General features: G+C 44.6%; 2 protein-coding genes and 1 long non-coding RNA gene across 4 annotated transcripts in view; all 3 read right to left on the bottom strand.

Annotated features, from left to right (window-relative positions):
* Positions 1-2,268, bottom strand: part of LOC307206814 — a 3,741-nt gene extending 1,473 nt beyond the window's left edge. Inside the window, exons 1-3 of the long non-coding RNA XR_013834514.1 lie at positions 2,161-2,268; positions 1,106-1,173; positions 1-6 (exon numbers count right to left, since the gene is read on the bottom strand). The exon at positions 1-6 is cut by the window's left edge and continues 1,473 nt beyond it. This is a non-coding gene — a long non-coding RNA (uncharacterized lncRNA). The remainder of the gene's footprint in view (positions 7-1,105; positions 1,174-2,160) is intronic.
* A 17,563-nt stretch (positions 2,269-19,831) lies between these two features.
* On the bottom strand, positions 19,832-47,301 carry TMEM38B (transmembrane protein 38B). Of its 2 annotated transcripts, XM_079959754.1 has the most exons (6): positions 46,930-47,297; positions 39,673-39,829; positions 32,729-32,913; positions 31,038-31,125; positions 24,206-24,323; positions 19,832-22,288 (listed from the first exon to the last, which is right to left on the bottom strand). In XM_079959754.1, the coding sequence occupies exons 1-6, from the start codon at positions 47,039-47,041 to the stop codon at positions 22,073-22,075; spliced, it is 876 nt and encodes a 291-aa protein (XP_079815880.1). In that variant the 5' UTR covers positions 47,042-47,297; the 3' UTR covers positions 19,832-22,072. The 2 variants fall into 2 exon arrangements, with proteins under 2 accessions (XP_079815880.1, XP_079815881.1); XM_079959755.1 differs by lacking the exon at positions 39,673-39,829 and having other exon boundaries at positions 46,930-47,301.
* Positions 47,302-65,635: 18,334 nt separating this feature from the next.
* The window catches only part of TAL2 (TAL bHLH transcription factor 2), a 13,000-nt gene continuing 6,917 nt past the window's right edge, over positions 65,636-71,718 (bottom strand). Inside the window, exon 2 of the mRNA XM_079959898.1 lies at positions 65,636-67,700. Coding sequence (XP_079816024.1) covers positions 67,329-67,682 — 354 coding nt within the window. The 5' untranslated portion in view covers positions 67,683-67,700 and the 3' untranslated portion in view covers positions 65,636-67,328. The remainder of the gene's footprint in view (positions 67,701-71,718) is intronic.

Below are 71,718 nucleotides of genomic sequence, written 5' to 3'. Positions count from 1 at the left end.
GCTTCTCTGTGTGAAAGAAACAAGCAGAAGGTTCATGATGTTTGGGTTATTCCTTCAGAGAAGCTGAGTACAACTGGTTTAAACTGGTTCTCTTCTCTCTTTCTGTCAAGGTCATGCTGACTATGAAAGTAGGGCCAGAAGGAGCCTACATTTCTATCTCTTTTCCTTCTGGTGTGGTTTTCTGTACATAGTATGCTTAAGGTTTGGTCTTATAAGTTATTGTAAGTTTAGGTTAAGTCTACTGCACCTGGATTTCTTATGGACAGTGCCAGTCCTGAATGTATTGGATTTGTGATTATTACGCTCATTTGCCCTCAGTAGCAGTAAAGCTCTGTTCATAGCTGTCAACCATCCCTTATTTGGCGGGAAAGTCCCTTATCCCAGTGCCGTGTCCCACTGCTGTCCCTTATTGATGATGTCCCTTAAATTTCCCCGGGTTTCAAAGGAAGCAGCTCCTCTCCCTCCCTCCCTGCCAGCCAGGGAGGAGGGAGGCTCCAACTGTGTTGCTTGGCTGCGTTGCTCACCCAATAAGGAGTCTAAGAACGACTGGGGGGTGGAGCTTGCCTTGTGCCGATCAAATCGGCCTCGTTGCCTGGGGACTCACCTTTGCTCAGTGCTTCCCAGCGGAGAGGTAACTGTGGTTTTACTTGCTGCATCCCCTTTGCCGGGTTGCTGCGCTGTGGGAACCACCGCTTGAGGCTTCCTTTGGCTGCTGGTTGACTAAAATCCCTTATTTTGGCTGCTGATCCCTTATTTTCGAGGCTGCTGGTCCCTTATTTTCAAATCTGTAAGTTGACAGCTATGGCTCTGTTGGATGAAATACAATTACCTCTGGTCTATTTTGGGGGGATCCTGCAACGTGTTTAAGTTTTTACTCTGTTAACTATACATTGGAATCTACTCTGGATCAATGTTGAGTAGAATTTCAGCACGTCAACAGCCAGGTGCGATGGGAACTGTAGTTCTGCAACATCTGGAGCACTGCAATTCCTAATCCTGGATTAAGGAATGGACAGGGCTGTCCGCGATCACTCTCCCAACCCATCCCCCAAACCTCTGTATGTACTTTAACATCCCACTGTACATTTTGCCCTCTATGACTTACAATTTTACCATTTCTGCCGCCGTTGGAATTTAAACATCAGAGCGCTGCAGGAACACAGTCTTGCATCCCTAATTTAAAAAATAAAAACAGCAATAAAACCGCAAACTGGTGCAGAACACTCAGCTAGGCTGCTAAGAGAGACATCTGGCCATTCACACATAACACCTGCGCAGAAAGGGATGCTAATTTGCCAGGTTTAAGGTGCTGTTATCAAGATATAAAGCCCTAAACAACTTCAGGGCACATTTACCTAGAAGAACACCTTCCCCATGCAGACCTGTTAGATCACGCTAACTTTTGGAGGGTGCTTGTTGCCACAACCTGTGAAATTGCACCGGTGAAGAATTCTCCGCAGTGGCACGTACCGGTATTTTGTGGTACATGCCCCCCATGCGTACAGTCATATAGCAGGCAAAAACAGGGGTCTTTCCCATTGTTTATCCAAATTTTGTGTTTTTGCCTAGTTGTTGCCCAGCTATATTGATATGAGTTTTACACCACTGTCTTGGTGATGTTTTATTGTCTTGGTAAGTTTTGCCACGATTACCGTATGTAAACCTGCTGTTGTAAACCGCTGTGGGATGGTTTTAAAAACGAAAAGCAGTCTAGTTTAAAAACAAACAAAACAAGCAACAACAGCAGGTGGCAGAGCAGCATAAAAGCACATGACTAGAGATAAAAACCCCACAGTTAAAATGCCTGGGAGAATTAAAAATGTCTTCCTTTGGTGTTGAAAAGTCATCAGAATCACTGTCCAGCCTCCAAGCCTAGGAGCCATTCTCAAACCATGACTTTAGGAACAGGAGGAGGAGCTGGGAAGAGAGGAGTTCAGGGATATTTTTTAAAAAAATAATTATATAAGTTGTGTGTCTTTCCTTTTCAATTTGTATTGTTATTTTATGCACTGTGACTTGCTTTTATTTTTACTGATTATAGTTTAGAAATTATTTATTTGTAATTGTTAAAAAACTCTGTTTATTATTTGCTGATATTTTATTTTATTGTGTACTATTAAATTCTAATGTACTACTGAATATTACTTTGGTAGCTCTTACCGCCAGAAAGTTTTTTCTGATGTTCAGTCGGAATCTCCTTTCTTCTAACTTGAATCCCCCTCCAAACCCCCTTATGTTGACAATGGCAAAGAAATTGACGTTGTGTTGTCTGTCCAAGTCTGAAAACACAAAAATAGATAGGCATAATAGGGACAGAGGTTCCAAAGAAGATGACTAAACTATTTACCGGTATGTACATGACAACAGCAGCAGAATATTATTATATGTGCAGAAATGGAAAGGAGAGCAGGTTCCAACGGAGGCTTTTGAAAGTAAAGGACTATGCAGAAATGGCAAAGCTGACAGCGAAATTAAGACATCAAAATGATGAATTTTTCATAGAAGAATGGAGGCCTTTCTTGGATTTTTTTTTTAATACTATACTATTACCATTACTATTGTAATAGAGAAAATTTGTGTAATAGATAAAAGATATAATGCAGAAGAAAAGGTTTGAGTAAAACCACTGCGGTAGTGGAGATGGGAAGTCTATTAATGAAAGAATGTAACTATTTTTATGAAGATTGTTGTGAAAATGTTTGTATTTTTAATATACTGTATATATATATTGACACACACACACACAATGAAGAGGGGTAGTCAACACAGAACTTGTCGGAGTCTCGACAACGCCAGCCAGCAAAGCCAGTGGTCAGAGATGATGGAGACCAGAATCATTAGTGGGATGCCAGATCTGCAAAAAGATTAGCACATTTATAAAGGCATACGTCTTTGTGGGCTATAATAACTTTTACGGACCATCATAATTTTGTTAGCTTTTAAACCATGGGAGAAGTTAGGCAACTTTTGACCTCTAGATGCAATGCTCTTCCCTAATGACATTCTGTGTATGTTAATAAACTGAACAGAGTGAAAGATTACTGGTATGTGTGGAGATAATTTTTACAATCTTAGCAGCGCTTAGTTTATCTTTGGGTGGCTATTTTGATAATGTTGTTTTCTAGATGATGGCGATGATGATTTATAAGCCACCCTTTATCAAGCTGCTGTATTAACTTGTGAATCATGTGATCAGCCTTTTCCTTCGTGATGCTTAGCTTATTTTTTTAGTTTTAGCTTTGTTAACAGTGTGCTATAAGGTCGCAATTGTTTCGCTGGTGGTTGAATTATTCTGTATGTTTCATGCTTTATTTCTGATGTTCTATTATATTCCATCCTGTTACAGTGGTACCTCAGGTTAAGTACTTAATTCGTTCCGGAGGTCCGTTCTTAACCTGAAACTGTTCTTAACCTAAGGTACCACTTTAGCTAATGGGGCCTCCCGCTGCCGCCACGCTGCTTCCACAAAATTTCTGTTCTCATCCTGAAGCAAAGTTCTTAACCCGAGGCACTATTTCTGGGTTAGCGGAGTCTGTAACCTAAAGCGTATGTAACCTGAAGCATATGTAACCCGAGGTACCACTGTATTGTTATTTATTGTTTGTAAGCCATTTGGGGATTTATTTAAATGAAAAGCGGCAAAGAAATATATCAAATGAAATATTTTATTATCCTATATGATTTCTTCTGTATCTGTGATGTTCATTATGTTCCACAACAACAACGATAATTTATTTTGTATACCCTGCCAAACTGACTGGGTTGCCCCAATCACTCTGGGCACCAGCCATAAAAAATAAATCAAGCATTAAAAACTTCCTGAAACAGGGTTGCCTTCATATGCCTACGAATATGTGTATTTTTTTTCCACACCTGCCAGGAGGGCATTACACAGGGCGGGTGCAACTACGGAAAATCGAATCAAATATTTAATTATTCGTGCTATATTTGTGATGTTCTAATTTTGTTCCACCACCACTTTACTGTCACTTATTATTTGTAAGCCGCTTGGGGATTCATTTGAATGAAAACATTGAGAGTGCCAGTCCCGCGCATGCCTTCCTTCACTTTTTTGCACCATGTGGCAAGCTAGCCTTGCTGTTTTGGGGGTCATTCAGCTGCCTGCCCGCTCCCTGCCCTACTCCGTTTGTTTCCGCTGCTGCATCGTGTTAGCTCGCAGCTCCCGGTCTTGCAACAAATCCCTCCAAGGCAGCGACACGGCTTTTCCCAGCGTGGGCAAGGAAGCATTGTAGGACATCCCGCTCCGCTCAGCGCCTCCCAAGTTCCTGCAGAGGGCGCTGCTGCTGCTGCTGCTGCTGCGCCGGGGACACTTCGGCGCAAGAGGGCAGCAAGGGGGAGAACAAAGGGGTCGTCGCCTGTTGCAACCCGGCTGAGCTGCAGCTGCCACGAAGGGAGCAAAAACGAGCCCAGGGACTCCCGGAGGAGCGCTTTCCGCCGCAGCCAAACCGGTTTGCAAAAGCAAAAAAAAACAGCCGGGGGTGTGTGTTTGGGGGTTGCTCACAATTGCATTGCATATTTAAAGGCTTGCTTTTTAAAAAAATAAAAATAAAATAAGAATGCAAGAAGGGGAATCGTTTGCATTTGCAGCCGAAGCGCGCCCGCGCGCGCTCCGGATCTGGTGGAGGAGAGGCGGTCGGCAGGAGCCACCTGCTGGCAAGAGGGAGCTGGAAGTTACTCGCGGGGAGGCGGGACCCTCGCAGGGAGGCCTCCTCCACCCCCACCCCCGCGGGGAAAGGGGAAGACCCCCCAGCACCACGTGGCGCCGGCGGAGGAGGTGCCCCGAGCGCGCGCCCCGGGCTGCAAAAGCTGGAGCAAGTGGCATAGCGATCGCGGGATCGCTGCTGTGCGCACGTCCCGTCCCCCTCACGGGGGAGAATCGCAGAAGTTGGAAGGAACCCCCAGCTTCTAGCCCCATCTCCTTTTGCTTTTTTGATTTCTTTTAATCATGATTTTTATTGAGTTTTCCATATTCCATTTCATTTCCTAAAACATACAAAGTTTACATTTTTACTCAAAAAGAGCAACGACCTCCTTCCCTCCCTCTTTTCTGACTTTCCTATAACATTAACATATTTATCACATTTCTATAATCACTTCTTTACCTTACATAATCATTTAAAAATCACCCTCTCATTTGTAAATTAGCTCCTTCTTTCCTCATTACCAAACATTTCATGTTAAAGCTACCAACATTTTCAGGTGTTTACAGTTTTCTTTCAAATAATATATAAATTTGGTCCAGTCCTTTTGAAATCTTTCATCGGGTCGATTCCTAATTTTCCCCATCAACTTTGCCAACTCCACAAATTCTACCATCTTTATCTGCCAGTCATCCAGGGTGGGAAGTTCTTGCTGTTTCCATCTCTGGGCCAGGAGGATTCTTGCAGCCGTTGGGCGGCAGGTGGCCATCGGCACCTCCTCTACTTGGAAACCTCCAAGGAAGGAGAGGTCCCCTCTTGGATGAAGTCTGTTTATGGGCAAAGACTGGATTTATGTTGCGCCGGGGGCGGGGGGACGTGGGAAGGCAGGCCACCCACCTGTCATTATCCTCCGTAGCGGATTCTGAATGAAATGTCTCAACCGTTGTTTTAGAATTCTTTCTTTGGACCCCAAGTGCTCAGGAGAAACTGTGGGAATCTTTCTGCAGTTTCTACTTTTAGTTAAGTATTTTCATTAATTCACTTGATTTGGGGGGGGGGGCAGCTGCACAAACCACAGAGCCTAGGACTTGCCGATCAGAAGGTCGGCGGTTCGAATCCCTGCGATGGGGTAAGCTCCCGTTGCTCGGTCCCTGCTCCTGCCAACCTAGCAGTTCGAAAGCACGTCAAAGTGTAAGTAGATAAATAGGTACCGCTCCGGCGGGAAGGTAAACAGCATTTCCGTGTGCTGCTGTGGTTCGCCAGGAGCGGTTTAGTCATGCTGGCCACATGACCCGGAAGCTGTACGCCGGCTCCCTCGGCCAATAAAGCGAGATGAGCGCCGCAACCCCAGAGTCAGCCACGACTGGACCTAATGGTCAGGGGTCCCTTTACCTTTACCTAGCTGCACACATATAACACCCCAGCTACCCCCATGAAGTCCGTTTTACTGTGGAACTGCTCCCACTGTCAGAAAGTTCTTGAGGCTGAGTAGTGTTTCTCCTTTCTTATCGCTTGAATGCATTGGATCAGGTCCTACCCTCTGGAGCTGGAGGAAATAAGTTTGCTCCATCTCCCATGTGGCAGCCATTTTAGGTCTTTGCCTGACTAGGGGTTTCTTTTAAAAACAACAACAATGCAAATCCTGGAGAATTTGCTTGCGGTTGCAAAAGAGCATGTCTGGGGGCCAGTGCCCTCCTTCACTAAGGGTTAATACGACAGACAAACGTTCTGTTCCTACTATTTTTCCAAAGTCACCGCCCTACAAAATAAATATTGTACTAGTCTTGATTTAAGTAGAGGAGTCTCTTTTTCAGACAGTCCACTGCCTTTGCTGCATCCTCAAAGGTGCATCAGGGCCATTGCATCAGCCCGCCAAGGGATACAAACAATCCGCAGTTCCTGCTTTGCTCTGCTCTGCATGCTTTACTTAGGAGTAACTCCCTGTCTGTTGTCTTTGTCCATGGAGTTTTATTGGCAGGGATACTGGAGTGGATTGCCAGTTCCTGCTCCAGGTGGATCACATTTGGTCAAAACTCTCCACTATGACCTGTCCATCTTGGGTGCCCTGCTTGGCATAGTTCATAGCTTCTCTGAGTTATTCAAGCCCCTTGAATAAGCAAGGATGTTGGGAAAGATGGAGGGCACAAGGAGAAGGGGACGACAGAGGACGAGATGGTTGGACAGTGTTCTCGAAGCTACGAACATGAGTTTGACCAAACTGCGGGAGGCAGTGGAAGACAGGAGAGCCTGGCGTGCTGTGGTCCATGGGGTCATGAAGAGTCGGACACGACTAAACAACAACTCCCTGTCTCTTTAAAAGAGAGATAACTTCGTAGTCAGGGCGCAGGGGTTGCTGGCCGGGCAACTTGGAAGCTCGACTTTATAGAAGCCTGGAGTGTTTTTGAAGTAGATTAGATACAGATGGATCTGATTTGGGAGAGGAATGGGTGGGCCTGGAAGAGATGGAATATAAGGGTAAATGAAGGAACAGATTGAGAGGGAGTGACAGTTGACGCAGAAATGATGAGTTTCAAGTTTCAGGACTGATTTTACACCAGGAAAGCTAGAGATTATTAACCCTGACTAAAGAGTTTTGAAAGAGAGGCATATTTCTTTTTTATTTTTATTTTTTTAAAGTATGCATTGTCTTTCTGACCAATAATATTTTCATAGAACTGTAGAGTTGGAAGGGACCCTGAGGATCATCTAGTCCAACCCCCGTCCAATGCAGGAATCAAACCTGCAACCTTGGCATTATCAGCACCACACTCTAACCAGCTGAGTTTTGATTTTAAAAGATTGGGGGAATGTAATCAAATGAATCTGAAGGTGGCAAAGAATCGGCAGTGAATGACAGAAAATGCTTACAAGCATTTGGGGAAAGAGCTTCCGATTACTAAGTACAGTGGTACCTCGGGTTACAGACACTTCAGGTTACAGATGCTTCAGGTTACAGACTCCGCTAACCCAGAAATAGTGCTTCAGGTTAAGAACTTTGCTTCAGGATGAGAACAGAAATCATGCTCCAGCGGCGTGGCAGCAGCAGGAGGCCCCATTAGCTAAAGTGATGCTTCAGGTTAAGAACAGTTTCAGGCTAAGAACGGACCTCCAGAACAAATTAACTTCTTAACCTGAGGTACCACTGTACCTGGTTCCATTGTCAGGATTAAAGTTAAGAGACCACCACACACGACAAGACCTGCCAAGAAAAACAAAGAATTTATTTATGTATGCTACAAAAGCGGCAAGAGTCTTGATAGCACAAGGATGGAAAAACGAGGAAACCCCAACGAAAGAGCAGTGGCAAGAAAAACTGATGAGCTATGCAGAATTGGCCAAATTGACACATAAACTATGTGAGAAGGACAATCATGACTTCAAAGAAGATTGGGAACTTTTTACAAATTATTTTTTTAAAAAACCAAAATGATTTGGACTCCTTGGCAGGTTTTGAATAAACATCCACAAATTTATTAATAGAATATATGACAGATAAGGTAATGATATGTACCATTTTTAATATGCAGAGAATAACAAGCATAAACAAATTGGAGAAGGGAGCTGAGGGAGGGAGAAGGAGAGGTAATTGACTATTTGGATTGATAATTTGTTTTGTTGAAATTGTTTAATAAAAATATATATTTATTTTTAAAAGAGAGACCACCACACACAAAAAAAAATCTCTTCTCCAGATCTTACTCAACTCTCCACTGCCCACTGCTGACTTTCGTATATAACTTGCATCTGAGCCAGTTGAGGTTGCAAAGCAATTTTAGGCTCTGGATGTAGACCTCAACCCAACACACTTTAGATGGCAACATGTGTTAACTCACTTCAAAATAGAAAGGGCTGTAGCTCATTTGCACAGAAGGTGTTAGGACTCTGCTTGGCCAGCAGTCATGGACCATGGGAGTTGTAGTCCACCAACGTCTGGAGGGTACAACATTTGGCTACCCTTGGTGTACACCAGGGTTTCCCAAACTTTGGTCTCCAGCTGTTTTTGGACTACAGTTCCCATCATCCCTGGCCACTTGGTCCTGCTAGATAGGGAGGATGGGAATTGTAGTCCAAAACTAGCAAGAGACCCAGTTTGGGAAACACTGACAACTGGGAAACACTGGCCTGTGAGCGCTCCAGTTGGAGAACAGCCTTTACCAAAGGTGTCGTGGGCTTTGAAGATACTCGAACTCAGGATGCAAGGGAGAAACGTGCTAGGAGGAAGGCGCGCTTGGCAAATTCACACAGTGATCAACTCCTGCCCGGAAACCAATGTCCCCACTGTGGAAGGACATGTGGGCCCAGAATTGGCCTCCACAATCACTTACAAACTCATTGTTAAAATCGTGTTTATGGAAGATAAAATATACTCGGAGTCGAGAGTGGATTTCATGCTCTTTATTCAGCTCATAGTGGTGAGGAGGAATGGAAATTCCCCAGAATGTCTGCTTTAAATACATTATTCACACAATGGGCCCCACGTGATTGGCTAATTCCGGGATTCTCCTCTAGGCCAATCAGGTTGCGGATTCACTTCCACCTGGAGCTGGATTGGGTGGCTCCTGTGGACCAATCAGACTGCTGCATTCTGAATCCTATTGTTCTAGGACCAATCAGACTGCTGCATTTTGGATCCTATTCAACTCAGTACATAACTGAAGACAATCTTACTCAGCCAAAGAAGTGATCGCTAAAGAAGAAGAAGAAGACATGTGAACATAATTCCCGGTGATATCACGACTTGAAACTGGTTTTGGGTGCTATATCACCCAGCCCTAACATACATCACAATTTGTGATATATTGCCAGGTCAAAATTGATGAAACCAACATCACGATATGGACTTCAAACTGGTTTTTGACGATATTTTGATCTGCTCTAGCCCTTAGCCACGTGCACAACAGCAGCAGCCTGTTGACTTAGCACAAGGACAGGGCATTTCTGCCCCTCTGGGCAGTGCTGGACTACAGCTCCCATAATCCCTGAGCACTGGACATACTTCCTGGGGCTGATGGGAATTAGAGTCCAACCAATATGTGGAGGGCCACAATTTCCGCACACCTGGCTCAGCAGGTGAGGCAGTATTATAGGGAGGGTTTTCCATAAGCTTGCCAGGGAATCAAAGATCCCTTGGCCTCCTGAGTGGAAACAAGTCAGGAAAGCTCGTGCCAAAACTGCTGACCCTCCTGCTTGGGATCGATTTAAATGTCAAACTGCAGCTCTTATTAACAATTGGTTACTGACCAGGGCCCAAACCACACTGCTGGCAGGAGCACAAAATACACAGAGCATTTAAAACAGATGAAGAATGTATTAAAATCAGTCACATATCCCAACAGCTAATGGGTTCAAGAGTGCCAGGATTGGTATCTTCCAGCCAACAAATGTCTGGTGGACAGGAATGTTTTAAAATCTCTCCAGAATGTTAGTAATAAGTGAGACAGGTGAACCTCGCCAGGGAGGGCATTCCAGAAACAGGGAACCACCACTGAGAAGACCCTGTCATGGGTGACAACACCATAGGGAGACAGTTGATATTGGGGGACGTTTTTGACGCCTGCCAAGGATATAAAACTAGAGAATATGGGGTGGGAGGGCCCTTGGCAAGTTCACAGCCCACAGCCCATAGCCAGATTTTGGCCAGATTGCACAAGCAGAACAGGTAAAATGCCTAGGGAGAAAGCAAATTTTCCCCTAATGGGCAGGCCTGACCTTCCTCAAGATACTGGAAAAGATAAAGGCCTTGAGTAATTCATACTTTCCGAGACAACATGTGAACCAAAACACAGTCAGTCACCCATCGAGATTTGCAGTTCTCCAAATTTCACATCCAAGTAATGCGTACAAAAGTGTACATAGGGTAAAAGAGGCATATAAAATGCATACATTAGTGAAGCATTGTACCAAAAAAAGAAAAATCATCTTAGGGGAAATTGCATTTGTGAAAATGTTCCATTGCTTGCAAAATGTGCATGCGAGGCGCTGATGAATTTTCATGATTTGAAGGAAATGGTGCTAAAATGTTGGGAACTGAACCAAAGAGTAGAAAAATGAGAAAACGAAACTGACAGATTCACCCATTTTTAGGGGGGATGGAAAGAGGGCTGGGGGCAGGTTGGGGAGAAGTACCATGTCTGCAGTCCCAAGCTTGGAGAAAGTGTGCTATAAAACATAAAAAAGTAAAGGGTAAAGGGACCACTGACCATTAGGTCCAGTCGTGACCAACTCTGGGGTTGCGGCGCTCATCTCGCTTTATTGGCCAAGGGAGCCGGCGTACAGCTTCCGGGTCATGTGGCCAGCATGACTAAGCCGCTTCTGGCGAACCAGAGCAGCGCACAGAAACACCGTTTACCTTCCCGCCGGAGCGGTACCTATTTATCTACTTGCACTTTGACGTGCTTTTGAACTGCTAGGTTGGCAGGAGCAGGGACCAAATAATGGGAGCTCACCCCGTTGAGGGGATTCAAACCGCCGACCTTCTGATCGGCAAGTCCTAGGCTCTGTGGTTTAACCCACAGCACCACCCACATCCCTGCTATAAAGCATACTGATGCTCAATCTTGCCCATGAACCAGGACATTTGTTCGCTTGCTTGCTTGCTTAAACCCTAAATCCAGCAGCAGCCCAAGCAAATGACATTAGGGAGCGTATAAATTCGACACGCAGCTTGGTTTTTTGGGAAGCGCGTACAAGCCTGGGAGAATTCGCTCAAAAAAAATCCCCGCCACCCAAATTCTTCTGCTGCTCCAAAAGGCTTCCCAGCGAGATAATCGAGTGCAGGAACGAGCCAGGAGCCACTCCAGCAGGCAAGGCCATCCCTCCAGCTGGATCCTCAGCATGCCCATATGGGCTTATAAATACATGCTGGAAAAAAGCTCTAAACAGTTTGCTTATGAGACTAAACACAAGAGCTCAAAGGCAGCCTGGCGAATGGGGAAATGAAAGGCCTTAAGACCTGCATTTGTACACAATGGGCTGTAAAGGAATTTGCAGGCTGCCCCCTACCCCCCCACCCCCACCCCCCCTCACCTTTTAGAGCGAGGCTTGCTGACAAATGGCAGAGCCCAGCTCTGGGAACTGCCAAGCCCTCGCAGCTATCAGCAAGGGGGTGGGTGCAGCAGATTAGCACCAGGCTCAGCTTCTCGGAGGCGTGACTTGGGGTGGGAGCCAGTGGTGGTTGTGGTTGTGTGGGGAATGCTCAGGTTTCCTTCTCTGGCCTCCAGCCCAAGAGGCTCCAGTCTTGCCAAGGTGATTTGGGTGCCCAATCCTCGTTTGTGTCGCAACGGCTAAGAAAAAGATTCCAAACCAGTCTGGCAGCTCCAGAACCCTTACCCCCTCCCAAGCAGCCATTGTTTCTGTCTGGGCACGATGGGGCTTACATAAGAGGCTGTTCTCAGCTCAGTTGGAAAACTGAATAGTGTGCGTACTCATCTCCTTTTCGGTGCCAGCGCCACTTCAACCCTACCTGGCAGGGAACGCAGGTGCAATTAACCATCATGGCAAACCTCAAATCTGTTTAAACAGGGCAAGGTTGTTGCTGTCATTAAATTATTGAAGTTGCATACCACCCTAAGGTCGTGGGGCAGTCCACAACACAAAGTTGCACTTGGAAAAGCACAAAATACATACCAAAAATAAGCAAAAGAAATAACAATAATAATGTATGCACACTAATAAAAAATACACTCTGCAACAAAAGACTCTAAACAACACTCCAACCCGTTGTTGTTGGTGGTGGTGGTGGAGCACTGCCCTATACCTGCAGGTCTCAGGGTGGTTACAACATAAAATCACAATATAAAAACACAAAATACATAAGAAAAATAAAAAAAACAACCCAAGAACCCCTCTTCCCCAACAAATTTTTAAAGGGCATTGGATGTCAAAATGAAATCCAAAAATCCAAATTAACATATAACATTTAAAAACAATTTAAAGCAACCCCACTCCCCTAATAATAATAATAATAATAATAATAATAAAATTTATTATTTATACCCCGCCCATCTGGCTGTGCTTCCCCAGCCACTTGGGGCAGCTTCCAGAAAAATATTAAAATACTGTAATACATCAAACATTAAAAGCTTCCCTAAACAGGCCTGCCTTCTTCTAAAAGTCTGGTAGTTGTTCTCTTTGACATCTGATGGGAGGGTGTTCCACAGGAAGGTCGCCACTTCTGAGAAGGCCCTCTGCCTGGTTCCCTGTAACAGCACCCACCCAGGTTTAAACCCCATCCCTGTTGAAGCCATTTTATCACAAGGGGGCTATTCCACGCCCTTGTTCCACCCCCAAAGAAGCTACACAGTGTCTCTGGGACCCACTATTGGTCTCATCTGCTCAGTCTTCCGGAGACTGTCTTTGCACGCAGGGGAAGTTCCTAACTCGCTGAGGGTTTGAGACCCATTGGCTAACTTCACTTTGTTTAGCCGGCCAATCGAAGCCGTTCTGGGGTGTAACCCCTGTTGCATGCTAGAAGCCACAGGGGAGAGCTGTGAAGAGTGGGGACCAGCGGTGGACAAACTACCCCAGAAGGAGCATGCAGTGTCCCCAACCAGAGCCATAACCTCTCCCCTAACATCCCATACACCTAGTCCACAATTATGCATCGTCAGGCAGCACAGGACAGAAGAATGTTACTGATGCTCCTGCTTCAAACAGATATGCCAATCTAGTTCCCATCGTTGCTACAGGATATGTTTGAAAATAACACGAATCCATGGTGTAGTACTGAGGCCCCGAGCAGGAAGCAGCCATTGTCCTCTATGGGCTCACCCCTTCCCCGCTGCTGAGAGGAGGACATTGGCAGGGTTGAAGGACATAAGAAGAACCTGCTGGATGAAGCCAATAGCTCATCTAAGTCCAGCATCCTTTTCTCACAGTGGCCAACCAGCAGCACCTGAGCACAAGAGCCCTCTCCCCAGGTGTGGCAACTGGTACTCTGAAGCATACTGCCTCCGATTGTGGAGGCAGAGCTTGGCCATGCATAGCCTTGCCCTCCATTACTTTGTCTTGCAAAGCCATACAAGTCAATGAAGAAAATTCCATAGTCCGACTATGCACTGTGCGAATCGTTCAACACTCATCTTCGTTGGATGTCCACAAATTCCAGCGTTACGAGGGAGAAATACTTTTATCTATCCACTCTCTCCATGCTGTGTAATTTTGCAAACTTCTAATGTGTTGCCTCTTGCTCTCCTTTTCTCTGTACAGTCGTACCTTGGTAGTCGAATGGAATCCGTTTCGGACGTACGTTCAACTTCCCAAACGTTCGAAAACCAAAGAGCGGCTTCCGATTGGCTGCAGGAAGCTCCTGCAGCCAATCAGAAGTGGCGGAAGCCCCGTCAGAAGTTCAGCTTCCATAAATAGTTTGCAAACTGGAAGTCACTTCTGGGTTTGTGGCATTCAGGAGCTAAAACGTTCAGGAACTAGGCTGTTCGAAAACCAAAGTACAGTGGTACCTCTGGTTACGAACAGGATCCATTCCAGAGGCCTGTTCACAACATAAAAAGAGCGCAACCTGAAGCGCCGTATCTGCGCAGGTGCGCAGCGCGTTTTGGTGCTTGTGCGCATGCGCAAAGCGCAATTTAGCGCTTATGCGCGAGCAGCAAAACCCGGAAGTAACCCTTTCCGGTACTTCCGGGTTGCCACGGGACGTAACCTGAAAGAACGTAACATGAAGCAAATGTAACATGAGGTATGACTGTATGACTGTACTTTCACTTTCCACAATACCTGGCTTGCCATTCTGCAGGAACCAGAGCTTGTGCATCGTCAATACAAATTCTGTTTTGTTAAGTAAGCTAACTCAGGGTTGCCATATTTAAAGAAGTAAGAATCTGGACACGGTTGCTGAGCTTTTTTTCTCTTTTGAGCGATCGGCAGCAGGGTGGCAACTGGGCTTCCAAAATCTACGTCTGGGAGGCAAAAAGAAAGCAACTTCGCCACATCGTTCTTCCACTTCTGCTGGGGAACAGACAAAATCCCAGACATTAATTTGTTAAATAAAAAATTCCCCCCAGGCAGCCTGTTAGCCCCCGCCCCCTGGACATTACTGGAATTATCCATTTGGTTTGGCAACCCTAGGCTAGCTTCATGTGCTATGGTTTGAAGATGGCTTCAGGAAATGACCAGGGCACAATCTTGGGTTCCTGCATAGCGGCAAGCCAGGTTTTATGGAAAGCGAAACTAAACAATGCTGAAGACTTCCTCTCTGCTGCAGGGGAGCAGGAGAGTGTGTGAGCCCAAGGCTTGCATCAGCTACTCTCTGCTGATGCCAGGAGAGAAGGCAGACCTGAGGCTTATGGCATCTTCCTGCTCATCCACTTACTGCTAAGCCACAGGATACATGAGGTGAGGCAGAGGGAGGAAAGGTTATCCACTTGAACAACTGGTAGCATTTCTAGTCATGCAGCAGCTGTACAAGTGTTCAAACAAAAGGGTCAGTTTCAAGTTATGTATATATATGTAAGTCATTAGATGTTTCCCTTTGTCATGCACAGTGTTTCTAAGACCTGGTGCATTCATTTCTGAAATATACTCAGAGTTGAGAGTGGATTTCATGCTCTTTATTCAGCTCATATTGGTGAGGAGGAATGAAAGTTCCCCCAAAGTATCTGCTTTATATTCATTATTTGCACAATGGGCTGCACGTGATTGGCTAATTCCGGAATTCTCCTGTACGCCAATAAGGTGGTGGATTCACTTCCACCTGGAGCTGGATTGGGTGGCTCCTGCAGACCAATCATACTGCTGCATTGTTCTAGGACCAATCAGACTGCTGCATTTTGGATCCTATTGTTCTAGGACCAATCAGACTGCTGCATTTTGGATCCTATTCAACTCAGTACATAACAGTTTCATTTAGTTTTGATATATCTCTGCTTTAGCTACGACTCTTCTTAAACTACGGGCATTTTCGCAAGCGGCATCAAAACCCAGGTTTGACGTTTTCCCATTCTTTGGACTCCCAGGGAAACTCAACAAACCTGCTGCACCTGGAACAGGTTGTGGAGATCGCAGATGAATGGGACACAGCTGTGGGCAGCCAAAGGAAGGGTCATCCATCTTGGGCCTGCCCATAGAAAGCAGAGCGAGAAACTAGGGTGCCATTTCCTAGAATTCTTCTCATTGTGAGACTTTCTCAGGTGAGCTGAGAGTAAATCCAGGACTGTCGCTGGAAAATAGGGACACTTTGCAGAGTCAGTCCTCAGGGCAGGGTTTGGGCCTACATGTTAATGAAAAGAGTGAGGCTGGCTGATCTCGGACTCTACACTCCCATCTTTGAACATGGTTCTTTTCTGCTTCCTGTATCCTGTTAACATTCAGCAGGAAAACTATAAAAAGCATCTTCCACGTCGCTCGCTGAAAACACCTTCAGAGCGGTGGAATGCTGGCGGGTGGTCTAAAAAGAGCAAGGGATCATTAGGAGGGCAGAACGTGTGAGCTTCAGTTCCCAAGTTGTGGCTGCGCCATCGCCGGATAGAACTGAAGAAGGCAGCTTTAAAATATACTGCTACTAGGAGCGAAGCCACACAGCCTGAAACAGCTCAAGTACAAAAACACAGCAACTCAGCTGCTCAGTGTGACAGGCCGGCACGAACGTAACCCTTCAGAATTCTTCTCTTTTCCGCTCAGCTCAGAACACAAGAGCGCAAGCTCAAAGGTTCTGCCCTGATGTTCAAAACTCTCCATGAGATTGGCTCTACCAATGAAAGCAACCACTTCTCACTCCCAGGAACACGGTCTCTCGTACCAGCTGCAATTCACTGGAGGGGGAAAAATGCAGTAGCCTCCAAGCAGGAACACACTGCAAGGGCGAGGGGGCAACGCTGTCGAAAACAGCCAGGCTTTAAGTCGAACGCAAGGCCTTTTCAGACAAGAAATGAATGGCTTGAGCTGTCTTCCTCAGTCCAGCTGTTTTCTCTCGGAGGGTTTTGCACATCACACTCATGGCAAAGCTGCCCCACAACCATCTTTAAAAGGCAGGGGTAAGTGACAGGGGGACCCTCACCCCAATTTCAAAAGCCGCCTGCAAGCAGTTTGCTCATTGATTTGGTGAGAATCATAGAATCATAGACTTGGAAGAGACCACAAGGGCCATCGAGTCCAACCCCCTGCTACTCCACCCCTGGGCAGCGGTGGAGGAAGCTGATCGGGCACCTGGGGCAGCATGCCCAGGGGCGTGGCAAGCCGCCCATAGGAACAGGGCACACCTTGGGGCCTCTGGAGTCTGCCTGCCTCTTCCCACTCAGCCGCCGTATAGCTGGGGGGGGGGGAGGCAGGAGGCAGACCTTTTGGGCAGCACAGAGCCTGCATGTGCCCAAGCCACTGCATCTCTCCCAGGCCCCGCAGTGAGTGTCGCCCACCATTTTGTCACCCCCTTCAGTGGTGACACCCGGGGCAAACCACACCCACCGCACCCCCCTTCCTCCATCCCTGCCCCTGGGCAGGGAGACAGAAAATAAATATAATAAATTTTTATTTATACCCCGCCCTTCCCGGTTCAGAAAACCGGGCTTAGGGCGGCTAACAACAAATTTAAAACACTTAATTGATGCAACAAAAAACAACATAAAATACAATATAAAACGTGAATAACAATAAATTCAAAAATCAAAAATCAATTTAGGGGGGAAATCCATCCAATAAACATTAGGTGATCACCAGGGCTAGCTGGCTAAATTAGTCCTATTTGGGCCAGCGAGGAGACCAGGGGAGAATTAGCTGTGGGATCCCAGAGTGGGTAATCTTCATAAAAAGGGGATGGGGAGGGATGGAAGGGGAATAAAAGATCAGGCTAAGTTCAAATGGAAAGCCAGGCAGAATAGCTCTGTCTTACAGGCCCTGCTGAAGGAAGGGACGGACCACCGAACATGGGCTTACTATATAAAATGTCTCAAAGAGGCTTACGGTGATGAAAGCAGGACATAATGCAAACATTTAAAATACATCAAAAACATTGACTTACGAGCATCCATCCTACAGCCACATTCAAAATTTGCCAGGTGCATTTTGCACTTGGGCATTGGCCGCTTGCGACGAAGTGAAGATGTCCAGGTGCCAGGATGCCCCTGACATCTCCACCATCTGGAGGTCCACGCCTGGGGATCCTTAGATCTTGACTTGTTTTTCGCACACTAGCAACGTATCCTGTAGCATTTTGTCTGTTGTGTTTTGTCTGCACAATCAGAACCAATTTCAGGAACCAAAAAGTATTGAGAAATACGACTTTTGAGCCGTCTGACCCCCAAATGGCAACTAGGCATTCCGTTTTGGAGGCTGTAACCCTGGTTTAAGGAGCCATTTGGCACCTAGCTTATATACCTGAGTTTCTGACACTGTCCTGCAGTAGCATAGAAAGGACAAATCCTGCTAAAAGATGAAGCCCAATACAGGCTATGGTGTCATAGCATATAGCCCCAGCTAAGAGCCAAATGTCTGTGTGAACAGCAACATCTTTGCTGAAGGGCACTGATGGCATTTGATGGCATACACCATGTTAGAAGATGAACAGTTAAATAGCCCTGAGATGGTATGTTTGATGTTGTTGGGGCCAGTGGTGGTGTTGTCTGGGTGTATGAGGCAACAAAGTTAGTATCTGGGTTTATTGCAGGCTCTGGTACCAGTATCCATGTTAAGTCTGGTTATTGTATTATTGTGGGTGAGGAGTTCAGATTGGGTGGCTGTCTGTAGGCGATGAAAGGTCTTCCTCCCAGAGCTTGAGAAAGAGAACTGTCATTGTCTAGGAGAGGTTGTAAATCTCTGATGAGGCGCTGAACTGTTTTAACTTAGGAGCTGTATGTGATTACTAGTGGTGTTCTGTTATTTTCTCTTTTGGGTCTGTCTTGCAGCAAGTTCTCTCTGGGTATCAGTCTGGCTTTGTTGATCTGTTGTTTAACTTCATCAGGCAGATATTTTAGTTCCAAAAAGGTTTGCTGTAGATCTCTTAGTTGAGAATCCCTTTCTGTAGAGCTGGAACAGATGCGGCTGTAACATAGAGCCTGGCTATATACAATTGATTGATTGGTAGGTTTGGGATGGTAGCTGGAAGCATGTAGATATGTTTGCTGGTCAATTGGTTTTCGGTATAAGGTGGTGTCTATGTGCCCATCCTGTATTTTTATAGTGGTGTCCAGAAAATGTATCTCTTGCATAGATTGGTTCATTGTTAGGTTGATGGCAGGGTGAAAGTCATTGAATGTCTGGTGGAAGGTGTCTAGGGTCTGCTGACCATGTGTCCAGATAATAAGAATATCGTCAATGTATTGCAGGTACAAGAGAGGTGTGAGTGGGTAGGAGTTTAGGAAACGTTCCAAATCTGCCATGAAGATGTTGGCATACTGTGGGGCCATGCGGGTGTCCATAGCTGTGCCACTGATCTGGAGGAACAGGTCATCTCCAAATTTGAAGTGGTTGTGAGTGAGGACAAAATGGCAGAGTTTGGTAGCAAAGTCCACTGTGATTTTATCTGAAATGGTGTTCCTTATAGCTTGTAAACCATCATTGTATGGGATGTTGGTGTACAGGAATCCCACATCCATAGTGGCTAGTATTGTATTGTTGGGTAGATTGTTCAAAGATTGTATTTTCCTCAGAATTCTCAATGGAGGCCTTGCAGACTCCAGGTAACATGAAACTTACTGTTTTGTAATACGACACATATCCTGACATTAAACGGGAAGTCAAGTGCACCTGGAGTCTGTTTGACCTTTGTTATCAGACTACTACTACAATGCTTTTGACTAGGAGAGGGCTATGCTTAAAATCTCAATATTTAGAAATCCCCTCAATCAGATGTTATGACCCATAACCAAACCCAGTTTTCTGTTTAAAAAAAGCTTAATTCTGTGTGGAACAGTAGCAGTGGCATTTTTACCATTCACTCAGGGTTGAATGCATTCATCAGAGAACGGAACGGATTCGATCACACTATTTCTGTTATTCTTCATTCGATTTATATCCCACCTTCCCGGGGCAGCAAACGTCATGGCCTGGACCACCCCAGACCTCATAGCCCAGACTAGCAGAATCACGTCGCAAGGCAATTTATAAGACAAAATTGCAGAACAATTTTAAGTACATTAATGACAGGAACACGCCCCATGGAGCAAGAAAACATATTTGTGCGGCTCACTATTTGCCCATCACACTGCTAAAGGTGCTGAGACAAACGGTTTCCTTTTCCATTTGGTTTTAATAGCAGGGATTTAAAATGCACACTGCACCCAAATACAAAGCAGGCCATTTTCTGGCTAACAACTGTAAATATCTTAACAGTAATTTCAAATACATTTTCACATTCGTTTGTGTAAAAGAACTACAGTGAAATTACTAGGGTGAGGTCGTCGTCGTCGTCAACAGCACCACAAAGATCTAGTAGCAAAGAGAGACTTGCCCAGTAATACAAAACATTTCAGAGATTTTACTGGCACAAAAAGGTTGGAAGCGCACTTGCCTGCTGGTGTTTGTCTCAAGTACTTTTCAGCTGCCCTACCCCCTAATGATTTTCAGTATAATGGTAGATGGGTACTTGAGACAACAGTACCCGTTCTCTAAATGCCAATGAATTACACTCTCCCAGAACAAAACCACTTTAAGAAGGAAATTTAGCTTTACATTTTTAAAGGGTAGCGAAATTAAATCTTTAAAAAAAGCCTTCCTGAATTTATTTTTAAATGTAAAGTTACTTGTAAAATCGTTTATGTCATGAAATATTTCCCTAAAGTTACTGAAGTCCATTGATTTATTTAGGCCTACTCTATGACCTGAGGCAGATCCGCATGATAACTTCATAGCACATCCAATACACATGTAAAGCACAGGCTTCCCCCAAAGAATCCTGGGAACCGTAGTTTGTTAAGGTTGCTGGAAATGGTAGCTCTATTGGGGGGGAACTACAGTTCCCATGAGCCTTTGGGGAAAGTGTTTTAAATGTGTGCTGAATATGTTTTAAAGGTATATTGTGGATTTGCCCCTAGTTGGCTATCATCCAGTAGAGGTTAAATCCTACAACAGGGCGATACAGCTTCTGACCTATGAAGGCAAATACAGACCATAAACCATGTATTCTGGCTGGGCAGGTGATTGGGGAAAAGGATGGAGACCTCCCGGAAGTTGGCCCCGTTCTATTTTTATTTCCTGCCAGGTGATTGGCAACACCACACAGGTGTTTTGGTACCAGGCAAACATCTGAAACATGGTTCAGTGTGCAAGTTTGTGTCTACAGCTAGCTAGCATTAGGTAGGCTGATATACCAAATTATATAGGGAAAACCTTTCTAGTATGCAGTATCTGTTTCAATAAATAAAAGAGTGTGTGTATCGAAGGGGGGTCTGTTCTTACCACATTGAGTCTCTGACTAAGTGGAATTGTTTGAAAAATCCAAAACGAAAATCCACAGCACTTGAGTTTCTTTGTCTCATAAACCCATCAAGGAAGAAGGAAGCTCATGCTTACAAATAATTTAATATCTAAGTGGTTCCAGTGAGTAAACGTACAAAGATTTGAAAACCCTGTATGGATATTTTGTGAAAAAAGCTACAAGATTGCTTGCGACTCAAGCCAAGTGTGAAAACTTACAAAATTGGCCCTCAAGCACTGTTATATATATAAAATTGGTAGAATATTAAACTGGTTTAAATTTGATCACTGAAATTACTGCTACTTTCAGTCACTGAATATATTACATTTTCACAAATATGTTCACATTTCTCAACTAGATTAAAATCATGTATTAAAATATTGGGAGAGTAACCCCCGGTATTAAAGAATGAAAACACCAGGACACATTTCAGCCAAAAAATTAAGCACCTTCAAGTCCTAAATGCTCATGCTTAAAGCTCACTCATCAGATTTCAAGGTGCTCAGGTCTGCTGGATCATCTCCCGAATAAGTTACAATCAACATAAATAGTCAGTTCTGACAATCACATTTCACTGGTGCCAGAAAATATTTCATCAAGCTTTTTAAAAGTTAGTATTTTGTTTCCTGAAGTAGAAAAACTATTTTAAGACCACAATAAAAATTCTTCATACAAGTAAAATCACAATATAATCTCTTCTTTTATCAAGTCACATTAGATAGAAAGAAACCCAACATGATGCATCTTGTCCAAGTATGAATTCTAGCTTACAAAAAAATACATTTTTAGAGGCTACATAGAGCCATGTGGCAGTTGCAATAGTAGTTGTCAACAGTGCAGAAAGTTCGTGGGCAATGTAGCCTGAGCGAGCTTCACTGAAATGGGGGTTTGCACAGGAAACTTTGCACTATGCTTCTGGAAGCCATTTGCTACGTGAATTTCCTTATACACAATTGTCCTTTCACATTATTAGGAAAAAGAAAAACAGGGCGTGTTTTTATGGGCATGTACAAAGAAGCCACGTTTGGCCACCCCGCATCACATTCTAAGCTTTTTATTCTATTTTCTTGGCATGTCTTCTCTTAACACTGTCGCTCGTCTCTCCAGCTGTCGTGCGGTCGTAGTCTGAGGAGGCACCATTGTAAGGGACTTTGGCCTCGCTGTTACAAGCTTCAGGGCAAGGCGGGTGAAGACCAAAGAGGAGGCCAACCAGCACCTTCTCAAACGGGGCCAAGGGAGTGAAAGCATTATCCGTCAGCATCATGATTACCTGAAACAAGGAGCACAGCAAGTGGCATCAGCTCTCCAACAAGATTTACAGGTGTGTGCACTTCTGCATACCTAGGGAATACCCAGGTAGAAACCACTCGCTTCCTTTTGGGTGGTCCTGTTTTGCTTCCAAACAGACCATCATGTGATCACCCAAGCTCGCAATTAGAAGGAATGGTTATGGGCTATCTGATGTGCCATTTATACATGTTACATCACGATGCCATGAGCAACAACCCATACGTAAGAATTCATCTAATTCCACAATAATTTTTCCATTTTTAGATACAAACCGGGACCCAAGTTAAGGGAAGAACATCAAACACAATACATATTTCTCCCTAGATCATACAAGCAAGCAAACACTACTTCTTAAAATTGCACAGTTATACTTTTTAAAACTGACATTAATACTGTAATTCAATTCATATCTTCACTAGTAAATATATACACACACACATTCAGAATCACCTAGCATGCAATTCTGACATGGCTGAAGTGAAGTCAAAGTTCCTACTGATTTCACAGACATAAGGTCATGGGTTCAATCCCCATATGGGCAACTTGCATATTCCTGAATTGCGGGGGGGTTGGTCTAGATGCCTCTTGGGGTCCCTTTCCAACTCTACAATTCTATGGAACTAAAACTAGGTAGATATCTTCTGTACAAAGAACAATTAATGTGACCATTTGCAAGTTTAAAATTGCTGCTTTACCTGGCAGGCTCAAGGTAGTTTGCATTAGTTAAAAGCAAACAAACAAATGCAGAATGATGATTAATACAACCCCAGGGTGGCATCTAAGGGATGCCTACCCGCTTGCGTGGTGCGGCTTTCAGGTTCTCTTCTCCCTCTTCCAGCCTCCTGCGTGCTTCCAAAATCTACCCGGGGGTCCTGTAACCCCCAAGAGCAGCTTTTGAAGGCATAGGAAAAACTAGCCTATTTCTAAATATCGTGAGCTTGAGTGAATCCTCAGTAGACCTTGCCACTAAGTTGGCTAGTAAACAGCATACCTGGACAGGATATGAGCGCTGCAGTGGTCCTCGACATGAGAAACCACAGCCAGGGTTGGTAGAGGGTAGCAGTAGTCATGTGAACTGGTCCTTGAAATTAAGTATCTCATCGGGTTTTCAGAAGTGAAGTTCCCCCAAACATTCCTAGAGGGCTCCCTTCTGTTCTTTTGGCCTTTCTAGAGGACAGATGCAGATAGTCGTACCTTGGTTCCCGAACAGAATGCGTTCTGGGAGTCCGTTCGACTTCCAGAACTGTTCAAAACCAAGCTGCAGCTTCCGATTGGCTGCAGGAGCATCCTGCAGCCAATCAGAAGCTGCGCCGGACGTTTGGCTTCCAAAAATCAAAAACTGGAACACTCACTTCCAGTTTGCGATCGTTTGGGAGCCGAAATGTACGAGTTCCAAGAGCGTTTGGCAACCAAGGTATGACTAATTAGTTACCGCCACCATCCATCATTTTCACCACTGATTTTCCCCCCAAAATGTTTTAAACAGGAGGGGGTGGTTATCCTTCTACAGCCCAAGGGACACATTTCCTCTTGGTCAACCATCAAAGGGTGTGGCCAAGGCAAAAGTGGGTGTGGCCAAGGCAAAAGTGGGTGTGGCCACCCCGCACAGACCACAATGCAAGCACCATGTGCAAGGACCTCCATACACTGCAGGCCTGTTTGTTCACCCCTGATTTACTGCCTCCCCACCCTCTCCCTCCTACTGCAAGGTGCCCGGCTGCAATTCCTCCACATTGCAACATTTTATGTAATTGTAGAGCAATTAAATCTAATATATGAAGCATTAGATGCATTACTGGAACCATCAGTACAAAAACATGCACAAGTTTATTTAGAGTGCCTGTAAGTTACTCATGTCAGCACAACAACAAGCACCAAGAAGCCCCAAAATTCTTACCTTTGTGATTACCAAGAAGGAGGTGTAATACAGCATGAGGTTGGGCTTTGCTACTGGAAGAAAAGAGATGTGCTGCATTGTGAAGAGTACGGCCCCTATCAAGCTTATTTTCACAGGGCTGGGGGGGGGAGACACAAAACATGTCAGGAATCATTTCTCAATCCCCTCTCCACCCTCAAAGAAGAGTTTGTAAATCTCTCAACACTGCTGTTAGTTTTCATTAATTTGTCAAGATCTCCCACTATCACCGGCCCAGAGGCATTTGGGTTCTCCCAATAGGGTTGCAAAACTTCTAATCAGTAAACGAAACAGCTGAAGCTTTAGCTGGCTGGCAGGCGAAGAGAAACGTCAATTGACTGGCTGGAAGTTAGGGGCACGGGTGTTCAATTTCCAAGGCTCTTTTGGCTTTGGTGAATGAAGAACAAGAGGAAAATATTAAAGATGACCATCCCTTTTCAGAACGTGTGGTAAACTGCCTTTATTAAGTTGTTGTTTTAACTTTTTAACTCAGTAACTTTTTTATAATCACCTGTTTAGGTGGTATATATACATTACTGGTGTGATTTCTATCCCTCTCATCAAGTAATGTATGTAAAATCAAACATAACAATTAAAATAAACCTGGAAAACCAAGCAGCAGAAAAATAATGGCAAACTCCCCAAAAGACAACAAAACCTAGTTGTCTTAGTGGGATAGGAAAGTTAAAAATAATTTCACATCGGGCAACCAATGTGTCTCTTTGGTTCCAGATAGTATTGTAGAAGAGTCTAAAAAGCCCAGAACACAATTTATCATGGCCCTCTAATGGCTATGGTGGCTTATTTACCAGCCGTCATGCATTTATCATTAACTCTGGAAGTGTACATTCGATTCTGACCCGACTAAGCTTCCTGGTTTCTAGAATAGACTGCAGGCAGGTGATCCAAACCTCTGGAGCAGTAACAGAAAGGCAGCTTCTGCTTCTTATGAAAGCCTGGCTTGAAAGCATGCAAGAATTTGAAATCAGGGCTTGAAAACAGCTCTTAAGCCTCAGAGAGCTTCATATGGGAGGAAGCACTTGATAAGAATCCCAAGACCCAGAATTCAAAGGTCTTTATAAGCAGATAATGCAATGTTGGATTCCACCCACAGGTTTATTTAACATGTAACACAGCTCAATGAGACTTGTTGAGCAGAAAAAGGGCAAATGATTAACCAGCCAAAAAATCCATAATCGGTTGAAAGCGCTGCAACAACATTGGGAACTGTTTGCTAGTCTTGCTAAGAAATAGATCTGGATTTTATACAACAGAAATGAGAATTCCTCCGTTTCCTACCACGATGTAGCTGTCTTTCTCAAAACTTTACCACTACTTCCACTTGACATTTTCTAAGAGCGCTTTGCTCAAAACACTTTACAAACATTTGTCCTGCTAATCCTTACACCATCTCTGTAAAGTAGCATGGCAACATTGCAGACAGGCATGCCATGTTGACAAACTTACTTACTAAAAGCTTGCCCAAGTCAACCAGTGAGCTGATGGCTGGAGATTGTAAAAGAACAAAGCTCCTGCCCTCTGCAGAACATAAAAGGGGCTATCATATTTTTCGCTCCATAAGGCGCACTTTTTCCCTCCTAAAAAGTAAGGGGAAATGTCTGTGCGTCTTATGGAGCGAATGCAGGTGGGAGGCTCTGCTCAGTGCTCCCGTTAAAGAGCCATGTGGAGTGTGTGTGTGGCTTGTGGGGTCTTTTCCACAAGGTGGGAGAAGGGACTGACGAGCTGCCCTTCTCCCTCCTCGGGGAAAAGCCAGAAAGAGCTTTAAAGGGAGCGCTGAGCAGAGTCTCCTGCCTGCATTCACATCTGGGATGCATACAGGCTCTGCTCAGCGCTCCGTTGTAAGGGCTCCCTTTTATCCCTCCTCCCGCTTTGCTGGGAAGCCAGCAGAAGAAGAGGCACTGCGCAGCTATCGCTCTTGCTCTGCTGGCTTCTCAGCGAAGCGGGAGGAGGGACGGAAGGGTTTAAAGCAAGAAAAGCGAGAGTCGCTTACATGCTCTGCGGAGAATTTTTTTTTCCTTGCTTTCCACCTCTAAAAACTAGGTGCATCTTCTGGTCAGTTGCGTTTTATGGAGCAAAAAATACAGTAATTGTTTAACATGCATTTGTCTTCCCCTTGGTTCACCAGGGAGATCTCTGCCAGCACCCTATGAAGCAGGCCCCTTGTTAAAGGCACTTCGAAAATTCCCAAAACTGTGGCTTAGAGCAGGGGTGGGTAACCTCATGCCGGGGGGTGGGGCAGAAATCCCCCCGACCCATCTTATCTAGTCCTTTCTACGGTCTCCCTGGCCTCTTCTTCCCAGGACACACCCTGCACTGCTTGTCCTCCATGCCCTCAAGTGCTTTGCCTAGCTGGAAGGTGTCTCTGAACTTTGGCACTGCCTCTTGCTCGCCTGGATGGAGTGGGAGGTGTGTGCTGAAACCTCTGATTTTTGGGTGGCCGAAACATACAAGAGAGGCACATCTGTTGCTCTAGTCTAGCCGCATTTGCCTCTGGCCCTGCTCAGCATTTGCAGGCAGTCCGCCGGGGAGGTTTCGCATGAAGGAATGCCACCTCTGGCTGAAAAACAAGTTCCCCACCTTAGGAACCTTAAAGGTACCCCTGACTGTTAGGTCCAGTCGCGGACGACTCTGGGGTTGCGCGCTGATCTCTCTCTAAAGGCCAAGGAAGCCGGAGCTTGTCCACAAACAGCTTCCGGGTCATGTGGTCAGTATGACTAAGCCGCTTCTGGTGAACCAGAGCAGCGCACTGAAACACCATTTACCTTCCCACCGAAGCAGTACCTATTTATCTACTGCGCTTGATGTGCTTTTGAACTGCTAGGTGGGCAGGAGCTGGGACCTTAGGAGTTCCTAAATTCTCCTTAGGAGCAATGTATACTCCAGAACTAAATTGCACTGTGCAGTACTAGAAAATATCAATCTATGTATAGCCCCTTTTAAAATCCTGAAGTTCTCAACTCAGTGATATTGTCGCAAGAGGAGCTCCTGAGAAACATTTCTCCTTTCATGAGCTTCAAGTTTCCCCTCTTAAAAACATGCAATGCTCTGCCTTGCATTGACCAGCATATAGCTTTAAGAGAGGAAAAAATACATCTGCGGCACGTTAAACTGACAAAAATTGCATTTCTCTTCACAGCTGAAGGAGTTAGGTCACCTACACACACTCAACAACAACAAAAGGCAGCTCATACCACAAACACACACACACAAAGCTAAGTGGGGGGGGGGGTCAAGAGGGAGAAGAGACAACGCCGACTTTTGGCAACAGCTCTGCTTGCACTGCTGTGTTTCTCTCCTGTCATTCTTTATTACCTAGGATAGTGGCTGGAAGCAGGATGCCTAAGTGCTTTGGCACTCCTGCTGCTTTTATCACACTAGCAGTGGCAGCAGTCTTTTCAAAATAATCACTTCCGCAAAGGAAACCCTGCCAGGAAGTCAGAGAGGAAGGGCAAGGGGACTTTAAAATGCCCACCATGAGCTCGTTTCCCCCTCTGGAGGAGCGGCTGGGGCCTGACAGCCTGCTCCAGCTCTTTTTGTACTTCCCATGGCAGAAGTTAAATTGGGAGTGATTTAACATTCCCAATTTAGCTTCTGCAAACCTGAGCTGAAAGCTGTAACTCAAGCAGTATTCCCCCGTGCGCCAGAGGCACGCTCTGAACAGCATACTAATGCGGCTCGCCTTCGGAGCAGGCTCTCGCATCCCCACAAAACCTGAACTTTTCGTTCCCGATTAATTTCAGTTACTGCTTTGAAGCTGACGTTTTGTCAGACACTGGTGAAGCGCCCGTCACTATGACTGGCAGGGTGCTTTGGGGATGTGTTCAGCAAAAGGCAGGGCTGGTGGCACACATTGCAAGGACCCCTGGCAAGATTTCCCTCCTGCGCATGACTAGGGATAAGGAATGCGCAAATCCGGGTGGTGTACAGCTACGACTCCCATCATCCCAGCCATGCTGAGTGACGCTGGTGGGAGACTAAAGTCCAACAAGGGTCACAGATTCCCTACCCGTGATGTAGACAATTCAGTGTCAGGATTGGGGTGGTAAACAGGTTTAGCTCTTGGCAGAGTTTAGTACTTAAGAGCAGAGTTTTAACTTTTATTTTGCAACCAGATGAGTGGCTGATAATTACCTAACAAATCACACGAGGTTATCCCTGCTGTTAAGGTTCAGTTTGCCTGCCCTATTCCCACACACCCGGTAATCCCTTGCATCAGTAGGTGGGACAGGAAAAGGATTTACAGTTGCAATCAAAATGATTCAACCCCCCCCCCATTGCAAATCAGGTTTATAATATAAATTTACAGACTTTCAGCTGTTTGCAACGAGCAAATCAAACAAAAGCAATTGAAATAGCTGAACACAAACAGATGCTTCGAGTAGTTCCCCCAATTCAGCTGAAATTGCAACTTATGCTCACTTCTCCAGTCTCACTATTATTCAACCCCCCTTGTTGCAAACAGCTGAATGTCTGTAAAGTTTCATAATAAACCTGATTTGCAATGGGAGCTGAATAATTTCGATTGCAACTGTAGCTATTCCCCAGACTCCTGCTGCCAACACACTTGCCAATGAAAGTCAAAGAAAGACTATTTTTTATTTATATCCCACTTGATCTGCCTAACACTAGACCAGAGTTTCCCAAATTGGGATCTCCAGCTGTTTTTGGACTACAATACCCATTATCCCTGACCACTGGTCCTGCTAGCTAGGGATGATGGGAATTGTAGTCCAAAAACAGCTAAGTTTGGGAAACCCTGCACTATACTCTTTACAGTTTGGTTCTGAAAGGACCAGTTCTGATGAAGCTATATTTGCTTCATCTATCTTGGTTTTCAAAGCACAGAATGAGAGTTAGACCCATGCTGTTGCCCCCATCCTGCACTCAAGATGGCAGCTTTAGAGTTTCAGTCATGGTTTGTTACAACCCTGGTTTTCCAGGTACATCTGAATTCAGAAACTGTTGTTTAAGGCTGCAATTCTATACTTCCTCACCTAGGAATAAGCTATATTGACTTCATGCCCCGAGTAGGCATGTACAGGGCTGAGCTGTCAATCTCAGTTTACTAAGCAGGATATGAAACCATAAAGGGGTGGGGAGGAGAGAATAGGCTGAGCTTCTATTTATTAGTCTACATGCAACCCATCACCTCTTCCAGGCAACTGTTCAAGGGTTTCATCACCTCGCTGGGAATGGAGGAAGGGGAAAGAAGCCTGGGATAGCTCAGTTAGTAGAGCATGAGATTCTTAATCTTAGGGTCATTGGTTGGGCAAAAAAAATCCTGCATTGCAGGGGATTGGACAAAATGACCCTCATGGTCCCTTCCATGGTCCCTTCTACAGTTCTGTGATCATATGACCCAGCTGGGTGTCGTCACTATACTTCCAACCTTTGAATGAGCGCTTTTAGCAGCTTCATTTTAAATGCTAAGAGGCATGGGGCATAAAACGCAGCAGATCGCAGGACAAGTCAACAGCCACGGTGATCCCCAGTGGAAGTTGCTGCCAGCGTCTTTACTTGAGAGGCCCCATAGGGCTCTTCAATGAAGCTCTCTGCTGCCTTGTTCCTCAGCTCCCCTTCCCTGTGGGCAGTAGTGCAGACAGGTAATTTATGATGAACTCCATATGAAGTCAATAGTACTTACTTCTGAGGAGCTGTGGCTTGCAGCCATAGACTCTTCATCATCTTTATGTGGTTATATGTGCACTACTTTGCTCACTTTCTCATGTGACAAACCACAAGAATACAGAGCACTCTAGCACTCTGTATTTGCCCAGTCCTACCCAGGGATGCGGACGCAGGTGGCGCTGTGGGTTAAAGCCTCAGCGCCTAGGACTTGCCGATCGAAAGGTCGGCGGTTCGAATCCCTGCGGCGGGGTGCGCTCCCGCTGCTCGGTCCCAGCGCCTGCCAACCTAGCAGTTCGAAAGCACCTCCGGTGCAAGTAGATAAATAGGGACCGCTTACCAGTGGGAAGGTAAACGGCGTTTCCGTGTGCGGCTCTGGCTCGCCAGAGCAGCGATGTCACGCTGGCCACGTGACCCGGAAGTGTCTCCGGACAGCGCTGGCCCCTGGCCTCTTAAGTGAGATGGGCGCACAACCCCAGAGTCTGTCAAGACTGGCCCGTACGGGCAGGGGTACCTCTACCTTTACCTTTACCCAGGGATGCAGATGGCGCTGTGGTCTAAACCACTGAGCCCACGGCTTGCTGATTGGAAGGTTGGTAGTTTGAATCTCCACAACCGGGTTAGCTCCCATTGTTCGGTCCCAGCTCCTGCCAACCTAGCAGCTCGAAAGCACGTCAAAGTCCAAGTAGATAAATAGGTACCACTCTGGCGGGAAGGTAAACAGCGTTTCTGTGCTCTGCCCTGGTTTTGCCAAAAGTGGCTTAGTCATGCTGGCCACATGACCCGGAAAAACTGTCTGCGGACAAATATCGGTTCCCTCGGCCAGTAAAGCAAGATGAGCACCGCAACCCCAGCGTCATTCGCGACTGGACTTAACTGTCAGGGATCCTTTACCTTTATCTTTTTACCCAATTCATATAGAGCAAAACTAATACGTTTTCTAGAAACCAATACTACAACATGTGACAGTTTCGTAGCAGATATTTTGGGGTTCCTCAGCAGCAAACTGGCACGGACAGTTCTCCCTCCAGGCAGAAAGTTTGAAGCGCACTAATTTATTATAGAAGAGTCATGTTACTGAAGAGCTACTCATACAGTGCTACTTTCAATACAAAGAAAGAATATTCCCAGGACTGTGCCAATTGTTACGTGCTTTTCATTGACTTACTAGGACATCTTCAGCAGTTCATTAGTTTCTGGCTTCCACACACCTCTCACTAACTGCTCAAAGTTAGATATTAGGCCGCCCCCAGCTCCTGCAATTCAACAAGAAATTATTACATGCATAAAATTGGTTCCAGAAGATCTGACGACACTCAATTCTGCTTCCAGTCAGGACAACTGCAAAGCTGCTCACGTCCCTTTCTAAAAGGAGCAGGATATGGCCCTCAAGTTATAGGCACAAATGGAATGACCTACTTCACAGTTTTTGAAATTGGATCCTCAATTTGAGACTCATTTGAAAACATCCTATTGTCAGGGGCAAGCACCTAATATTTCGGGGGGGGGATTAATTCAACAAGGATCTTAAATTTTGTCAAAGCTTAATAATAAAAATAATAATAATAATAATAATAATAATAATAATAATAATGGAAGCAGCAGCCAACATTGCCTGGTACGCTGGAGCTTAGAATTTGTGATTGTCCATTTAGTAAAAAAATGCTTCAAGAGAGAAAGATTCCTATATCTTGCTGAAGTTAAGCACAAAATCTCTTCTTGCTTACAAAGCAATAGCAACACAGGGATTATGCACCCATTAAGGGCTCATAGAATGACTTCCACTCTTCCCTGTGACTACTCCAGAAGAAAGACACCAAACTCATGGAAGTAGTAGTCCAGGCCTATAAAAGTCTTGCAAAAGTTATTAGTCTACAAAAAACATCTGGCTAGCCTACTGGGACCTGGCAGGGGAGGGACAAACCAGTGTTCTGTTTTTAAACACTATGATTGCAACTCTTGTGCCTTTTTTGAAACACCCATCACTTGTCTGTTCTCACCAAAAGAGGGTGAATAGAAGAGGGTGTGAAAGCTAGCATTTAGTTATATGTAACTAAACCAAACTGGAGCTGCTGTAGTATATTCCCTTTCCACCAATTCCAATGTTTACTTTTTTAAAAAAGGACGAAAAAACACAAAAACACTCCCCTGCCCTCACGTCCACCGTGCTGACCTCCCCATCTCCTACCTATGGGTTGCTGTCTTATAATTTGAGCTTTAGGCAAACCTCCGTCGGAGTTGACGTAGAAATATAAACGCCCCTGCTAGTGTTATACCTGGCAGAGGTGGAATTCCATAATAAAATGAGAGCACCTATAAGTGGCTCTCATCCAAGAACAGCATTTGCCAGTAAAACTGAAACTGGGGACATCTTATTCAGAGGCCACATAAACAGCAACATGTGACGAAGGCTGAACCTTAGGCACGAGTTCTTTTCCTCTGGAGGATGGAACTAAACATGAGCAGGATTGAGCTCTTAAGGAGCAGCCAAGAACGGGGTGGCAGTGGGAGGGGAAGAACACATTAACAGGATGGATTTAAATTGGTTTTTCTTCTAAGAGTGGCCCCGGATGCAATACCATTTCATAGAACAGCGGTGCCTAATCCACACAAGCCATGTGCACACCTATTTTTGTGCCCCCAAAATGTCACCCGAAATGCCCATGATTTTTGTGAGCTGCCCCAGTGTCCTTTAAAATAATAATTGACAATACTGATTTTTTTTTTTACAGAGGGTTCACTATGCGTCAGTGCAGCCCATAGCCCCCCAAAAGATTAGCAACCACTGTCCTTGAGATTCCCCCTTAAAATTTGAAATGTTTTTTAATATATATATATATATTATTTTTTATACATTACCTCTGGCCCAGCCAACTACTATCATGATTAACCAGACATTTTTGTAGTGCTGATGTGCATGTGCAATCCCGCCAGTTATTTTCCACGTTCTAGTCACTTCCTTCATCCCTGCAAGCAGCAGTCGTATAGGTAGAAAACAGAAACAGCGGTAGGCTAGATCACGCGGACAATAAAATACAAGATACCTAAAGAATTGGGGAAAAAGTTTGAACCTTAGCTACTTCGCAATGTTTGCAATGGAAGCATGCTGACAAAATGAAACAAACTGATAAAGGCTTTTTTTTAATAAAAAAAAAAGATAGATGTTAAGAAGTCATCGCTGTAGTATTACGGCTATCAGTCACTTTAAACCATAGTTAAACTAAACTATGGTTTAAATGTGAACATGCAGCGTGCTGCTGAAATTGTGGGCACGTGGCTCCTTCCCTGCTCTTTGGTTAAAAACAAACACACACAACTGCTGTAAAAAAAAACATACCCCAACACCTCATTCTTTGTGGTATATCAAGATCTGGCATTTTAAAGAAGTATATAGCATTTTAAAAAGTCACATCCATTGTGTCTAGTCCACATGTATCCTCTTAATATTACACTTCTAATGTACAAATACAGCATTTTCCTAAAGCTCCCAAATTTGGGGAAAATAGGCTAGGAGCCCGAAACATGCATTCACCAGTGCTGCAATTGCATGAGTAACTCTCTCCACATACCTATAGGAGCAGGGGCAATTACAGTGGTATCTCGCAAGATGAATGCCTCGAAAGACGAAAAACTCGCAAAACAAAAGAGTTTTTCGTTTTTTGAGTTGCTTCGCAAGAGGGATTTCCCTATGGGCTTGCTTCGCAAGACGAAAACGTCTTGCAAGTTTGTTTCCTTTGTCTTGCAAGTTTGTTTCCTTTTTCTTAAAACCATGCATTCACTTCGAGGAGCAACTCATAGCAGCCTTTTTTGAGGTTTTTGAAGACTTTGGTATTTTTGAAGCTTTTCCAAAGTCCGTGCTTCGCAAGACAAAAAAATCGCAAGACAAAAAAACTCGCGGAACGAATTAATTTCATCTTGCGAGGCACCACTGTACATGAGCATTTTGTCTAGCTCTGAACAATCTTTCCCTCCCATTCACTTATTGAAAGATATATATATATTCCCTCACAGTTCCACCCCAGCACAAAGGTTGAACAATTATAAATAAAGGCCTGGTAGGCAGCATTTTACTCGCTTCCTCCTAATCATCTATTGCTCTCCCCTTTTGCCTCTGCCTCTACAGGCTCCTTTAACAAAGAGACATCATTTTCATTACCATCTCCCTCCCACTGCCAAATTTGATTGAAAATCAAGCACGTCGGCTGACACAGAGTGAACAGAGATGCTGCTGGTTTACTGTCAGGATCAGAGGAGATCTCTTCATCAGGTTTCACCAGCCTTCTCCCATCTCTCTCCATCAGCGTGCCAAAGGAATAAGCCTTCCTCAGATTCCTGCTCATGTGCCAATGGAAGCTCAAAGGGCCAAGCATCTCTGCCTTCTTCAATCCACACAGATATGCTTTATTATTGCAAGCCAACAGTTGTGACTTCACTATATGGACCTTGCTTTTCCCCTTCTCAGAATCCACACACGTTTCTTAACATCTATACAGTGGTGCCTCGCAAGATGAAAAGAATCCGTTCTGCAAGTCTCTTCGTCTTGCGGTTTTTTCGTCTTGCGAAGCAAGTCCATTAGCGGATTAGCGCTATTAGCGGTTTAGGGGCTTAGCGGATCAGCTGATAAACGGTTTAGCAGCTTAGCGGATCAGCTGATTAGCGGCTTAGCGGATCAGCTGATTAGCGGCTTAGCGGCTTAGAAAAAGGGGGGAGGGGGGGAAACGCAGGAACTCGCAAGACATTTTCGTCTTGCGAAGCAAGCCCATAGGAAATTCGTTTTGCGAAGCACCTCCAAAACGGAAAACCCTTTCGTCTAGCGGGTTTTCCGTCTTGCGAGGCATTCGTCTTGCGGGGCACCACTGTATTTAATAATAATAATACGCAGGGCTTCAATTTGGCATGTGACTTGTCTTAACACAATAGAATCTCCCTAACCTCCAGCAGGTGCATTGGGTGAAAATCTTTTTAAAAATAAACTTACATTTGGAAACATTGTACAAGATGGGTATTTTTTTCAGACAGGTCAAATTTATCTTTGCTTATGAATCAGATCTTTCCCTAGCACCCTAGTGCAAAAGCCTTCAAGAGGAATTGGCAATGCTAGACCTGCCCTCCTAGGAAACACCAGTGGATCCAGCTGCCCACCTAGAAGCAAGAGGAGCCACTGTTTGAAATTCTGCACTTTGCACCTGACTATTGGCCATTTGAGGGACACAGGTGGCGCTGTGGGTTAAAGCCTCAGCGCCTAGGGCTTGCCGATCGAAAGGTCGGCGGTTCGAATCCCTGCAGCGGGGTGCGCTCCCGCTGCTCGGTCCCAGCACCTGCCAACCTAGCAGTTCGAAAGCACCTCCGGGTGCAAGTAGATAAATAGGGACCACTTCCAGCGGGAAGGTAAACGCCGTTTCCGTGTGCGGCTCTGGCTCGCCAGAGCAGCGATGTCACGCTGGCCACGTGACCCGGAAGTGTCTCCGGACAGCGCTGGCCCCTGGCCTCTTGAGTGAGATGGGCGCACAACCCCAGAGTCTGTCAAGACTGGCCCGTACGGGCAGGGGTACCTTTACCTTTTTTATTGGCCATTTGCAACCAGGTGAAGATGCCTGGGTGCCAGGATGGCACCTGATGTCTCCACCACTTGGAGGTGCATGCCTGAAGATCCTTGGATCTTGCCTGTTTCTACACACGAGTAACACATCCTGCAGAATTTTATCCATTATATTTTATCTGCACAATCAGAACGGATTTCAGGAACCAAAAAGCTGTATGAAAAACGGCAACTTGACATTTAAGGAGCCATTTGGCACCTAGGCTCACATATCTGAGTGTTTAACTCTGATAGGAGAAAAGTGGGAAAAGTGGTTTCTCTGTGGGTCTGTTTGACAGCACAGTCTGGCGAACCACACAGGGTAGTCTGAACCGCCGCCGCTCTCCACCCTCTCTCAAATTTGCCTGTAAAACTAGTCGCTGGCCAGGGATCTATAATAAATTAGGAGACTGCTCAGCGGTGATTTTGATCTCATTAGAGAAGTGGTATTACACAATATTTGCTCATTACCATACACCTGTGAAATCCCTTTTTTTTTTTTTTCCCCAAGGGAGAGGGGACACAAGAAGAAGAATTGGAGGGGAACAGCCAGCTTTTGTTTTTCCAGTTTTCTTCTGGGCCTTCACAACTCTAGAGGAACATTCCTTTCATGCAAAGTCATAGCAATGCGTGTGCATAATTGCCTCTGCTGTATAGGAAGAACAGCAGATTCCTCATTATGTCCTAGTCAGAGGAGGAAATAGTATATAGTATTCAAATCAGGCATTTATAATAAATAAGACTGGCTCTTGTAGAATGCAGAGAGATGTTTCCCATAGGTGCCAGTAGATGTCACTAGTTGACAGCCATATCAGAATCTCTATTAGCTTGGCTTGTTCAGTGAAGGGAAAAAGTTTCTTTTATTTTTATTTTATTTTTTTATTGCTAGTTACAATAACAAAAAACAAAAAGCAAACAGAATAGACAACATCAAAGTAACATAAAAAAGAGAAACAGCAAACTAAAAAGATATCAACCTAAAATACAAAAAAAGTACACAAATCTTGACTTCCCTCCACTTGTGTATGACTTCCTTCTTTCTCTTTTATTTTAATTGTTGTGTTATCAATAATATTTTGCCTTTATACCTCTTATACCCAACTTCTCCCTGTCTTTACCCTTTAAACTTCATTCATTGCATATCGATATGTTTATGCCAGAACAATGTTTTTTCATGTACTCCTTTACACAATCCCACTCTTCTATCAGTTTTTTATCTGACTGTCCTCTTATCGCTGCTGTAAGTCTTGCCAGAACTATATATTCACAAAATTTAATTTGCCACTCTCTTATTGATGGAGTTTTTTTCTCCCAGTGAAGGGGGAAAGTTTCATTTCAGATTTTATGCAATACGGAGGCAGCATTCTACACAATTCTAAAGTCGGCTGTATTTTTTATATGCAATAACAACATTCCTAAATGGTCAGCTGCTGAAGTCGATAGGGCTCATACTTCAACGTGTAAATGTAAACAAGGCTTGAGTGAAAACAAAGCATTTCACACTTGTCACTTGGATTCTTGGTTTGTTCTGTGATGCATCTGACAGCAATCTTCAGAACTTTCCTTCTATTTTGAAGGAAGCATCCACACACCACTTCACACATCAAGGGGCTGCACCTTCTCCAATCCAATTCCTTGTGCAGCATTTTCAGAGGATGAGAGGGGAAAGGTTTAAACACCTACTTCTCAGATATATTAAAAGATTCAACTGCAGAAAACGGGACCCTGATAGTGCATTTGCCATGTTTACTTTTAATAATGATTATCAGTGTTATTAACCAAGGTCATATAGAATCCCTTGCACCGGAGGTGGCTAGCACTCAGCTTGGGGTCCTGATGGCGCACCAGAAACAAATGCTGGGGGGCCACAAAACCCCACTGTTTTTCTGCATGGGTACATTCTATATGTAAGAAAAAACAGGAGTTCCTCATGATGTATATAGCACAAAATCAGTATGTTGTACATCCCAAATACACCAGCAAGGCACGTAGGGGTTTTTTTGCTGGGGGACGACGACCCAGCTTCCCTAAACGCTTTAGGAAAACTGATTCTTATCCTAATAGATGCACCTTAAAGTAGAGATGACGGTGCATGAATATACATTCAAGCTATCCTATTAAGGATGGTGGCATCCTTTAAGTATGATAGCAAGAAACAAGGCAATGAAGTTATTTTTTCCTTGGCCTTAATTTGCCTGAATAACTGGAGTGTTTTATCAATCAATCAGTTAATTTTAATAAGGCTGCATATTGAAAAGCAGCTTCGGCTATACCTCCCTATAGCTTCCAAGCAATGGATACAGCTCAGAATGGCATCTCATAATGAGATTTTTGGATTTTAGGACGAGTATAGGATGACGGTAAACACATGGACTTGAATCCTGAGGAGGGGTTACATTGTCACCCAACTACCTCATTCATCAACAGGACACCCAACTTATAGGGACAGGGGTTTGGGGGCAAGGTGTAGCAGGCTGCAGAGGGAAGCAAAAGGCCATTCCATGAACACATACTCTGTTCTGTTTATGGAAGAAAAGTTAGTGTCTGAGCCAGAAAATGCATGCTTTGTTTTTCAGGCCAGGAGACCCAATTATTCTGATTAATGGCGAACTAAATCAAAGCACATTCTCATACCGATGAACTTCTAATAAGATGAAGTTAGTACTGCTTAAACTGAGAAACTACTATAGTGAAGGAAAAACACCCCCCCCCAAAAAAAAAAAATAATAAAGACCCCACAAGCATTCATCCCGCCCCACCCAAATGTGTGGAATTTGCCCCACCCAAATGTGGGTTAAGAGACAGTGGAAGAGAGCTGCATCCATTCCACAGCTCATGTCACGGCAGCTAAAGAAGGGCTGAGATTCATAAATTCAACCCCAACTCAAAACTGTTAATGAGCTTCACTAATTAGGAAAAAGTCCGAAAAGGAACAACATGTACTTTATGCACGCATAAAAAGATACTGTTCTGTGCCAGTTACGAACACTGCTAAGTCCTATTACTGGGCCTCACAGCTAGTTGGAAATTCTCATGGAGGACAAATCTAGCTCACAGTAATTACTAGTTTGCACGTACCAATTTTCTGTCTTTCTCCTAACTCCAGTGTTCTGAAAGACTAGAAGTGTAGCGTTCAGAGTACTGGACTAGGACTTGAAAGACCAGGGCTCAATTCCTCAGCTGAAACTACTTCACAGGGTTGTTGCGAGGATAAAAGGGGCAGGGGGAGAACCATATATGTCACCTTGAGCTCCCTGGAGGAAAGGTGGCTCTAATAGTCACAAAAATGCAAATCTTAATGCGGTAAACTGAATGACTGGCTTCCATTTACGCAGCAAGACACCATGGTAAGCAGCCCAATCTGATCTATACTTCCTAGAAGCCGAGGCCTGCCAAGTTTCAGATAAGTAACTAAGACTGCAGCCTTTGTGAGAAAGGCATCGATGACGGCATTCAAAATGAACCTGAAAACAGTAACTTTTACTCTGAGCAGGGCAAGCCCCATTTCCTCTTGAAAGACAGATGTACCTGCCAGTGTTCTGAAATAACAGGTCTAATCCCACAATTGGGACAGGATGTATTATTGCCTTTAAAAGGTTTTTTTCTTTATTGCAATGTTTTATTTTAGTCAATCTAACATACACCCAGTGCTCTTTTGTTAAAAATAAAAACCATGTAAAACAGTATGGGGGCGAGGGGACACATAAGAGAAGACGGTTCTTGACTTCACAGGGATCAGCCAGTCAGGACCGTGAACTGCACACTATATAGGAAAACCTGCAGATTATTCACCTTCCCCAAGCTACACCATGAACCAAAATAACTATATGTACATATTGTGGCAAGTGCCCTTTTTATGCATGTCTATATAAACACCCAATTTTTAGCATTTAAACAGTTTCTAATTACAGGTGCAACACTGTGTTAACTAATTGATTAAATTGAATAAAAACCTTTTTCAACGAGGTGCCCAGACAACAGCTTGTATTAAAAAGCATATTTAAAAACCACCAATTGCAGACACCCAATTCTCTTGGGCCCTGAATATTTTTATTTATTCATTCATATGCAAAACTATGCAGATTTAATCTATTAAAACTCACACAATTAACTGACCTAGATTCTTTGAATCAGATGGCAGCTTAAAAATTCTGCAGCTGCATTCCATGACTTTGAGCACAGATTTAAGTTTTAGGCAACATCCTTCATCGTAAAAGCTGCTTACCAGACTGACGAGGCAAGTAAGACATTTGTGGTGTTGGCAAGAAATCCAACTGGAGGTTCTGCAAGCATCAGCGAAGATAAAATGGAGCCACCAAAACAGTAAAGCATTGCGCTAAACCAGCATGCAATTGGGCTGCGGTATGATACGTCAACTGCTCCTGGAACAGTAGAAAAGACAAAGTGTAAGTAGTTCAAACGTCTCACCTTTAATCTCTACAGAAAGAGCAAAAATCTGATCACAGGTCAGCACCAACCACCACCCTCAGCAATTTTCAGGTCATCCAGTGGGGTGCAAGTTTGGGAACCACTGTTCCTATCAATGTAGTTCATTAATTTACTTCACACGCCCAAGAAATAGCAAAATGGGTTTAAGCATTATTTAGGAAAACAGTATATAAAGCGTGATCTCCAATGTTAGCCATACTCTGAGCAAACCCATTGAAATAAATGGATTTTTATTTAGTTCAGTGTGTTTCTTATTACTGAATAAAGTGAATGAAGTTGGATGCTGCCCAAAGTATTTGAAATGGCATCACGAGTGTGACCCGTCATTGTGTCTTTCCTGATATAAAGGTAAAGGTAAAGGTACCCCTGCCCGTACGGGCCAGTCTTGACAGACTCTGGGGTTGTGCGCCCATCTCACTTAAGAGGCCAGGGGCCAGCGCTGTCCGGAGACACTTCCGGGTCACGTGGCCAGCGTGACATCGCTGCTCTGGCCAGAGCCAGAGCCAGAGCCGCACACGGAAACGCCGTTTACCTTCCCGCTGGTAAGCGGTCCCTATTTATCTACTTGCACCCGGAGGTGCTTTCGAACTGCCGCCCAAATTTCCTAAAGATGACCCTAAGGATCAAGTGACTCTTTGAAAGAACAAGAGTTGGAGAACAGGGGTCTATGGGACAGGATAAGGAAATGAGAAGAATTTGGTTGGGGATGCCTTGCAAAAGCAAAAGGGCCTGACCATTCACCTTTGGATCCAAGCCAATAAACCCACTGCCCACCCAGAGCTAAAGCATACAGAATAAACTATCTCTGGTCACAATCCTAAGAACACTTTGAGAGAGCAAATCCCACTGAACGTAGAGCTTACTTCTGAGTAAACATACTTAAAATTGCACTGTCAACCCCATTGATGTCATTAAAGATTTCTCCTTAACTGGCCTCCTTGTTGGGTTCTAAGCTAACCTTATAAGACGACTTTTGTTTGATTGTTTGTGGCATGAAGGACCAACTCCAGGCCACAAGGCAGAAAAGGTTTTCCACCCCCTGCCTTCTTTTAGGCCACAAATGACCGGCACAGGAGTCTTTGCAGTCAACTAGTAAAAAAGCTGTTATGAACTTTGTTTGCAAGGTTGTTCCAAGCATGGTCCACATTCAATATGTAAAATAAAAAAAATCCTTCCAGTAGCACCTTAGAGACCAACTAAGTTTGTTATTGGTATGAGCTTTCGTGTGCTTGCACACTTCTTTTATATTAAAGAATTGTTTTATTTTGTTTTGACTACAACAGACCAACACGACTACCTACCTGTAACTATTCAATATGTACTTATCGAGCATGATGAAATACTGTGCAAAGCATAAAGACTCCTCAACAATCAGCTACTACGTGAATGTGAAAAACAGAAGATACATTTACAGTGGTCCAAGTAATAACACTGAATGCAACCATCATAGCACCAGAACAGGTGCAAGGCTTCATTCAAAAGGACCAACCCAGCTCCAGCTCTCTACAAAACATTCTACCACTGCAAATGCAATACTATTTCAATTTTAAAAAACTTGCTTTCTTTACAATAGTATGAGCACAAGAAAACAGTCAAGTTAAGAAACTGGTATTATGTGGAAAAGCAAATTTTAATGGGAGAAAACAGAAATGATCAAGTGATTTGCTTTCAGTAATCCACAAGTAATTAGATGTAGCCACTAATGACCTTTCTTTTAAACTGCCTTTAATTCATATCAAAAAATGAGGATCCAGTTAGTAGGTGCACATGCAACTTAATTCTTTGGAATTACTTTTGTTAAGCCAAATTAAACACAGTGTGTATCAGCAATATCCAAATATAAATTGCCATGCTTTAATATCTGCACTGCATGTCACAATGAATATTAGTGCTGAGAACCCATCAATATTCCTTCTAGCATTAAAGCTGCAGTTAATTAAGCTTAATTGTGTGCTTGACAAGGGAGATAATTATCTGGATGAACTATCAGATATACCTAATTACAAGTCTGTAGCACAAGATATTAAGTCCAAATGCCCTATTCACAAGTATATATTTACAAGGATTTGTGAGGTCAGAAGACAGGCACATATTCCATAAGTCTAATTTCCACTACCCCCAAAAAATAAAATAAAATCAGGCATTGAGAAAGATGTTTTGATATATATCAGGAAGATGCTCCAGATTCAGAGGAACAGGGGCTAGTGGATTAGTTGCTGTTCTTGCTTGGAGATAAAACCTGCAACAAGTGAAGACTTCACCTGCCCAGAGAGACCAGGAACTCAGACTTCCAGAATGATGCCTTAATGTCCAAAATTATACAGGTGCAAACAATGATAACTTTTCCCTGCTGCTCCTCCTATGCTCACTTCATGGTTGTGATGCTGCTGCATCATTAAGCCATAGGCAATCCTGTTCCAAAGGGGTCTAGTGAGCACCACCACCCCCTGTGCTTCCAGCTCCTTCTGCATCTGGTCCTCTGGTCTGCCACTTTCAGCTGGGAAATCCTGCCGAGCTGGCCTGAGTCTCCGGTCCCCTTCAGCTTTTGGTGTTCCTCCCTGGCCCCCTATGCCTCTTATGGTAGGTAAAGGTAAAGGGACCCCTGACTGTTAGGTCCAGTCGTGGCCAACTCTGGGGTTGCGGCGCTCATCTCGCTTTATTGGCTGAGGGAGCCGGCGTACAGCTTCCGGGTCATGTGGCCAGCATGACTAAGCCGCTTCTGGCGAACCGGAGCAGCGCACGGTAACACCGTTTATCTTCCCGCTGGAGCGGTACCTATTTATCTACTTGCACTTTGACGTGCTTTCGAACTGCTAGGTTGGCAGGAGCAGGGACCAAATAATGGGAGCTCACCCCATCGAGGGGATTCAAACCGCTGACCTTCTGATCAGCAAGTCCTAGGCTCTGTGGTTTAACCCACAGCGCCACCTGCATCCCTCCTCTTATGGTACGTCCCTTCTTTATACCAGCCTTGCCCAACTATATCTATGAGCCAAGCATTGCATTGGAGTAACTTAAGATGGCAGATGTTCACCATGGATGAGAACTGAGCTTGGCTCCCATTCAAAAGCACCACCACCATTCATCACTGCAGCAAGTCCAGGCACCCGGTGGAGAGCAGCACTGCCACCAAAGCAGCAGTGGGGCAACAGCCACTATGCCATTTTCACCACAAGCAGGACTGGGCCATGACCTGGTGTGGTGTGTTTTTTTTTTTTTTTTTTTTTGGGGGGGGGATGTCATTAGCACCATTCCCAGGTCTCTCCGAAGTCTGGAGCTACACTCCAGTTTTGATTCCCAGCCCTACACTCCAGCCCTACACTCCAGCTTTGATTCCCAGGATTCTATGAGGAAGCCGCAACATGTAAAAGCCAGTGTAAGACTGTGCTGCAAATACGTCCCTGGAGTCCAAGACATCAGTCTTTTTTTCTTCGGAGGAAAGGAACACTGCACATTATTTGTGGGTCCAAAAATTCAAGTTAATGATTATAGCATGGGCATGTTGTTACTATACTGTTATGCTGCTTCAATGGCTTGCCATTTAAAGTTGCCATTTATAGCTATATTGTGGGTAGAATGATGAACTAAATTTAGTGTTTTGTATCATCAATCTGAACATGGTCTTGTCAGTTGGGTTTACCCCACTAATGATGAGACATAATGAAGGCATGCAGTGTGTGCTCCGGCCAAGTGGTGAAGATAAGGTTGCTAAGGGGCCAACTTCATGTCACACACAGCTCTGTCTTTTTCAAAATGAGAGAAAGCAGCTGAAGGATTCTGAGCAGAGAAGCCGCACGTAAGTGCGCCTATACCGTAGAAGCATATCCCTTTCACTGTTTCCCCCGTTCAGAATTTGCCTATAGCAGCTCCACTCCTGCAAAATGCAGGCAAATGCGGTGCATTTTCAACACTACCAAAGCAAAGTCACATAGTACTTCCTTTTGTCTGCCTAAACACACCTGTTTGAGGCTGAGGTGCCTCAACAGTACTTGTTGAGAGTCAAGGCCATGGTGAACAGTTGCCCAAGATGAAAACAGCACTAACAGAGTGTCGTGGAAATGGATCTTTTTGTATACAAGTACACAACCATGATTGTATATAATCGTGAGGGTTATTATGGGCCAAGGAGAAGACTGGGGTGTGTGTGACATGCTCAGCTATCCCCAGTATAGACCCAGTTTTTAATTTCTGAAGAGAGATTTCAAACCCTCTTAAATGTTCTGAAATGGTCCATGGCAGACATTATGAGACTCTGGAGAACTTGCAGGCTTCCAGCTCTTGTGGGACTCCAGTTCCCATCAGCCCCAACCAGAAATGGTGGGAGTTGTAGCCCAACACCTGGAGAGCCACAGATTCCCCATCCTTGCACTACAGAGTTTCACAACTTGTGCCCTGAACCAGTTCAGACCCTAAAGCCACATGATGCAGCAACAACCTAGCTGAAGCCAAGCAGGTCTGAACTGGTCAGTACCTGAACAAATTACCAGACACCTGACAAGTGCTACCTGGAATTTCATTAAAGAAAGCACAGCATAACAAAATAAGAGTCATCACTTTAATCCATTCATTGATATGTGATGTTAGTCAAATCTGCTCCATACACACTGCAAATCCACTCTGCATATTGCTTTTGTGCCAAAGCACTAAGCCAGTCGTATTTGTGTCATTTCAGCAACAGGCTTTTGCCAGCCTTTTAAAAAACCCTGGATGTTTGTGTGTGTGTGTGTGTGTGTGCGCGCGGCTTGGCATTTGCTTTAATTCTGCCAGCTGCTTTTAAATTGTGGTATTTCAATGTTCTTGTTCCCATTGGTTTTATTTTTAACTTTTGTAAGCCACCCTGAGAACCTGCTAATGCTAAATAAATAAAAGCTTTTAGGACAGTCTGAACCTAGCCACAAATTTAACCTCTGGCAACCACTCTTCTTGATACATGAGCTGATTACAGTCTCAAAGTGCAGGGTACCATTCCTCAAGCTGGTGTCCTCCAGGTCTTTGACTACAACCCCCACCAGCCTCAGCCGGTATGACCAACAGTTGCAGATGATGGAAGCCCCAACTTCCAACAACACCTGGAGTTGTCACAGGTTCCCCATCCTTGGTGCAAGGGGGGAAAGTAACTCTACACATGATCAGAAGCACTGTTGTTACTTCCAATTAGAACAAAAGTCCTGCTGCATCACACCAAAGGCTTATCAGGTCCAGCATCCTCTTTTTCACAGTGACCAACCAGACGTCTATGGGAAGCACACAGGCAGGAGATGAAGGCAACAGTTGCTCTTCAGAAACAGGCATTGTTGTGTATTAGCTTTGAGTATGGACTTCCATACAACAAACACAGGTAACAGTCACTGGCATAATCATAGAATTGTAGAGTTGTAAGGGAACCAAGGGTCATCTAGCCCAACCCCCTGTAGTGCTGGAATTTCAGCTAAAGCATCCAAGGTAAAGGTAAAGGTACCCCTGCCCGTACGGGCCAGTCGTGTCCGACTCTAGGGTTGTGCGCTCATCTCACTTAAGAGGCCGGGAGCCAGTGCTGTCCGCAGACACTTCCAGGTCACGTGGCCAGCGTGACGAAGCTGCTCTGGCGAGCCAGCACCAGCGCAGCACAGGGAAACGCCGTTTACCTTCCCGCTATAAAGTGGTACCTATTCACCTACTTGCACTTAGGGGTGCTTTTGAACTGCTAGGTGGGCAGGAGCTGGGACCGGAAGACGGGAGCTCACCCCGCCGCGGGGATTCGAACCGCCGACCATACGATCGGCAAGTCCTAGGCACTGAGGTTTTACCCACAGCGCCACCCGCGTCCCCCAAAGCATCCAAGATAGATGGCCAAACCAACCTCTGCTTAAAAACCTCAAGTGAAGGAAAGTCCATCAACTTCCAATGGAGACTATTCCACTGTCAAACAGCTCTTACTGTCAGAAAGTTCTTCCTAATATTTAGTCAGAATTTTCTTCCTTGTCACTTAAATCTATTGGTTCAGGTCCTACCCTCCAGAACAGGAGAATAGAAGCCTGCGCTATCCTCCATGTGACAGCCATTAGCTATCTGGAGGTGGCTATCATGTCTCCTTTTTCACCATGCTAAACATGCCCAGCTACCTGAACAGTTCCTCGTAAGGCTTGGTTTCCAGACCCTCCATTATCTTGGTCTAGTGGGTGGCAATATTGAAATATTGGGTGAGCCACGTAAGCCCTCCCCACATAACTGATCACATGGTGTTGCAAACATACACCATTTGAATGGCAATGCCCATTAACTCAAATATTTTATGTGGGGACTGAAGACTCCTTTGCCCCTAGGAGTCAGCTCCTATGTCTTTAGTCACCTTCCTCTGCATAACAGCCCTTCTAAACTGTGGTGCCCAGAACTGGATGCAATGATAAGACTTATAGCCTCTATGAATTTACCTAATCCGGCTACCTGTCAAAGCCATCCAACGAACCATGCATTTGTCTGTCACCAAATCGTATGGATTTAAATTTCATAAACTAATAATAATAATAATTTTATTATTTATTCCTCGCTCATGTGGCTGGGTTTCCCCAGCTACTCTGGGCAGCTATGCAGCAGGCAAAAGTAACAAGTTTTGATGGTCATAATAATGGAATACTGAATAGTTTAGTTTATGTAAAATATTTATGGCGTGGATTTATGGTATGCAAAATGAACCATGGAAAGAGGAGAAGGGAAGTCACTGATGTTTTAAGGTTATTTAAATGAACATTCTAAAATATAAAACAGAAAATATAGAAAAAAGAAAAAAAAATGCTTACTTTCGTTTTTCCCAACAACAAGCCAATCTCCACCCCCCCAAAAAAATTGAAAACAGGGCTGTTTGTGTTTCTTTATAAAAAAAAAGTGCGGGCATGCAGCGTCCAATTAAAAAAAGAGGAAAGCGGCGTGGAGCTGAGCGAGCCCTCGCCCACAAGGGAGGGCACTCTGCACATGCCCAGGAGGCGCGGCCAGAGGCGAGGGCGGGCTCCTCCGGCGCCGCCATCCCCGCTGCCCGCCCGCCTTCCCCCTCACTCACCCGGCTGCTCCTTCAGCGACAGGACGGAGGCCGCGTAATGCGCCAGGTCGAAGAAAGGGAACATGGGCAGGCGGGAGAAGCGAAGCGCCACCGGCCCCAGGAGCTCCTCCATCGCGGCGGACTCCGCCACGCATGCGCCGGCGACGGATTTAAAGAGGGAACGTGAGGGGGGGGCGGGGGACGGAGAGAAGAGACAAACGAGCGAGGGGCGGGGCTTAGAAGGGCCCCTCCGCCCCCTCTCTCTTCATCGCCTCAGGCCAAAAAGGGGCGCGAACGGTCCCAGTCGGATCCCGCGCATAGTTTTTTGGCCCGTACAAACCGCCGTCGGGCGGGAAGAGAGCTCGCGCCGCGGGGGCGGGGCAGGGGCAGAGGCTGGCCCCGCCCACTACCCCCTCCCCCCCCCCCTAACGTTGCGCTAGATTGAAAGGCGATTGGCCGGGCTGCCGCGCGGTGGGCGGGGACAGGAGGGTGGCCGCGCGGTCAGGCAGGGACGCTCAGAGCGGGAGGCAGTGAGGGCCGTTCCTCCCGTTGGGGAAGGTGAGGCAACTGCCTCAGGCAGCAGAAGAAACAGGGGTGGCAAATCCTAATGCAGAAAATTATTGATTTCTGCGCCCCCTCTGTACCTGGTATAGATCTTTAAGTTTAGGGTTGCCACCTCTGTTCTGACATAACGCACAGGTTGGGTGCAAATATATTTTTTTCATCTGGTGTTGAAGTGACAACTGTGTACAGCTGAAAACGCTGGCAGCATTAAGATAAATTCAACAGTGTAAATAAGTTCTGATGGATGGAATACTGAACGGTATAGTTTTTGTAAAATATGCAGGGATTTATTATATGTATGGAAAGAGAAGAAGGGGAGTCACTGATATTTTAAGGATGTAAAAATGAGTACTTTAAACTAATACAGAAAATTTAATATATATGAAGCAACTTCAAAACAATCCATTGCAATCTATTGTAGCCTCACAGGATGACCCCTCTGGAATTTGTCCATACATGAGAATTTGTAAATCTGTCTGTGCTTGGCTACCCAGAGCTTAAATACATGATGTTTCACACACCCTTTTAAACACATGCATTTGGAGAAGATCCCTAACTTGGGGGAGAGAGACGACCTGAAATACAAGACAAACTGTATCAATACAGGATGTAGCATTTTACATTGAAATACGGGACAATCTTGTGCAGCTGTACCTCGGCTCCTGGACACCTTGGGAGTTGAACGTTCCAGCTCCCGAACGATCAAAAACCAGAAGTGATTGTTCCGGTTTTCAAACATTCTTTTGGAAGCTGAACGTCCAATGGGGTTTCCGTGGCTTCCCATTTTCTGAATGTTCTAGCATTTTATCTGACCTTTGGATCTTAAATCAGGCCATACTGACGGTTAATGCAAACGGCAAATTTCTAAGTTCCAATGGCCGTAAGTCGCAAGCATTGTATTAAAGGAAGTTGTTTAATCAGGAGCACCAAAGGCAATGAGCATGGTTTACTGAGGATTTGCTCATATTAGTAAACTAGTCTTGACTGAGTGTCCTATAGGATGGTTCTTGAAAGCAGGTGTTAAATCAGACAGTTCTGTGGGGTGCTATGATATGAATGCACACTAAAGTCAAGGAAAATCTTTTACTCTAGTATTCGCAAATAAATTAAAGAACCTTCCTTCCAAAAAAAAGTCTAGATTCACATCAAAGAATAGCTTCACCTACATGCATGCCCCTAAAATTACATTTATCACATTGTCACAAAGGTCAGCAGGTTTGCAGTGGCATGGAAAATGGGGAATGTTTTATAAATTGTACATGTGGCGAAGTGGTTACACAGCTGCTATATGAACTCAGCCTAGATTGATACAGCTCACAGACTCCGCCAACCAGCTAGTTGTGTGAATTGGCCCTGAAAGACCACAATCTTAACAATGCATGGGGATTTCTCATGGAATGGGGATATTACTGTCAGTCCCATAATTACATCCTCAACTGAAGAAGGACAAGAATAGTTGCTGTAGCTATTATAGTTTTCAAGAAAATGTACTTCAAAGGTTTCCTGGCAGCAGCAGACACTAACTCACCTACCTCCCAAAAAATTGACTGACATGATTGTGACATCACCATTTGCCATCTACTTGTTGATCAGTCTACAAGTATTAAGCTGGGTTTTTACAGTATAAGGTGTGGGGAATTGGCAGGCTACAGAGCTGTCAAGTAGCAACTTGACATTAAGAGGAGCTTGACATTAAGATGAGCAACTTGAAAGTCTTTGGGGTATGTCCAAGATGGGGGTTATGTTCCTCCAGTAGCTGTTCCGGAACTGCACTCTTTGCAACATTTTTCTATCAGTCTATTACTATCCCTCTTTAAGTGCTCAGCATTAGTGTTTAACTTAACACAAGAGTAGTGAAAAACACCACCACCCATCACTGCTGCCTTTTCCCACCAGGTGGAAGGTGGTCTTCTGAAGTGGAGAGCTTCCTGTACTTATGGAAGCTTCCTGCACCTTTTAGAAAACTGATTTTCAGGGGGAATTGGAGTGGAACAGGAGGGGAGGGAAGTTGGCACCCTCATCCCCATAATGCTTCCTCACATATTATGTTAACATGAATATTGATTTCATGAAGAGGACTATTTCGTAGGCCACAAACTTCTTGCTTTGACCCAGCAAACCTTTTGGGGGTGATAAATACACACATCCTTATTTGTGTGGGAGATTGGAGGGAGCTCAAGGAATTGCCCCTTTCCCATCCCCTTCTGTAGTAAATACTCGTTGAAGAAACAGAACTTCCCCCATCACTGCAATCTGTGCCTCCTGACAGGACAAAAAGGCAGGGGAGAGAGAATAAGAGGGAGAACCCAGCTAAATACCTGTAGAATGATCAGGAAAAAATGGAAGACCTGAACTATTACATGTAACCCCAGGAGGCATTTTCAGACTTGCTCCCCAGTACTGGAGTTTTCCATCAAGGTTAAGGGCTTGCCGATCAGAAGGTCGGCAGTTCAAATCCCTGTGACAGGGTGAGCTCCTGTTGCTCAGACGCAGCTCCTGCCAACCTAGCAGTTCAAAAGCACGTCAAAGCACAAGTAGATAGATAGGTACCGCTCCGGCAGGAAGGTAAACAGCGTTTCTGTGCGCTGCTCTGGTTTCGCCAGAAGCAGCTTAGTCATGCTGGCCACATGACCCAGATAAACTGTCTGTGGACAAACATCGGCTCCCTCAGCCAGTGAAGCGAGATGAGCACCGCAACCCCATTCAAGACTGGATTTAACTGCCAGGGGTCCTTTACCTTTATCTTTACAATAGTTAATAGCTATAGAAACTGAGTTCTAAAATTTAGGGGAAATGCCCATTCTAATTATTATGCTCCAATGATTTATATTTACTCTTTATGGTGCCACAATATTCATAATTAATATTAAGAATGCTTACCAAGGTCAGATATATAACAATATATGACATACTCATATGGGAAGCGTGAAAGCACATCACTGTGCTCTTTGCAATACTGCTTTTTATCCACTGAGTGGCATCACATTCATGTCTAAGAAATATAAATAAAGTTCTGCCTGATTTCCTAAATTGAGGAAGTACAGGGAAGAGGAAAGAGTTACCAGGTAGTTTAGGATGGAGGTGGATCACTGGCAGCCTAGGGCCCAGTCTGGATGGCAAATAAATTATATCTGGTCTTTGATAATCCTACCAAAATTGATTCAAGCTACCGTAAACAGTTTGTTCACAATTTTACTCATAAGGAAAATAACTATGGAAAATATCTGTTTCCTAGAACATAAACCTGCAGACATACACTGCTGCAAATAGTATATTTTTTTGGCTTCCACAGTAATGGGATTTGTATTATGATAATTCACAGGGAGGGGGGAGGTTGTTTGTGTGTTTGAAATATTAATATGGGTCCATATAAATAACAACCTTTCCCTTTCCTAATCCATCCAACACACTCTCATAAAAGTTGAGACACTCTTCAGATGTCTATCCACCCTTCTCAAGATACTCAAATCACATAGCACTTAACTAAATTAACAAATATGTAAAAAGAATGGAATGGACAGGAGGAAGAACTGAAGAAAGGAAGGAGGTTTTTTTGTCTGAGATTCCAGCTGCCCCAAGTAATCAGAGATGTTCCTGCACACTCTCTCAGTCCCCAAGAAGGTTGGAAAAGCCTTACAAAGATGTCTTCAAACTTATCCAAATTCTCCTTTTTCATAAATGTGACTTTCTCCTTAGCTGCAGTCTTTTAGAAGTAAATTTGCTGTTCATCCCAGCTGTTTCCAGGTGTTGCTTTCTTCTTGGACACAGATTTGTGAAACTGATTGTGGAAGTCATGCAAGCCAATTGCACTGGAATCCTGTACAACCGATGTATGATTTTTCTGACAGTCTCTTCAATATTAGGTGAAACTGTCTTCCCAAAGTAGCTAGACCACAGTTTGTCCCACGTTTTGTCTTCAATTATACATGGGATCTCTCCCACCATACTTTTTTCACAGCTGGAAGGGGGCCCATTTGGATTTTTAATTTTATAAAAGCTGAAAAAATCCCTTTCCCCCTTGCACCAATCCAAAGTAGCAGAGTCGCAACTGACACATATGAGTTACTTGGGGCATATAGAAGGTGCCAGAGGTATGCATGGTTCAGTGAGCTCAATTTACTGCTCCGAGATGTGAGATGCAATTGGAACCAGTGCCTGACGCACAAAGAATAACTGACCCCAGGAATTCTTTTGGGTGGTTTCCATGCCCCCCCCCCCGTTTCATATTTAGAAAACACATCTGAATTGTTATTTGCTGATATGAATATTCACAGTTACATTCTTTGATGAGCTTGCTTCCTGTTTCAGCTACAACTCATCAAACTTCTCATTACTTTTGGTCCATATTAGCCAACATCCATCTTGATTGTTCAGGCCCAAACATACCTTCTTTAGGGGCCTTTATGTTTCCTTGCAAACATTTCAGAAACATTGGTTGTTGTTGTTTTTTGTTGTTTTTTTAAGGCAAAGCTGACATTGTCCCAGAAGCTTAGCCCATCAGGAAAGAATACACCCCTATACCAAGTTTGGATTGGGTCAGATTAGGGTGTCCCATTTTACAATCGATACATATTTAAAGCAATTATTATGGTCAAGTCGGCTCAGTGGGAACCTGGTTTCTGATAGAAAGACTGTCAGTAGCAGGACAATAGAGGAGGGATGGTGATGAGCCAAGGTCAGTAAAAGGTGGGCAGAGAAGATATGAAAAGGCACAAAGGCTGTTCTGTAGCAAAGGCAATGGAATTGCAAGCAGCCAGTCCAGGAATGAGAGCTGAACCAATTTGCAGAAGTGCATCTATGGCGTGTTTGTTCTTTGTATAGTACTTACAGTCATCTACTTATGGGTATGGGTATGTATGTGCGCGTTTTTAATAACAAAAGACACAGTGGAAGAGCACAGACTTGCAGTCTAAAGAAGAGGAAAAGAGGATTGGAGAGAAATGGACTGTGGAGGATGTGTAGCTTTGTTTTCAAACAAATTGTTAAAGAGAAAAGATCAAAAGGAGATTTCCAATGGTACAGAGGGACAAGCCAGTCAGGAAGCACATCACAGCCTTTCCAGAGCTGTCGCTTGACAGCAGATTGCAAGGTTCTGCACCATTCCCTCTTGTGATAGTTAGAAGAGATTTCTGCTGGTGGATCCCAAAGCCCTAGATTGTAGACACGTGAGTGGGGTTTTCCCTCCTTATATACAAACATATAAATAAATAAATAACTCTTATTAATGTAGGGCACATCCAATTGACTAACCTGCCCTGTAGTTCGTAAATCATCATCTTCTTGTTGTTGATTAGTTGTGTCCGACTTTTCGTGACCCCATGGACCAGAGCACGCCAGGCATTCCTGTCTTCCACTGCCTCCTGCAGTTTGGTCAAACTCATGCTGGTAGCTTCGAGAACACTGTCCAACCATCTCGTCCTCTGTCGTCCCCTTCTCCTTGTGCCCTCCATCTTTCCCAACATCAGGGTCTTTTCCAGGGAGTCTTCTCTTCTCATGAGGTGGCCAAAGTATTGGAGCCTCAGCTTCAGGATCTGTCCTTCCAGTGAGCACTCAGGGCTGATTTCCTTAAGAATGGATAGGTTGGATCTTCTTGCAGTCCATGGGACTCTCAAGAGTCTCCTCCAACACCATAATTCATCCCCTATCATCTATGTAAAAGGTAAAGGTAAATGACCCCTGAACGGTTAAGTCCAGTCAAAGGTGACTATGGGGTTGTGACACTCATCTCACTTTCAGGCTGAGGGAGCTGGCATTTGTCCACAGACAGCTTTCTGGGTCATGTGGCCAGCATGACTAAACTGCTTCTGGCACAACGGAACACCGTGATGGAAACAAGAACGCACGGAAACGCCATTTACTTTCCTGCCACAGCTTTACCTATTTATCTACTTGCACTGGTGTGCTTTTGAACTGCTGGGACCGAGCAATGGGAGCTCACCCCGTCGCGGGGATTCGAACGGCCAACCTTCTGATCGGCAAGCCCAAGATGCTCAGTGGTTTAGACCACAACGCCACCCGCTCCCTTCATCATCTGTGTTACATCATCTATGTAACAACCTTTGTCTCTTACATTTGCTCAAAACACCTGTTTCTGATTAAGGGTATGTAGTCTGACTGTTCATCTAGAACTCCCAATTCCATTTTCTCTCCCTTTTTTGGGGTAACCTGTAGAGAGATTCATCAAATGGCCATGTAGCTGCAAAGGGAGGAAAGATGAAGTCCGCCTTTTCATTTGAAATAACTGGTCACACTTTTGGCTGGCTGCCTGTAATTTGTGGGATACATCCAATGCTGCCGTCATGTTCATGCAACAGACGTCTGCTTGTGCAATGGAACCCTTTCTTCTCTCCAGCAGTCTCCCCATGCACACCCTAAAAAAATGGGGGGGGGGTTAGGAAGAAGAAGAAGTCCTATTGCACAAGTGTAGTGCACTCACTTCTTCTTCATTGGCAATCACTCATAGCCGAGTAAGATTGTCTTCCATAAAAGTGAGTTAATAAGTGACTGTGGAGGCCAATTCTGGATCCCCACAGTGGGGACATAGGTTTCCAGGCAAGAGTTGATCATGGTGAGGGTTTGCCAAGCGTGCCTTCTTCTTAGCACATTTCTCCCTTTCGTCCTGAGTTCGAGCATCTTCAAAGGCCATGACACCTTTGGTAATGGCTGTTCTCCAATTGGAGCGCTCGCAGGCCAGTGTTTTCCAGTTGTCAGTGTTCATACTACATTTTTAAAGATTTGCCTTGAGAGGGTCTTTGAACCTCTTTTGTTGACCACCAGCATTACATTTACCATTCTGAAGTTCGGAGTAGAGCAGTTGCTTTGGAAGACGATCATCAGGCATCCACACAACATGACCACTCACACACAGTGATTGATACAACCCAATGTGTGTATTTTACAGTCCCAGGCACATGAGGATGCCACATTGCAGAACCTAAACAGGTCTGGGCCTTTTCCAGGTGAGTGACCACCTGGGAACCACAGGTAAGTCACTTTGGGTTACATGCTGAGAGAAGGCACTGTATTAAGAAAATAAGCAGTCAGAAGATGGTCCCATATTTCCAATGAATGGTGTTGGATACATGCTTAAGGAAGTATAACATGCTATCTGCTGTAGAAGCAGCTATTGGCTGTGCAATGCTGCGCACAGTGGCTTTTTCTATTATTGTTTAAAGTAAGGAAAAGAACTTGCAACAGGAAACAAACACTGTGCCCCACACCGCAAACTGATGGTTCCACCTTTCCTACCCAATTTAACAGCGGCCTGCTTGGAACACTCTAAATTCTCAAGAGCTTTGCAGGCTTCCCAGAGTGAGCTTTGTCTTCCGAGACAGAAGATGTTTTATTGTTAACTGACTCGCAGGCGCATTGTCCTCCATTGTTGCTGCTGCTGCCACCGTCGTCCCACCAGCCCCTGCGTGGGGCACCCTCCCTGGATCCCATTACCGTGTTTGGGATCATGAAGTACAAATTAGCATAATCAGATTAGCTGCATGGTGCCGTACGTCTGAAAAGGACGAGGGGAAGGGGGTGGAAATGACAAAGGGAGAAAGTATTTCGACAAAGGGAAGCCCTGAGGAGGGCAGAAAGGGTTTATTGGTGTTAGGCTGCGGAGCTGAAGGCTTTGCACCTGCAATGCGAACAAGTCCTCTTCTAACTAAGGACTCTTAGATGGTATTAAAACACGGGTGGAAGGGAGGGTGGGCAAGGCAGAGAAAGAAAAGCACACTGAATGAAAGAGGGACGGAATGAATCAGCCTGCATCCCATTAATTGATTTATCGGGATAGGGAATGTGCAAATTGCTGACAGTGGTAAAACAGGCCGTTTGATTTCTACTCAGCATGGAGAGGAGATCAGCCAAGTAATCTGGTCTATCGAGATAAGAGTTTTAGAGCCTCTGCAGGAGAGTGATAAGAAATGCCAAAACCACATTGGTGGTTATAGTTGTGTTTGGGGCTTTGCTTTTTCCCTTCTTCTTTCAAATGCTGCTGGAATTCTTTATTATTATTATTATTATTTATTCCGTTTCCAAATATGTAGCCTCTCCCTCCCCTCCCCAGTCCTTCTTTCTTTTGTGAATTTAAAATACAAAAACAGGATGGAAAGGAGGAGGACAAATCTGCAGGGTGACACAGTCTGCCTCAAGCAGGAAACCTAAAGGTACCATGAAAAAAGGAACCATTCCCAATAATTTGATATATTTATAGTTTTTTTTCCAGGATGCTTCATTTTGTTTTTCAGCCTTAGGCCCCAAAGTGAAGTGGGTTGCCTCTAAAGAAGATCACTGGTTAGATGGTGGCTTGGAAGGACTACTCTTAATAAAATAAAATGAAATGAAATGAAATGACTGCCTTGGATTCAAATCCTTATAAGAAAACATTTGCTGGGGGCTGTATATTTAAGGCCTTTGTTGCTGAAATTTACCAGCGTTAGCTACTGCAAAGCTGATTTGCATGACTAGCAGTGGGGTTTGTTGCTAATTAATCCCATCCTCTTGTTCAGTTACAGAGTGGGAGAGGGAGGGAAGGAGCTCTCACAAGCCTTAGTGCTGAAATTCCTCACCAAGATTACCAGCACTGTCCAACTGGGACAAGGTGCTGTTGTCATGTTGATTCTACAGAGCGATGCACACAATATGTTAAGACCAGTCCCCTGTGAGGAAAAGCTCGGGTTGCTTAAACATTTTCTGCCAAGCTTTTGCAAGATCCTTTATTGGCTAGTTTGACAAGCTCAACCTATTTCTGTATGAAAAGCCAGTTTTGCTTACTGGGCATGGAAAGCTGCAGAGGTGCTGAAGAAGAACTCCAGATTGTTGCAATATGATGAAGTAGGCAAATCATGTGGGCTGGAGAGAGGGGCAAGAATAGCTTGGTATGGTTGGGGAGTTGCTGAAGCCCCAATCTGTTATAGGTCCTTCCTGCCAAAAGCCTGTCTTTGGAAATTAGGTTGTTGACAGATGCAAATAAAGATGGAAGGCCTTGCGATGAATAGGCATGCATCATAAATTCATCACAAATAATAATAACCACACAGACTGAAATATTATGAACATTTGGTGCAATCCTTGGCCTCTCCAGTCAGGGCTAGGAAAGATTCTACTCGGAAACCCCAGAGAGCTGCTGACAGTAAACAATACGGAGCTAGATCAGGGTTTCCCAAACTTGGGACTCCAGCTATTTTTGGACCACAGTCCCCACCATCCCTGACCACGACCACAGATGGCTAGCTGGCCATCCCTGCTAGCTAGTTGTGGTCCAACAACAGCTAGAGACCCAAGTTTGGGAAACCCTGAGCTAGATGAACCAATGGTCCTGTCTGCCATCTTGGAAGGCCACTGCCAGTCCATGTAGGCAATATGCTGGTCTGATTCATTATAAGGCAGCTTCCTATGTTCCAGTGTACTGTAGACTGCCCAATGCTGATGGACTACAACTCCCATAATTCTCGACTGTTGACCATGCGGTCTGGGGCTGGTGGGAGTTGGAGTCCAATGACACCTGAAGGGCCAGAAGTTCCCCAAGGCCAGACTTAAAGCATAGCAGCGGCCTTTAGCAGGGACCGGTGGTACATTGGTCGGGGTCTTATTATTACTCAAGATTTGGGACAGATCTGCCCAACGTGGGACCCACTATGATGAATGGAGGCCACAAGCCATGAATCAAGAGCTGCCAGACAACTCCCCTTGTTTTGCAGTCACAGGTCAACAACAAGAACAGATTTATCAGTTCTCTGGTGGGTTGTGCTACGTGGTTTTGTGCAGTGTGGCACTGAATCACAAGTTGTGCAGAGGGACCTGAGAGAGAGAGAGAGAGAGACCAGATGAAAAGGAGAACAGGGCTCTTGAACCCTTAATCAGGATGGAAGATATTTCTGCAACAGAGAAAAAAGATCCATTTCCCTGGATCCTCTTTTGCATTTGGTCATTCCATCAGAAATAAAGGATCGTGTCCAACAGCAACAGAGCTACCCAGAAGTAAGCCATATGGAAGTCAGAGGGCTTACTCACAGGTAAGTGGGGTTAGGTTTGTAGCCTAAATCTTTTATTTTTTTACTCACCTTCCTCCATCCCTTTAGTTTCCCTCTTGGCACCTGCTGTTTTAAAAGTACAATCATGTCTATGGAAGGGGAAAAAGGATGAATTTAAAATCACTTTATCTCTCTGGCCTTTGGTTTTAACAATGTGACTTTTAGATGATCTCTGACCTCACAGGTCAGCAGTTAAGCTGGCCATTCTCTCACTTTCCTTTTATGGTTGAAGGATGAAAGAACCCATCAGATGTGAACTGTTTACCCTGTATCTTCACTTGGTCATCTCAGACAATTCCCTTACGGGAAAAATAAAAATAATGTGAAAGAATAATGTGAAGTGTGTGGAGTTGATGTGCCACTGCAGTATTTGAACAGCAAGTCTTGGGTACATTACTGACTAGCATAGATCTCTTGATTTCACAATGCTGGGTTTCCATTGCAGAAAACCACACAGATGGTTAATTCCAATGCAACCCCTCTTTTCTTTATGGATATTTAGGGTATACATGCACAGTGAAATACCAGGAGCTGATTTACATGTACTTTGATAGGAAATATAAGGCAGCTTCATATGTTTAGAGACATGCTTTGTTTTTCTAGCTACTCTGACAGTGAGGTCTCATGTTGTGAGGCACCAAGTGTTTATCGGTTCTGAACTGAGATCCCATTTTAATCCGGAAATACCAGAAAGTGAACCAGACATTATGTATGCAACGCATATACCTCCCCCTTTCTGTAATTCTAGCAAAGGCTCGAGGCCTAAACTGCTGTGACATGCTAAAAGGTACCCCTGCCCGTCAGGGCCAGTCATGACCGACTCTAGGGTTGTGCGCTCATCTCGCTCAAGAGGCCGGGAGCCAGCGCTGTCCGCAGACACTTCCGGGTCACGTGGCCAGCGTGACGAAGCTGCATCTGGCGAGCCAGCACCAGCGCCGCACACGGAAACACCATTTACCTTCCCGCTAGAAAGCGGTCCCTATTTATCTACTTGCACTTATGGGTGCTTTCAAACTGCTAGGTGGGCAGGAGCTGGGACCGAATGACAGGAGCTCACCCTGTCGCGCGGGGATTTGAACCGCCGACCTTTCGATCAGCAAGTCCTAGGCACTGTGGTTTAACCCACAGTGCCACCCGCGGTCCCTTAGTTAGTGACTTAGTCAAGTTAGTGACATGCTAACTTGCAGGTGGCGCTGTGGGTTAAAGCCTCAGTGCCTAGGGCTTGCCGATCGAAAGGTCGGCGGTTCGAATCCCTGCGGCGGGGTGCGCTCCCGCTGCTCGGTCCCAGCGCCTGCCAACCTAGCAGTTCGAAAGCACCTCCGGGTGCAAGTAGATAAATAGGGACCGCTTACCAGCGGGAAGGTAAACGGCGTTTCCGTGTGCGGCTCTGGCTCGCCAGAGCAGCGATGTCACGCTGGCCACGTGACCCGGAAGTGTCTCCGGACAGCGCTGGCCCCTGGCCTCTTAAGTGAGATGGGCGCACAACCCCAGAGTCTGGCAAGACTGGCCCGTACGGGCAGGGGTACCTTTACCTTTACCTTTAACTTGAGATAAATGCTACCTCAAAAACCCAATACTTTTCAATAGCATCTGCTCGGGTGCTCAGCAAGGCATGTGTTTTCGGGACTCATGTAGTGTTGAGTATTGCGTTATAACAGAAGGCCAAGCAAGCAGGGAAATCTTAGCTGATAGTCTAACTATTAACATCAGAGCTTTTTTCAGCTCAGGTGGGTGCCATTGCCATCATAAAAGAACAAGGGAAGCATTCATTGCAAGTTCCGGTACCTCTTTTTCTAGAAATATAGCACTGATTAGCATATCCCAAAGAAATGTATTCTCCTGAACTTTCTCTTTGCACGTTGTCAAAGCACTAAAAGTAACATCCGAAACAGACATAATCCATCAGAGGTAATATAGCTGTACACATGGTTAGAACCGTTGGTTTAAATTCTAGCTTGGCCCCTTCTAGGATTTAGAATTCTAATCCAGTAAAATATAATGATGTGTACAGGATTATATCCAATGTTTGTCATACTCACCCACCGAGATTAATGAACTCATTAATTAGGCTAATCAATTTCAGTGAGTCTGCTCGGAATAGAACTTGGTTAGATGATATTGTTGCCTCAAAGAACGGGCTGAGGAATCAGGGTGCTGAATTTAAAAAGGTTTGGCTTTGTAAACTTGACTGGACGAGAGACATTGACTAGGGGGACACTAAATGAAAATTATAGCTGGCTACCCACCTGGCTTTTCATAATGCCTAGATCTGGTAGAACTTACCTGTGCCCTAATATCATTGTGCTCTTCATCTCACAGCCCCAGTCACTGTTCTTTTTATCTACCTGGAAAGTAACTTCTGCAGCAGAAAGCCTTTGAGATTAATGGAGGCTCCCCATGCATTTCAGATCCTCAAATGTTCTCCAAATCCTTGTCTGCGGACCATGGCTTTACTCAAACTACTTGGGAAATATAGTGAATTTTATACACAGTAATTTTAGTGCTGATACCCAGATATGTCATGAGTACGTTTTTTGACTATGCAAAATGGCTTTCTCTAGATCTGGCCTGTTGTTGTTCTTGTTTATTGAACTTATATACCACCCTATACCTGGAGGTCTCAAGATGGACACTCAAATGGATTTTGATGGTTGGTGGCTATTTCCACCCACTTTGAGTGCATGCTCACCTCCCTAGATGGAAATGAACAGACTTCTTTTTTGGGAGCCTTGAATTGGGCTGTATTCTGGGAAACCTACTTTGGAGTTTGGAGAAAAGGTTGCTATAGGTTTTTGGTGGGCAGAAGCAATTCCTAGGAAATGTGTGCAGCGGCAGAGCATATGCCCAGCGCAGGCGCGCTCCCAAGGGGGGCATGGCACGCAGGGTGCCCTCCTGGGTGCAGGATGGTCGCTCGGGTGCCCAGAGCGGCGCACGCACCCTGCAGCCAGGGCGGAGCAAGCCACCCATGGCCGACATTCGGTGCGCCGCCAGCCCGCAACTTCCAAGCCTTCCCCAAGCTGTCAAAACGAAGGGGGAAGGGGGGAATGCCGCCAACAAAGCGGCGCAGCTCCCCCCCCCCCCCCACTTATCCCGACAGCTTGGGGTAGGCTTGGGAGTCGCAGGCAGGCAGCGCGCAAAATGTCACCCCCCTCAGTGAGGGCACCCAGGGCAGACAGCCCCCACCGGCCCCTTCCTACGCCCCTGCCTGTGTGCTTGCTTGCCATCTGTTCAACCTGTACATTTCGGAATCATTTATTACAAAAGTTAAGGGACGCAGGTGGCGCTGTGGGTTAAACCACAGAGCCTAGGACTTGCCGATCAGAAGGTCGGTGGTTCGAATCCCTGCGCCGGGGTGAGCTCCCGTTGCTCGGTCCCTGCTCCTGCCCACCTAGCAGTTTGAAAGCACGTCAAAGTGCTAGTAGATAAATAGGTACCGCTCCAGTGGGAAGGTAAACGGCATTTCCGCATGCTGCTCTGGTTTGCCAGAAGCGGCTTAGTCATGCTGGCCACATGATCCGGAAGCTGTACGCCGGCTCCCTCGGCCAATAAAGCGAGATGAGCGCCGCAATCCCAGAGTTGGCCACAACTGGACCTAATGGTCAGGGGTCCCTTTACCTTTACCTACTGCTAAGAGAAGCGGTAAGACCAGTGACTTCCTCGTGTAAACAATGACAAAAAAAATTCTAGTTGGAACAATTTCATTTTTAATAGAAGAAACAAAGTGACCACTTTTGTAAATAATTTATTTCTTAATATATTAACCATTAAATAGCATAGTATACAGGAAAAGGTATCAGTTACACCATATTTGTTCATAGCTATACAGAAGGAAATCACAAAACATAAAAAGTGCTGGCAAAATAAATCTTTGGTAGATAAGTCTAGTTAAAAACGCAAATTGTACATCAATAGTAGATACTATTTCCCCCCTTTACTATAAAATTAGGCAGGACATTTTAGAAATATTACTACATGAAAACTTTCACCACCCTAAAATTAAGTGCCTGCCTTTTTCTTTTGTATCAGCACAATGTTCTACTCAAGGAATGAATAAATCTTCATTTGTTTGGGGTATTTGGGAAAGCTTATACATGCTAGGAATGATTGCCAAAATGAACAGTCCCAGCACAAAACATAGATTGTTAGTTTGGTATCTAATTAAAAAATCATTTTAAGCCGTGAACGTGGGTAGATTTATCATGAGGTAGCTTCAGAACTACTCCATCACTTCTTCACATTTTAAGCGGCTTTCCTGAAAAAGAACGAGACTATCAAATATAATAGTACATTTTCATACATAAAGTCTTCATACTTAAAAAGCTACAGCAGATTGTAGACAACAGTTTTCTACCATAATAAAAAAGATGTTTCAGGCTCATTTCAATCCCCAAGGATTGCGCCCTTAGTTCCTAAGCAAAGTTATTAAGCAGAATTTCTCACCCCCAGTTTCCCGGAAATAAGTCCCACTGAATTTGCTTCTAGACATGGTTAGGATTTCAGCCTTAGTGTCTCACTAAGCTAGGGTTGCCAGATGCCTGGAATTTCACAGACATAGAATACTGCAGCCGGAACACTAAGCCCAGTGGGACTTACTTCCAAATAAATCTGTACGTTGTTTAAAAGGGCCAATCAATGGGTTCCCAGGCAAGTCAGAATCATGTCATAGCTTATCTAAGGTCTTGCAAGAACTGAGTGGCCGAGTGCTTCTTAAGATGTCCTAGTCTGTAGTCTTTCCACTACGTGGTCACTATGCAATGAAAGAACTCTGTCAGTCCAGATCCCTAGAAGTGTGGGGTTGTTTTTTTAAGTAACTGCTACTATTGAATTATTGAATTATAATAATTTTATTCCCACCTGCAATTATTTAAAATGTACCATTTAAAAACGTTTGGAGTTAGTGGGGAAGAGGCAGACCTAAAGCAGTATAATTACCACAGCGCTATCATTTAATTTAATCTCACAGCAGTCCTGTGATATCGGTTAAAACGAGTCATTTGCTGGAAGCCAAATATGGCTGAGCCGAAATGGGGGCTTTGATGTCCAAAGCACAGCAGCTTTGCCACTTTGCAGTTGCAGCAAATATTTATTGGTCTGTTCCTTGAAGCTCACTTAGCAGAATTTCAGTCAAGAGACTTCAAGTGCTGTTTAACCCAGGCAAATGGAAAGCAGTGACCTCAGGACTCCATCTTGTCTCCCATGCTTTTTAACATTTGCATGAAACATTTGCTGGGAGAAGCCATGTAGAGGTTTTGGGCTACAGTGTCACTGGTGTGCAGATGCGACCCGGCTCTACCCTTCTTTTCCACCTATCGAGACCATATAACACCAGTCCTGAAAGACCTACATTGGCACTCCGTATGTTTCCGAGCACAATTCAAAGTGTTGATGCTGACCTTCAAAGCCCTAAATGGCCTTGGCCCAGTATACCTGAAGGAGCATCTCAACCCCCATCATTCAGCCAGAACACTGAGGTCCAGCTCTGAGGGCCTTCTGGCGGTTTCCTCCCTGCAAGAAGTGAGGTTACAGGGAACCAGGCAGAGGGCCTTGTCGGTAGTGGCGCCTGCTCTGTGGAACGCCCTCCCATCAGAAGTCAAGGAAATAAATAACTACCTTACTTTAAAAAGACAGCTGAAGGCAGCCCTGGTTAGGGAAGTTTTTAATGTTTAATGCTGTATTGTGTTTTTAATATTCGGTTGGGAGCCACCCAGAGAGGCTGGGGAAACCCAGCCAGATGGGCAGGGTATAAATAATAAATTATCATTATTACTACAGTTTTACCTTGGGTTAAGAATTTAATTCGTTCTGGAGGTCCGTTTTTAACCTGAAACTGTTCTTAACATGAGGTACCACTTTAGCTAACGGGGCCTCCCGCTGCCACCGCGCCGCTGCACAGCGATTTCTGTTCTCATCCTGAAGCAGAGTTCTTAACCCGAGGTACTATTTCTGGATTAGCAGAGTCTGTAACCTGAATCCTCTGTAACCTGAAGCATCTGTAACCCGAGGTACCACTGTACTGATCCCAGGGGGACTGTAGAAATCCTCAGTGGGTACCTGCAAATGGTTTTGAGGTGGAGGAACATGAAGAAGCTGAGGCTTTGACCACCTATGGCACAGGAAGCCAGCCAATCTGGATGGGGAGATGCAAGTGGTTTAGGATGGGTTGCAGTCTCCTTGAAAGAGCAAGTTTGCAGCTTGGGGGCGGGGGCTGTTTCCTCCTACAAATAGAGCTATCTATGGAGGCACAGGTGACAGAATCAGTGACTGGGATGCTCAAAGCAGCTCAAGCTGCTCTGCCAGCTACGAACCTCCAGAGAAAAAATATCTTCCCTCACTTGTTTACGTCCTGGTTACAGACTAGCCCACTGTAATGCATTCTATATGAGGCTGTCTTTCAAAATGGTTTGGAAACTTCAACACAGAGAATGCAATTGCCTGTTGAGGGGCAAGTGTTTGGAACACGTAGCAATTAGACTGGTCTTTAATTCTATAAAGTCTTTCATTACATTTAAACTGTTTCTGTTTTTGATTCTAATCTGATCTGAATTGCCGTGCTGAGCCGTTATCCTGTTTTTAAACTGCTTTTCTTTTTCTTTAAAGTTTTGTAATGAAAGGGCTTTATGTTTTATGATTTCGAATGTTTCTGTAAGCCGCCTCAAGAGAGCTTTGCTCTTGAAATGCAGTGTATGAATACTGGAAACAAATGAATGAATATTGATTTTCCCCTAATAAGCTTTAAAACTTTACAAATGTTTGTTAAGAAGGTGAGCATCTTCCTAAGATGAACAGTTTAAAAAAACACACACAATAAAAAATAAACCTGGATAATAGATAAATAAATAGATTTAAAAGGCCGGCGACAGCCACATTTATAATCAATAGTCCCCAGAACACTTTACAGTGTGCAAAGTGCTTTACATGAGGTATGTACACAAGAAAGCGTGTGAAGGCATTGCAGTAGCCAGTGAAAGGAAGGAAAGAGGAGAATTATTTCTTTATCAAAAAGATTTATGAAAATAATATAATAGTATGATACTGTGTAAAATATAACAAGTGTAATTCAGGGTTTTCTGAGAACATTTGGAAGTCTATTTTAGGTCCCTTTAAACTTCTTGCATTCTTTTTTTTAAAAAAAATGGGGTGGGATATAAATTGTAATATAGTATATTGCTGTATAATTTTGTGAAATGTGTTCAGTAAAGATTTAATAAAAAAAATTAAAAAGGAAGGAAAGAGGAGAAACATCCCAAAGCTTCAACTTATCTAGAAGCAGGCAGGTGTAACAAAATAAGCATTTTAAAAGATGTTTTAAAGATAATCATAATAATGGGGAAACACTATTAGTGGCTAGTGGTTTTTTTCCCCAAGTGGCAGATTCTCCTTGAGGAGATATCTTCTTCTCCTCTTCAGGATAATTAAGGGCTGAGTGGCAACTTTTCTAAAAAAATAATAATAATGAAAGATGCAGTTAAAATTAAATGAAATACTTCTATTTCATTGACTTGGCTGGAGGAGTTAACACTTTAGTCCAACCATTCTCGAAGTGTGCATAGGGACATACACAAGTATGCCGCCCAAAATCACACAATTACATCCTCAGAAATTTCTGTGTGGGCTCAAAATGCTCTCACACAGAGAAGGCTGCTAGTTGTGTCTCTTGCATGATTTACCGCTCCCAGCTTTGCCTCCTTCCAATCTGCCTCCTGGGGAAGGGGGATATTAACTCCACTGTGCCCCTTCTGCAGATGGGATTGGATCATCCAGCCCATTCTTCTCAGCGCAGGCATACACTCTCAGAAGGGGCCGCCCCTTGCAACTGAAAAGACGATCGATCGGGTGGCTGCTCAAATTGGCTACTCATGCAGAAACACTGAGGGCAGGGGAGATCCTACATAGGCAGGCAATTCACCTACACCTACTCTGAAAAGTTAACCTTTTTCGGTGTAAGAGTGAAGCCAGATTAGATATTATGTTACATTATTCACATGATTACTGCTTATGTATTTATTTGCATATAGTGTTACCTTGGTTCTCAAACACCTTGGTACTCAAACAATTTGGAACCCAAACACTGCAAACCTGGAAGTGTTCCGGTTTGCGAACTCTTTTTGAGTACTGTATTATGCTTCCGATTTGAGTTACAGTGAGGTCTGTCTGTTTTGGCTATTTATTTTGCGTTTTGTTTTTGCGGCTCTTTTTGTGTGTGACTGTGTGGAACCCAGTCCAGCTACTGATTGATTGATTGATTGATTGTGTGACTGAAGTACATTGTTCATTGCTTTCATTTTATGGATCAATGGTAGATAGTAAAATTCATGTTAAATTGCTGTTTTAGGGGTTGTTTTTAAAAGTCTGGAACGGATTGATCCATTTTGCATTACTTTCTATGGGAAAGCGCACCCTGGTTTTGGAACGCTTTGGTTTTGGAACGGACTTCTGGAACGGATTAAGTTTGAGAACCAAGGTACCACTGTACAAGTAAGAACCACGGTGGGCTGCAGTGGACTGCTAGCATTAACCTTTTGCCGCCACTGCTGTCTCAGTCCAGTTTGGGGAGGGGGCACCTCTAAAGCTGCTATTTGCCCCCAGAAAGCAACCTGCTTTCTGAGAGCCTTCTTTCAGATTTAAGAGCTCTCCCCCAACACCACTGTTCCGATCTGGTTCAGGGTATCCAATGCTGCTGTTTTAGTAAATAAAACAGAAAGCATTCATCATATGTCACATCTAGTCTGGCCCTGAATTGTACAACCAGTTTTAATCCATTAAAAAGGGTGCCTTAGGTTGTAATCCTAACCATACAAGCCTGGGAGTAAGCCCCATTGAATTCAGTAGGACTTACTTCTGAGTAGAAATGCTTAGGATTGTTCTGTAAATCAACAAGTTTGGGGAATAGTGCCTTTGATGAATGTCAGAGAAGTAGGTGAAATATAATGTAGTCTTATTTATGTTTCATTGTAAATAATACAAACAGCAACCTTCAGTATACATTACTCAGAAGTGAAGAAATGGGCTTGCAGCCCTTGCTTCCACAAGCCTCCAGTAATGTGTGACGTGAAGCTTTTCCTCATACAGCGTTTCTCTGCAGTGGCCCAACTCAAGTGTTTCTTTCCTTTTAGGAAAGGTAAGAGGAGATCATATGCAGCCCTCATGCCACACATTGTAGGACACAAGGTAGAGAGGACTCACTCCACCACGGAAAAGAAGAGAAGAAGAGTTTGGATTTGATATCCTGCTTTATCACTACCCAAAGGAGTCTCAAAGCGGCTAACAGTCTCCTTTCCCCTCCTCCCCCACAACAAACACTCTGTGAGGTGAGTGGGGCTGAGAGACTTCAAAGAAGTGTGACTGACCCAAGGTCACCCAGCAGCTGCATGTGGAGGAGCGGGGAAGCGAACCCGGTTCACCAGATTACGAGACTACCGCTCTTAACCACTACACCACACTGGCTCCACAGCCCAATAATTGTATGAACTGGGCCTAGAAGTTACGTTGCTGCTCAGTCACCAGCTATTGGCTCCAATAACTCTCACCAATGCATCATGTGTAGTTTTCTGTGGACTGTATCACAGATCCTTGGCCTTGAGATCAAAGCACTTTGTGGCAAGTAGAGCTGTTGGAATCCTGATCAACTTCCAGAGATTTGATATCCCTCTTTTTAAGTACTGAAAATTAGCATCTCCCAAAGAAACCGTTACACAAAATACATTCGTTAAAAGAGCAAAAGATATATATATATAAATACTGTACATAGGCAGACAACCCACAACTTGTATAAAGAAGGGAAACTATCAAATTACTACCAGGAGGGCTATAGCCCCGACAAACAGCACATCACGGAGACGATGCCTCTGACCAACACTCTGGAGCATTGCTGCTTGTGTTGGGAGAAGGGACCTCAGAGTCTTCAATCAGAGTCAAGTCTTCCATGCTTTCCAAACTTGGACTTGGCTGGAACAGTCCCAGTATCCTTCCCCGTGGATTCATCCCTGGCTGCTGCAGGCCTTGTTCCCCGAGCACCTTGACAAGGAAGTTGATGTACCTCATGGCTAAGCGGAGGGTCTCATTCTTGCTGAGCTTTTTGTCCGGAGGGTGGGTGGGAATGAGCTTCCTCAGCTTGGCAAATGCGCTGTTGACGTTCTGCTGCCTCCACCTCTCCCTGCTGTTGGTGAAGATCTTTCTGGTCATTCTCAAGAACCGGCAGAACTAGAGGAAGAGAAAAGTGTAAAGGTCATCATGAAAGGACTAGCTGAACTGCAGCCAGAGGATAGAAGTAAACATTTTTTTAAAAACCCTTCAAGAAAGGTAAAGGTAAAGGCATCTCTGACCATTAGGTCCAGGCGCAGACGACTCTGGAGTTGCGTGCTCATCTCGCTCTATAGGCCAAGGGAGCCGGCCTTAGTCCGCAGACAGCTTCCAGGTCATGTGGCCAGCATGACTAAGCCACTTCTGGCGAACCAGAGCAGCGCACGGAAACGCCATTTACCTTCCCGCCGGAGCGGTACCTATTTATCTACTTGCACTTTGATGTGCTTTCGAACTGCTAGGTTGGCAGGAGCTGGGACCGAGCAACAGGAGCTCACCCCTTTGCGGGGATTCGAACCTCCGACCTTCTGATTGGCAAGCCCTAGGCTCTGTTGTTTAGACCACAGCACCAACCGCGTCCCTAAACCCTTCAATAAGATAGCTCAAACCTAGAGTCCGACTGCAAACCCAGTGCCTCTGTATTTCACTTCTGCTTTGTACAGGCCTGAAATGTTCCTGTAGACCAAAGGTCACTAGCGCCCCATTAGCAGATCACTCCAAGGGGAGCAGCAATATTTGTGAAAGGATAGCCAGAGTTGCCCTCTTCCTTTCTTTTGCTCTCTTGCTTTTGTCAGCACAAGCTCTGTGTGCAAATAGCGACCTTTGTGGGTTTCTCCGTTAGATGGAATGCTTCAAAATGCATCCTTGTCTCTCTGACATTTGTACAAGATCAGCAAACAGAGGCCCCCATGCACCCAAGGAATCCTTTTCAAATAGCTGACAGACTCCCAGTTTGTAGGTGGGACATTTATTTATTTACAGCCTCCCAACATGCAGCCCAATCCTAAGCATGTTTACTCAGAAATTCCACCATGTTCAGTTGTGGTTAAGTGTCATGGGATTATTGCTCTTGTCTATTTGCTTCACCTTAAAACGTCTTCTTAGCCCTACCTCAGGGAGCTGTATTTTGAATCCTTTTGCCTCAGACCCTCCAAGTGTCCCTGTTTCCCAGGGACAGTCCCAGATTTACAGAAGCCATCCCAGTTTCTAATTTGACCCTAGAATGTCCCGCTTTCCCTTAGGATGCCCCTATTTTCATTGGAGAAATGTTGGGGGGAAATGGAGTTATGTGACCTCTGAGCCAAGGAGGTCCAGAGGCACAACCTTTAGAAGACATCTGAAGGCAGCCCTGCACAGTGGTACCTCTGGATACGAATGCTTCTGCTTGCGCATGTGTTGGGTTATGAGCTACGCTAACCCAGAAGTAGTTGCTCCCAGATACGAACTTTGCCCCGGGATGCGAGCAGAAATCGCATGCCAGAGGTGTGTGCGCAGCGGGAGGCACACTTTCACTAATGGTGCCTCATGTTAAGAACAGTTTCAGAATAAGAACAGAGCTCCAGAACGAATTAAGTTTGTAACCAGAGGTACCACTGTTCAGAGAATTTTTTTTTTAAAAAAAGTTTCGTGTTTTATTATGTTTTTATAGATGCTGGAAGCTGCCCAGTGTGGCTGGGGCAACCCAGTCAGATGGGCAGGATATAAAAATTATTGTTGTTGTTACTACTATTGAATAGGGCGTCCCTATTTTCAGCAGAGAAATGTTGGAGGGTCTGTTGTCAAGGTTAGCTTTGCAAACAGAAATCTCTTGAGTAAATATTCCATAATAATGCAATAAAAGCAGATCCACATCCGGGATCCAAAGTGGCCTGATTCACATTCCCTGCTTTGAGTCTTATTTAAAGCTGCTCTGTTACATATGGGCACTTTTAAATGTCCAAACATCATGAAAATGTGAGATTTAGGGTTTTCTTGTCTGTTAGGTGCAAGGATGGTCCATTCAGACAAAAAAGCTTTCATGTTTATGAATGAAATTGCTTCACGAGCCATTATGTGAATGGTGTCAGAGAATGAACCCCAAAGAAAGGATCTGATACATATTTCTTGAAGTAAGTCTGGCTTTATATAACGTCTTCTCAGCCAGTAGGGTTTATTGGCGTAGTACAAAATGTGAATAAAAATGATTCTGACCACACCAGAATATAGAAATTATACAGTTGTACATTGTTGTCCAGGGTGTGTATACTCATATCACTGCTGTATGCAGTCAAACATATTTCATAGTGTTTCAAAGACCTGTAAGAGCTATTTGACCAAAGTCAACAATAGGACAAAGATGTGAAAGATTATTACCTTCACCTCTTTGAAACTTCACACAGAATGAAGTCTGAGCAAACAAGTTAGAATCGAGAGCAGCACCTCAGAAGGCCCACCAAATACCCAAATGAACACGGTGAACAAAGCTCACCCAAAGGCTACTACCATACAAAAGATTAACCAATGCAGGGAGCTACAAATGAAGATCTGTTTCTCAATAGCCAAGGCTTTGGGCAGCATCACTTAGTGAATCTATTCAGGCTGCTTAAGCATCACCAGCCACAGCAGTTCCTTGCACAAAAGCTGCATTTCTGGTGCATTTATTACGCAAGAAATGGCCGCTCAAGCAGCAGTAACCCTCGTAGGCTAGCAGAGAACCTCTGTATAATCCAGTGGGAATGAGGGCTTACGAACAAGTAAAATTTAAAGAGATTCAGACCTCCAGGGTATATAAATAGCTTAGATTTGTATCTGGCCTGTATCGTGCATATGTTATGATGGCAGAATCAAGGGGTGCATGGATGACTAAGCCATAGCAGGTCAACTGGCCAGACAGACCTTCCATATCACCCCAACAATAGGCTTCTCAGTAGTGTCCGTTCACACATCGAGTGCAGCAGCTATTGAGTGTATGGTCTAATCAAGGACAGATAGATCAAGCTGACGTATATCTACGTCTCAACTCGCTTTTAGCATCCCCATCGTTGAACTTCGAAAAGAGTTAAGAAAATATTAGGGTCCCAATCCAGCTCTATAGCTACTGGCTATAGAAATAGAATTATAGAATTGTCAAGTTGGAAGGGACCCCAAAGGTCATCTCCCAAAACAACAACAACAAGATGGGCCAAGATACTTTATTTCGAAGTGTATTTATTTTATTTAACAGAATTTGTATCCCGCTTAATTACAGTGGTACCTCAGGTTAAGTACTTAATTCGTTCCGGAGGTCCATACTTAACCTGAAACTGTTCTTAACCTGAAGCACCACTTTAGCTAATGGGGCCTCCCGCTGCTGCCACGCCACTGCCGCCACGCGATTTCTGTTCTCATCCTGAAGCAAAGTTCTTAACCTGAAGCACTATTTCTGGGTTAGCGGAGTCTGTAACCTGAAGCGTATGTAACCCGAGGTACCACTGTATAAATAAATCTCTAAGAGTATGGTGAACAGAGGACTGTGTACAATGATATCTCTCTCTCTCTCTCTCTCTCTCTCTCTCTCTCTCTCTCACACACACACACACACACACACACACACTACTCCATATGTATTAGGAAATAGAAGATATCCAGCTCCAAGGAGCTTCTGGTGATTCCCTTACTGTGAGATGTGAGGTTACAGGGAACCAGGCAGAGGGCCTTCTCGGTAGTGGCGCCTGCCCTGTGGAACGCCCTCCCTTCAGATGTCAAAGAAATGAACAACTATCTGACTTTTAGAAGACATCTGAAGGCAGCCCTGTTTAGGGAAGTTTTTAACGTTTGATGTTTTATGCTGTTTTTAATATTCTGTTGGGAGCAGCCCAGAGTGGCTGGGGAAACCCAGCCGGATGGGCGGGGTATAAATAAATACAGTGGTACCTCTGTTTGCAAACACTTCTGGTTGTGCACCCTTCGGGTAACAAGCTCCGCTAACCCGGAAGTACGTGCTCCTGGAAGCTAACTTTGCCCCCTGGATGTGAGAGGAACTCGCGCGCACGCCATTAGCGAAAGCGCGCCTCAGGTTGAGAATGGTTTCCGGTTACAAACGGACCTCCGGAACGAATTAAGTTTGTAACCGGAGGTACCACTGTAAATTATTATTATTATTATTATTATTATTATTATT

Source organism: Podarcis cretensis (assembly GCF_951804945.1).
Source record: "Podarcis cretensis genome assembly, chromosome: 17".
Classification (NCBI taxonomy): domain Eukaryota; kingdom Metazoa; phylum Chordata; class Lepidosauria; order Squamata; family Lacertidae; genus Podarcis; species Podarcis cretensis.
The sequence above is the reverse complement of the archived record's forward strand: the minus strand, read 5'-3'. Positions and strand labels throughout refer to the sequence as shown.

Bases quoted from the DNA above. Each gene is read 5' to 3' on its own strand.
- TMEM38B (XM_079959754.1), bottom strand. From the start codon at position 47,041: ATGGAGGAGCTCCTGGGGCCGGTGGCGCTTCGCTTCTCCCGCCTGCCC. The intron at 32,914-39,672 runs GTAAGCAGCTTT...CCAATTCTTTAG, and splicing joins TTACTTGCCTCGTCAGTCTG to GTATCTTGTATTTTATTGTC. The intron at 22,289-24,205 runs GTAAGAATTTTG...TCCTTGTTTCAG, and splicing joins CCTTCTTGGTAATCACAAAG to GTAATCATGATGCTGACGGA.